This window comes from Bidens hawaiensis, unplaced genomic scaffold, assembly GCF_021521415.1.
Source record: "Bidens hawaiensis isolate Kalapana, Puna unplaced genomic scaffold, B.hawaiensis_p1.1 tig00044280_1, whole genome shotgun sequence".
NCBI lineage: Eukaryota > Viridiplantae > Streptophyta > Magnoliopsida > Asterales > Asteraceae > Bidens > Bidens hawaiensis.
In genome coordinates, this window is record NW_027497873.1 from 15,171 (window position 1) to 87,259 (window position 72,089).

At 37.2% G+C, this 72,089-nt stretch overlaps 1 protein-coding gene and 1 pseudogene across 1 annotated transcript; one reads left to right on the forward strand and one right to left on the reverse strand.

Annotated features, from left to right (window-relative positions):
- Positions 1-15,914: 15,914 nt before the first annotated feature.
- LOC143594882 (protoheme IX farnesyltransferase, mitochondrial-like) lies at positions 15,915-22,576 on the reverse strand. The gene is made up of 7 exons (XM_077074078.1): positions 22,177-22,576; positions 20,459-20,588; positions 19,930-20,067; positions 17,878-18,011; positions 17,610-17,735; positions 17,145-17,248; positions 15,915-16,596 (listed from the first exon to the last, which is right to left on the reverse strand). Exons 1-7 carry the CDS (start codon positions 22,500-22,502, stop codon positions 16,217-16,219), a joined length of 1,338 nt encoding a protein of 445 aa, XP_076930193.1. The 5' UTR covers positions 22,503-22,576; the 3' UTR covers positions 15,915-16,216.
- Positions 22,577-43,313: 20,737 nt separating this feature from the next.
- On the forward strand, positions 43,314-44,050 carry LOC143594880 (uncharacterized; annotated as a pseudogene).
- Positions 44,051-72,089: the final 28,039 nt, after the last annotated feature.

The following is a 72,089-nucleotide window of genomic DNA, read 5'->3' on the forward strand; positions in this document are numbered from 1 at the left end:
TTTTTTAGCGACTTTGTACATATAAAATCTCCTAAATAACTCCCATAATAAAAATTAAAAAAAAGTTTGGTTACTACCATCGTGAATTCTATACAATCAGTTAGATATTAAAATTTGGGGCTATGAATCCCTGTTGGTTTTGAAGAACCAACACAATTAGAAACTTTGCAAATTAAATTTAAGATATTAATATTCATACAAGATGAATATGATAATTGATGCCCTAAATTGTGATGGCAGAGGCTGTCGATATACCTCAGACAAAAATTGGGGCCCTAAGATGTGTTAAACTAGGGCAAACCATTGAATAATTGATAGGAAACAAGCTAACCTGATTCAAGATGAGATGATTCCAGGATGATGAGAGGTTGATGTCACACCCCGACCAAAGGCGGCGGAACATGCCGGGGTGCAACGATTGCTCATAAGCGCATGACACTATTTAAAGCGGCAATATTTAACAAACTCATTTCATTTCACAACATCTAAAATGTCACATAACCAAATATTCATAAGTCAAATACAACAAAATATAACAAAACATAGCAAATCAAATATTGTTCGTTTTTGCTAATAACTTAAAGGTCTTGACATTCGTTTTCTCCACATGCATTAAATCAACCAATATGCAAACCTGTAACATCTCATAAAATAAAGTTTGTCAACACAAAGGTTGGTGAGCAATTCATAAGTTTGAGTAACAATAGTATATAGTAAGAAAGATCCACAAACTAGTATACGAAACAATAAATAAAAGCCATAATTTGGATAAAATCGCTAATAGAATTACGTTAGCGACACCTAACCATAAGGGGGTGCCAAATAGTCTAGGATTTATTAGATTATCGTTAATTGCATTACGTTAACGACACCTTGCTACAAGGGGATGCCAAGTAGTCTAGGATTTATAGATTCTACCAACCGAAAGCGATAAACACATAGGCATATAAGCATAGAACACCAAATCGAGCAAGTATTTAAGTAAAGTATAAAACAACGTTTTTGGTTTAAGACCCCAAGTATAAAACATTTAGTTTAGATAAGATGAAATGTCACCCCCAAAACAAAAGATAGAAAACGGGGTATGAAGTTACTCACGTTCAAGTAATAAACTTGAAAGTTTGATTATTTGGAGATTTGTCGGAACGACGAGTTAACGTATGAAGCCTAAAATAAAAGAAGTCTTGGATTTATAAAGGTTGCCTTGAAGATCTTTAAATAAAATAATTGTTGCAAAAAGTAAACAATTTAAAGTTCGAGGTATAAAATGTAACTATTTAAGAATTTATAATAATAACCCTTTAAAATGTGAGTTTGCTCAAAACCGGGTTAAAGTGTCTAACCTTAATATTTACTTATGTGACAATCGTCAATTTCAGGTTAACCTCGTTAACTCAACTCCGTAAATTCGAACTTTAAGATCGTTGAATCTATAACGCACACTTCATTACATTTAAACTAGGGTTTAAATGACGCTTAACACTTACTACATGTGTAGTCTTTCGGGATTTGCACCGAAACGCAAACGAGTTGACGCAAGCGATTGATAAATAAACGACAAACGTCAAAACACTAATTATGTGATTATTATGTGTTAGGTATATGTGTGTTACTTGATTGTTATGTGGAATGTTAAACAAGAAACAAGAACTAATTAGTTTAGGCTAGAGATGTAACACTTGAAAGATTAGGGACTAGAATGTAACTTGATTATCTATAAATATAACCTTAACACTAAACCCTAACTTATTATTATAAACCTACAACTCTAATCGGCCCTCCCCTTGCTCTTCTTGGCTGCCGTCCACTTTCACACACATATACACCATCAATTCAAGCCTTTGATTGAAGAACTAAGTGCTAGGAAGGTATATTTGATCATCCTTTACCTTCTTGTTGTTTGATTTTGATGTTTAATGGGTTAATTAAAAACCCTAGGCAGCCGATTTTCATGAGTATGTATGAGTTTACATGATGGTTGTTAAATTCATGATGATTGATAACTAGTATTGATGTTGTTGCTTGATTGATTGTTGTCCTTGATTTGAATTAGAACACAAACCCTAATCTTGTATGTATGGTGTGATTGATATGCATGGATAGTAGTTATAGTGTCTAGAGGGTTATATGGATGCATGATAGTTCATAGATTGTTATTATGTTGAGTTTTGATGTGAACAGATTCTGGACAGAATATATATACGATGTTTAACTGACTGTAACGAAGTGTAAACGTGAAAATTGATTGAGATTGTGGGTACTGCAGTAAACTAGGTTGAGTCTAGTTTCTATAAAGTATAAATTCGTAATTTTTGGATAAGTGGAAGTATACTTTTATGATTTTACAAAAATGTGATGCAAAGCTGAGCTGTTAGACCTGCTGTTAGGTTATGTTGTAAATATTATATCTCATGAACTACGAGACCAATTGGGTTGGTTCCACTTCTGGAAGTTGACTCACTGAGTTAGGAACCAAACCCAAGTGGTCTTGCATTTATTGGATTTTTCGTTTAACGGGAATTTCAAATAACATTCTATTGCGCATGAATCTGACTGATATGAGTTTACTGTAGTGTTTTGATCATTATGAGCAATCTATATGGAATAAAAATAAGATAAAATATGTTCTGGAAACCTAAGATATGTATGCTTCTGTGGTAATTTTTGGTGAATTAATTGAGACGTTATAATCGGTGAACTAGTGCAATCTTTCAAGTAGAAATTCTGTCATAACGAAACTAGCTGCTGAGTTGTATAGGAATGCATGAAATATGATAGTTTTTATATAATTGTTGTATTTTGACCAAAATACCCTTGCGGGGAATAGTTGCTAGTTGATTGCCATGAATTGACCAAATTGCCCTTATGGGGAATAATTGCTAATAAGTATGTTATTAATACATGATACGAAAGTAATTGCTCACCCACGTATCGTATCACAATTGTACTTGTTTAAGTCACACACGATTCACAAACGAAACACGAAATCTGTTACGTGCATAGGTATTATGTGCCGAGTCTAGAGACTCGTTAAACATTCCGATACTTAGAAAATCTCTTTGTTATTTTAGAACGCTAGAGAGTTTTCTACGACGCGCATCACTTGGTGATCTAGATCGGATATTCTTCGCAAACAGTGAGTTCACTTACCCCACTCTTAAACTGCTTTCAAACGTTTTTCAATTGGGGGAGATAACATACTCCGATAAACATATTTTCTGAGATAAACGCATATGAAAGATTTTGTTATAAATTATATATCACTTGTAAAGGCTAAGCGGCATACGTAACATTTGAAGTCCCACACATCGGACCGGTTAATATTTGGAATAGCGAGTCACTTTTGGGTAGTACTACTGGGTTTGACAAACCCCACCCGACGCTAAGCTCAACTGGAGGTTGAGTGGGTGTAAATTTTGGCTAACACTTACCATGGTCTGGAGGACCTGGTGACGGGCACTTGATAAACAGTCAGCTTCGGTCGCGAACCACTTAGCGATACTTGTTGTATAGATTAGCTACCTATCGATATATAATTTGACATAACACTATCTGGTAATGCAAAACACTTAAACGCTGTAACGTGGTTACACACTCAAACGTCGTAACGGGGTTACGCAACACTTAAACGCTGTAACGTGGTTACACACTCAAACGTCGTAACGGGGTTACGCAACACTTAAACGCTGTAACGTGGTTACACACTCAAACGTCGTAACGGGGTTACGCAACACTTAAACGTTGTAACGTGGTTACACACTCAAACGTCGTAACGGGGTTACGCAACATTTAAACGTCGTAACGAGGTTACGCAAAACGCTAAACGATTTATCTTATTTTACTTGTGAACTCACCAACCTTGTGTTGACACTTTTAGTATGTTATTCTCAGGTAGCCGAGGCGGGCGCGCGGTTTAGGAGCATGCATTAATTGAAAACATCTTTACTCTGCAAACTTAATTTTAACATTTACATTTGGTTTTAAGTCGTCCTGCGTGACGCAACTTTTGAATTAAGGTTTTACGCTTCCGCACTTACTTTCATTTAAACGTTTTTCTTTGGTTTGGTTATAACTAATGATTCCGATCCTGCCAGTTCACACCCTCTGACGGTAAAACTCCGTTAGTGGATTTTGAGGGTGTGACAGATTGGTATCAGAGCCATTGGTTATAGCGAACTAGAAACTGCATGCATACTAGACTATAACCGCGACGACCCATTAGTTATAATGATACGCACTGCATAGGTTTGTGTAGTCTTGAAATCTTATTTCCTTATCTCCTTCACTCATACGCGCGCATATACACGGCTTACCTGTAGAAATGTCGACGCCACCCTCATCATCATCCGATTCGATGACGCATGCTCACGGGAAGGAACCGCAGTTACCTACTGCCTCGCCACCCCGTGTAGTCCCGGAACTCGAAGCTCCTACACCGAAGAGGTACCGCCTATCCGGAGGCTAGTATGACAACGACGTTAGCTGGGAGTGGTACCCCAACATGATCAGACGTATGGTCTACCGTGAACAAGTTCCCCCATTGCCTCACCCGAACCACCCTGCTTACCCTAACACCCTACCACTTATAACCGAACCTGTAGAGCGAGTTCTCGCAGCTATCGTTTCTTGTTTGGAGCGTGATGTGGGTTACATGCGCTACACGAGAGAAAATGTTTCCAGACTGTTTAAAGACGGAACCGAGACTTAGGAGGAGATTGCCCGCATGGCAGCGGCAATGAAAGATATGCAAGGGGCTAGTGATCAACAAATGAAGGTTATGATGAAGAAGATCCCGAAGAGGAGCCTGAGGAGAAACCTGAGGAAGATCCCGAGGAGGAACCCGAAGAGGAACCGGAGGAAGAACCGGCTGAGCCAGAGGCACACTCGGATGTGTCCTCAGGCGACGACATCTCGGGATGATAATACCTAGATGGCTGGAAGAAACGCTGGACACGGACGTGGTAACATCAGCATGACTGCAGCTGAACTCCAAACTCTGCTGAATGACCATGTGGCGGCCGCTTTAGCCGCACACGTTCAGAATCAAACTGGGGGTCCAAATGGAACATGTACCTTCAAGAACTACTTAGACTGCAAGCCCAGTACGTTTAAGGGCACTGAGGGAGCTATAGGCTTCCTGCGTTGGGCTGAGAAGGCCGAGTCGGCTTTTGAGATGTGTAACTGTCCCCCTGCCAGTAGGGTCAAATTCGCTGCTGGGACACTTGAGGATTCCGCCCTCACTTGGTGGAATTCGAACGTCCAGATCCTTGGATTGGAACTGGCTAACGCGATGAACTGGGAGGAGTTCAAAAACATGATGCGAGAGGAGTACTGTCCGAGGGAAGAAATTTCGAAGTTAGAGTCGGAGTTTTGGTCGTTGAAAATGGTGGGTTCAGAGATTGAAGCCTACACTACTCGTTCGCACGAGTTGGCAGTGATGTGTCCGCGGATGGTGGATCCGCCGAGCAAGAGAATAGAGATGTACATTGATGGGTTAGCACCACAGATTCAGGGTATGGTGACGTCTTCCAGACCAGCCACGATCCAACAAGCGATCCGTTTGGCTCACAAACTGACGGATCAGGCTGTGACCCAGGGTGCGTTACCACCGAGGGGTTCGACTGTTAAAGCCCGTGACAACCCGAGTAATGACCACGTCAGCAACAGTAACAACAACAGCAACCCGAACAGCGGGAAGAGAAAGTTTGACAACACCAGATCTTCATCCTCAAACCTCCCACCGCAACACCACTACCGTAAGCCCGAATTTACTCGGAGTTTCAACACTCAGAATCACAACAACAACAACAACAACAACAACGGTAGCGGGCAGGTTTCGAGCGGATATGCTGGGAAATATCCAAAGTGCAACAGGTGCAACTTTCATCATGTTGGTCAGTGTGACCGTGTCAAGTGTCAAAGATGCGGAAAGATAGGTCACCAAGCGAAGGAATGTAGAGAAGACCTTGCGGCGAAGGGTGCTCCTAAGCCACCGATGACGACTAAGGGATGTTTTGAATGTGGACAGGAAGGCCATTTCCGGAAGGATTGCCCCAAGCTGAAACATAATGACAACAATGGGGGCAATGGAAGTGGCAGTAACGGTGGAGGAAATGGCAAAGGAAGAGCGTTTGTGATTGGATCGGGTCAAGCCCGCAGAGATCCGCATGTGGTGTCTGGTAAGTTCCCCGTAAACGATTGTTTTGCTTCTGTTTTGTTTGACACTGGAGCTGATAGGAGTTTTGTGTCAAAGGCCTTTAGCCAACTTTTAAACCTTACTCCAACCCCGTTAGACGCTAAGTTTCCTGTTGAATTAGCTAACGGTAAAACTATAATAACAACTCATATATTTGCGGGATGTAAGTTGAAACTGTCAGGTCATGTCTTTGACATCGACCTTATTCCTTTTACGCTTAGTAGTTTCGATGTCGTTGTCGGCATGGACTGGTTATCCGAGAACCGAGCGGAGATTATATGCCATGATAAGATAGTCCATATTACCACCCCTTCCGGCGAGATCATTTCGGTCCGAGGCGAGAGAAGCGGCATGACCACCAGCGTCATTACCCTTATGAAGGCACAGAAGTATTTACGAAAGGGTCATCCGGCAATTTTGGCGCAGATTGTTGAGAAACCCGCGGAGGAGAAACGAATTGAAGACATACCGGTTGTGCGAGACTTCCCGGAAGTTTTCCCGGAGGATTTGCCTGGACTCCCTCCTATTCGTCAAGTCGAATTCCAAATCGAGTTGACACCCGGTGCAGCACCCATAGCACGAGCCCCGTATCGGCTCGCACCGGCGGAACTTCAGGAGTTGTCCACCCAGTTGCAAGATTTGTTGGATAAAGGTTTTATCCGACCTAGCTCATCGCCATGGGGAGCCCCTGTCTTGTTTGTCCGAAAGAAAGACGGGACCTTCCGAATGTGCATCGACTACCGGGAGTTGAACAAAGTGACGGTCAAGAACCGTTATCCTTTACCCCGAATTGATGATTTGTTTGACCAGCTTCAGGGATCGAGTTACTACTCGAAGATCGATCTACGATCCGGTTATCACCAGCTGAGAGTGCGCGAAGAAGATATTTCAAAGACGGCTTTCAGAACACGGTATGGTCACTACGAGTTTTCGGTTATGCCTTTTGGCCTAACCAACGCACCAGCCGTATTTATGGATCTCATGAATCGAGTATGCAAGGCGTACCTCGACAAGTTCGTGATTGTTTTCATTGATGATATTCTCGTCTACTCCAAGAACGAGACTGACCACGAAGAGCACTTAAGGATAATTCTGGAACTGCTGAAGAAGGAACAACTGTATGCTAAACTCTCGAAATGTGAATTTTGGCTTCGCGAGGTTCACTTTTTAGGACATGTGATCAACGAGAATGGTATCCATGTCGATCCCGGTAAGGTAGAGGCCATCAAAAACTGGGAAGCACCTAAGACTCCGACTGAGGTGCGACAATTCCTAGGACTGGCCGGCTACTATCGGCGTTTCATCGAGGGATTTTCAAAGATTGCTCAACCCCTCACCGCTTTGACTCACAAGGGCACTAAGTACAACTGGGGTGACGCGCAGGAATCCGCTTTTCAACTGTTGAAAACCAAGCTTTGTAGCGCCCCTATTTTAGCCCTCCCCGAGGGAACAGAAAATTTTGAGGTACACTGTGACGCATCTATACAAGGTCTCGGTTGTGTGCTGATGCAACTCGAGAAGGTTATAGCCTACGCCTCTAGACAACTACGGGTTCACGAGAAGAACTACACGACCCACGATTTGGAACTCGGAGCTGTAGTGTTTGCTCTTAAGATATGGAGGCATTACTTGTACGGTACCAAGTTTACCATTTACACCGACCACAAGAGTCTCCAACATATCTACGATCAGAAGGAGCTGAACATGCGACAGCGTCGTTGGGTCGAGCTGCTTAAAGATTATGATTGTGCCATCAAGTACCACCCTGGCAAGGCCAATGTGGTGGCCGACGCCCTCAGCAGAAAAGAAACGGATAAACCCAGACGGGTGAGAGCATTGCAACTCACGATTCATGCCAGCTTACCCGATCAGATTCGCGATGCGCAACTGGAAGCTTTGAAAGATGATAATCTTCCATCGGAACTCATGCGGGGCATGAGCGAGCAACTTGAAACCAGATCGGACGGGGTCCGATATTTTGAGAACCGGATTTGGGTTCCACGATACGGAGAGTTGAGAACTCTAGTGATGGACGAAGCTCACAAGTCCCGATATTCTATCCACCCTGGCTCAGATAAAATGTATCATGATTTAAAGGAACTTTACTGGTGGCCGAACATGAAAGCCGACATTGCCACCTACGTGAGCAAATGCTTGACTTGTGCCAGAGTCAAGATAGAATACCAGAAACCATCTGGTCTACTGCAACAACCGGAACTCCCAATGTGGAAATGGGAACACATCTCAATGGACTTTATTACGGGTTTGCCTAAGACACCGACGGGATGCGATACCATCTGGGTGATCGTTGACCGGTTGACTAAATCGGCGCACTTCCTAGCGATTAAGGAAACAGACAAAATGGAAAGACTGTCTCGTGTCTACATGAAGGAAGTAGTGTCGAGACACGGAGTGCCTGCCTCGATCATTTCCGATCGAGATTCTCGTTTTACCTCACACTTTTGGAAGTCGCTGCAAAGCGCACTGGGCACACGTCTCGATATGAGTACCGCATACCATCCTCAGACGGATGGGCAAAGTGAACGGACTATTCAGACCCTGGAGGATATGTTGCGTGCATGCGTCTTAGATTTCGGAAAAAGTTGGGAACCCCACTTACCCTTGGTAGAGTTTTCGTATAATAACAGCTACCACGCAAGTATTAAGGCAGCGCCGTTTGAAGCGCTGTACGGACGGAAGTGTCGATCACCACTCTGCTGGGCAGAGGTGGGTGACAGCCAAATCACTGGTCCGGAACTGGTACTCGAAACCTCGGAAAAGATTGTTCAAATCCGAAATCGCATGGCAGCAGCACGAGATCGCCAAAAGAGTTACGCCGACAAGCGCCGAAAACCTCTCGAATTTCAAGTAAACGATCGAGTGTTACTCAAAGTCTCACCTTGGAAAGGTGTGGTTCGCTTTGGTAAGCGAAACAAACTCAACCCACGGTATGTTGGTCCGTACCGGATAACTGAGCGCATTGGTCTGGTGGCGTACCGACTGGACCTACCAACAGAACTCAGTGGCGTACACGATGTATTCCACGTATCAAATTTGAAGAAATGCCTATCTGATGAAACCCAAGTAGTCCCTTTGGAGGAACTACAAGTTGATGAACAGTTACGGTTCATTGAGGAACCAGTCGAGGTTTTGGATTGGGAAACCAAAACGCTCAAACACAGCAAAATTCCAATCGTTAAGGTTCGTTGGAACTCGAGACGTGGACCGGAGTTCACGTGGGAACGCGAGGATCAAATGATGAAAAAGTATCCTCACCTTTTTGAAGGGCTAACCAAACACCGGAAACCGCGAAACCCGGCAAACCGTCAAACATCACCGGAGGTATGAACTAAATTTCGGGACGAAATTTCTTTCTACTAGGGGATGATATGACAAACTGAAAATTTTTCTTACTTTTTCAGACACTCATCACGACTTGACTCAAATTTTCGGGACGAAAATTCTTTAACATGGGAATGATGTGACAATCGTCAATTTCAGGTTAACCTCGTTAACTCAACTCCGTAAATTCGAACTTTAAGATCGTTGAATCTATAACGCACACTTCATTACATTTAAACTAGGGTTTAAATGACGCTTAACACTTACTACATGTGTAGTCTTTCGGGATTTGCACCGAAACGCAAACGAGTTGACGCAAGCGATTGATAAATAAACGACAAACGTCAAAACACTAATTATGTGATTATTATGTGTTAGGTATATGTGTGTTACTTGATTGTTATGTGGAATGTTAAACAAGAAACAAGAACTAATTAGTTTAGGCTAGAGATGTAACACTTGAAAGATTAGGGACTAGAATGTAACTTGATTATCTATAAATATAACCTTAACACTAAACCCTAACTTATTATTATAAACCTACAACTCTAATCGGCCCTCCCCTTGCTCTTCTTGGCTGCCGTCCACTTTCACACACATATACACCATCAATTCAAGCCTTTGATTGAAGAACTAAGTGCTAGGAAGGTATATTTGATCATCCTTTACCTTCTTGTTGTTTGATTTTGATGTTTAATGGGTTAATTAAAAACCCTAGGCAGCCGATTTTCATGAGTATGTATGAGTTTACATGATGGTTGTTAAATTCATGATGATTGATAACTAGTATTGATGTTGTTGCTTGATTGATTGTTGTCCTTGATTTGAATTAGAACACAAACCCTAATCTTGTATGTATGGTGTGATTGATATGCATGGATAGTAGTTATAGTGTCTAGAGGGTTATATGGATGCATGATAGTTCATAGATTGTTATTATGTTGAGTTTTGATGTGAACAGATTCTGGACAGAATATATATACGATGTTTAACTGACTGTAACGAAGTGTAAACGTGAAAATTGATTGAGATTGTGGGTACTGCAGTAAACTAGGTTGAGTCTAGTTTCTATAAAGTATAAATTCGTAATTTTTGGATAAGTGGAAGTATACTTTTATGATTTTACAAAAATGTGATGCAAAGCTGAGCTGTTAGACCTGCTGTTAGGTTATGTTGTAAATATTATATCTCATGAACTACGAGACCAATTGGGTTGGTTCCACTTCTGGAAGTTGACTCACTGAGTTAGGAACCAAACCCAAGTGGTCTTGCATTTATTGGATTTTTCGTTTAACGGGAATTTCAAATAACATTCTATTGCGCATGAATCTGACTGATATGAGTTTACTGTAGTGTTTTGATCATTATGAGCAATCTATATGGAATAAAAATAAGATAAAATATGTTCTGGAAACCTAAGATATGTATGCTTCTGTGGTAATTTTTGGTGAATTAATTGAGACGTTATAATCGGTGAACTAGTGCAATCTTTCAAGTAGAAATTCTGTCATAACGAAACTAGCTGCTGAGTTGTATAGGAATGCATGAAATATGATAGTTTTTATATAATTGTTGTATTTTGACCAAAATACCCTTGCGGGGAATAGTTGCTAGTTGATTGCCATGAATTGACCAAATTGCCCTTATGGGGAATAATTGCTAATAAGTATGTTATTAATACATGATACGAAAGTAATTGCTCACCCACGTATCGTATCACAATTGTACTTGTTTAAGTCACACACGATTCACAAACGAAACACGAAATCTGTTACGTGCATAGGTATTATGTGCCGAGTCTAGAGACTCGTTAAACATTCCGATACTTAGAAAATCTCTTTGTTATTTTAGAACGCTAGAGAGTTTTCTACGACGCGCATCACTTGGTGATCTAGATCGGATATTCTTCGCAAACAGTGAGTTCACTTACCCCACTCTTAAACTGCTTTCAAACGTTTTTCAATTGGGGGAGATAACATACTCCGATAAACATATTTTCTGAGATAAACGCATATGAAAGATTTTGTTATAAATTATATATCACTTGTAAAGGCTAAGCGGCATACGTAACATTTGAAGTCCCACACATCGGACCGGTTAATATTTGGAATAGCGAGTCACTTTTGGGTAGTACTACTGGGTTTGACAAACCCCACCCGACGCTAAGCTCAACTGGAGGTTGAGTGGGTGTAAATTTTGGCTAACACTTACCATGGTCTGGAGGACCTGGTGACGGGCACTTGATAAACAGTCAGCTTCGGTCGCGAACCACTTAGCGATACTTGTTGTATAGATTAGCTACCTATCGATATATAATTTGACATAACACTATCTGGTAATGCAAAACACTTAAACGCTGTAACGTGGTTACACACTCAAACGTCGTAACGGGGTTACGCAACACTTAAACGCTGTAACGTGGTTACACACTCAAACGTCGTAACGGGGTTACGCAACACTTAAACGCTGTAACGTGGTTACACACTCAAACGTCGTAACGGGGTTACGCAACACTTAAACGTTGTAACGTGGTTACACACTCAAACGTCGTAACGGGGTTACGCAACATTTAAACGTCGTAACGAGGTTACGCAAAACGCTAAACGATTTATCTTATTTTACTTGTGAACTCACCAACCTTGTGTTGACACTTTTAGTATGTTATTCTCAGGTAGCCGAGGCGGGCGCGCGGTTTAGGAGCATGCATTAATTGAAAACATCTTTACTCTGCAAACTTAATTTTAACATTTACATTTGGTTTTAAGTCGTCCTGCGTGACGCAACTTTTGAATTAAGGTTTTACGCTTCCGCACTTACTTTCATTTAAACGTTTTTCTTTGGTTTGGTTATAACTAATGATTCCGATCCTGCCAGTTCACACCCTCTGACGGTAAAACTCCGTTAGTGGATTTTGAGGGTGTGACAACTTAACCAATGTTAAGTAATAAGGTGGGAAAAATGCTAAACTGCAAGTTCCATTGGGACAAAGATACCAAAACGGGTTTTTAAAGAGTGTTCGGGTTGTCGGTTCGGGTCTTGACAAATGGTCAAACCCAAAGTCAACTTTCCAAAATATTAATTATTATGAGATAACTCATTAAAACATAATAACACTTAACCAAGTATGTAGATCTACTGTTTTAGAACTAACAACGTACGTTAAACGAGTGTTCGGTTTTGTCGGTCCAACTACGTTATGAGACCAAGTTGGATCCAAAATTTCCAAGTACTTAAAAAAATGATTAAAATCAGTTTGTAAACTATTTTTAAAGAAATATACAAGTCTTGATAGCTAAAAACACACTTGTGTGTCTTAAGCGAGTAAAAGTCGGATTGGTTCGGTTTCCATCTCACAACAAGTTCATAGATGGATTCTACATACCCATATATCATAGATCTTGTATATTAATGTACAAATGAAAATATTTAAGTTCTATAACTAAAAAGGTCAACAACAAGTCTTTTTAACAAAAGTTCGGTTTGGTTCGGTTTCCATCTCACAATGAGTTCATAGATGGATTCCCATACCCAAGACTTGTAAATGTGACTAACAAACTAAAATGAGCAGAAGTTAAGCATAAAAATATGTATAAACAAGTTATATAAGTTTTTATATATCAAGAACACGAAGTCCTTCATGAAGCCTTGCCTTACAAGGCCCGAAACCTCACCGGCCAGAACCGGAGAAGTAACCACCAAAGGGAACAAGGGGTGTGATATTATATATATGTTGTGCCACCATAAACAAGTATTAATAAGGTTACATAAGCTAATTAGAAAGAAAGAAAGAACTCAGTTTGACTTTTAGAAGTCAAACCTTCAAGAACACACTAAAAATAACCTTAAGATCTTTGAATTTGAGAGAGAAATTGAAGATGTAGCAGGTGTAAATGAGTGGAAATGGTGGTGTATATATAGGGGAAGGAGTTGAGTCAAATATGGATGATAATATCAAGATGTTGCATGCAAATGGGTCAAAAACAAACACAAAACAACAAAAAAGCGCAGCTGTGCAGGTACTGCCTTCACGCTACGCGACCGGATAGGGTGTCCCCCTTCGCGCCCCGTGACGGGGTATAATTCCTGATTTTCCAACTTTTCAAAACTGGCAGTTTTGGCCCCCGAAGTTCGTTTTAAGTGATTTTTTAAGCGTTTTAAAGACCGAATTGAATGTTTTCAAGACCCAACAAGTATAAAATAATATTGCAACATAAAATCCATCATTTTGATTATATCCAAGGTTTCGGTTTACAAAACGGGTCGGTTTACATCAATAAAGTTTACAAAACGAATACGAATCGAGACCCAATATTGACGAATGTCACAGTTGAGAGGTCCAATTGCGCCAAAAGGAACTGCAGTGGCGCCAAAAAACTGCAGTTTGGGATATGGAGAACGTGATAGATGTTTTTTGATATGAGGGTAATTTAGGAAATTAAAAGAAGATAAAATTATACCAATATCTTTTCTCTCATAATCTCTTCATATTAGGAAGACATACATACATTCCAATTTTTTACTCTTTTCCCTCCCCTCCTCTCCCATTCTTTCCTTAAAAAATCTTGGGAACATGACTTTTTACATTTTCTTCCACTTTCCTTCCCCTCCCCTCATTAAATCTGACTCGGGAACACAGTGTAAAAGTGTAAAATTACCATGATGTCCATTTAAAATGTTTTATATGTAATATAGATATAGATTATATACTATTATTTAAAACATGTTTAGTTTTTAAAAAAACCGCTCACATCCCATTCTTTACGTCTGTCTTTTTCATACTCACATGAGCTTATATTATTATAGTTTTCTCTTTTTCATACACCCGCAATAATGTATAGAGCCTTCCCATGCCTCTATAAAAGAAGTGCAACTTCTCTAAACCATCTCTCTATCTTAGAGATCGGCATGTGGGGATAAATTAGATTCTTCTTATCACTATTTTTTATATAATTTAGAGAGAGAATAGTTTTAAAGAGTGGGATGTGAACGCTCTTACTATTTACGCATCTGTTTGGTGCATTTGGGCTCATTTATTTTGGGCCGATGATTTGGGGATATATGGAAGAGCTACGTACTTGGTGGGATTATCTTTATTAACATATTAATTTGGTCACTGTGTTTGGTATCCGAAGTCTATGTTATATGTTTTAGTTGATATTAGAAATCTATGTTGTATATGTTAGTTTGTTTACTAGTTTGACAAAAACTTGTAACAAGGGTAGATATGTTTTTGGGGCGGTTTGAATTGACAATATGTTTAGGGTCCTTAGACATAGTTGGTGTGACTCATGTGAGCGGCGTATTACCAATTTTGGGGGCATGTCCCAAATGGTTTCAAGTTTCTTTTCTTGTTCCAATCTTCTTTTCCAAATTTATATAAGGAGGTGTTTGGGTGAGTTTTCAAATATTGTATATTTGGTTTTTAAAAAACAAAAGGTATTTGGCAAAGCGTCTCCAAAAGTTTTAAAATTGAGCTTTTCAAAAGTGTTTTTGCTTTTCAAAAATCAAATAAACAAGTTTGAAAAGCTCACCCATGTTTGAAAATCTTTACCAGAAGTTGGTTCCGTTTAACAAAAAGAATTTTTTTCTATAAAACATGTATTAATAAAGTAATTTTGTGATGTAAGTAATAACATTAAAAAGTATGCTTACACACTTAGACCATCCGTAGTCGTCCCTAATGGCGTTTTGGCCACAAAACGCCGGAGGTATACCCCCCCCCCCCCAACCCCAGACTTTTTCCTTAGGCGTTTTGGCACAAGCGTTTCCTACAAAACACGCTAAGAAGGCACTAATTTTGAGGGTTTGTGAGAGAGAGGCCTTTTGGAGTCTTTTTCCCACTACACTCACCTTTTGCAAAATGCCCAAAACCTGACTAGACGTCACATGACGTAAAATGTCTGGGTATGCCTAGTTTTAACTACATATGGTCTTATTAATATGTTAAGTTCTTAGCGTTAAAGCATATGCCTAGTAGGCTAGAATTCATCACTGGCAGGAATGCTCGAATGAAATTATTTAACTCACACAAACGAAAGATACACAATAAATTTGGATTAAATTACTCTCAATCTTATTAACAAAAAAATATATATGACTCTAAAACTGACTACAAATCCAAAGAATAGAAAGATTGCTTCTAGTTAGACCCTCGACTTAAATACCCAATACTTTTACCATGCATGTCAGGGTTATAGGTTTTCCCAACAGGTCCAGTTTACCGTCCCCTAGATATGATTCTAAGACGGTGTCACTAGTGAAAAGCAAGCAACATCCCCAAATTTTATAAAACAACAGGTAGTATTGATATGAATATGATATATCTAGAGCTGAGTATATGACCAAATATGTATCATGATAATGCAACAGACGCATCCATCAACATGTGAATCACATACACATTTATTATCATTGTCGTCATTGTCATCAGCAAATCATGGATGCCAAAGCTTCGGTATAGTCATACCCGTAACCAATTATAACAAATCTGACCCGTTAAAAAACATTAAAAAAGATAGCTCCAGATGACTTCAAACACATCTCCCAAGAACAAACCGATTTTACAATGAACAAAACCCCAGTTATATTAAAACCGTAGCAAATCGCTTTTACAGGTTACCTTTCTACAATGATCTCATAAATGAGATGGTGTATATGAATGCAACACATTGCAGTAATTCAAGATGATGCATATATAGGAACTGGCAGAAACGGAAACGGGGCTACAGACGCATACGCCACAGGTGGGCGTGAAACGACCATATTACCCTTGTCGTGTTTTGTCTTGTCGGGATTTCTGCTTTCCTGCTTGTGGGTGGTAGGGTATGAAATGAGCATATTATCCTTGGTGTTTTCTATTGCAAGTGAATGTTGATCGTCATTATAAACTCGGTGGAACATAAGGCCTGACATGAAGACAGGAAGATAAAGAAGGCTTGCGTGAAACATTCTTCTGGCGGTTGTTTTTGTACGGTTTAGAAGAAACGAAACCGCGGTTCCACTAATTGCTAGAGCCAGTAGTGTTGATTCTAGACAGAACCATCCAGAAGTTATGCCCCCTGCAAAATAGTCCACGTCATAAAACAAAGCCTCGTAAATTATTTTATTAAAAAAAGAGTTATTTTGTTCAGTGACTAGGCCTGTAAACAAATCAAATGTCCAGTATACCATTCGGCAGGAAGTTCATTTATTTAAGAAACAAACGAACATTAACACATCTTATTCGTTCGTTTATATTTGTGAACGATAAATCAGTTCGTTCGTTCAATTTTGTTTGTATGTGTTCATTTATGTTCGTTACTTAACGTTTTATTAAGTTCATTCATTTACGTGCGTTAATACATTCATTTAAAATATAACTTTACATTCGTGAACCGTTCATTGAAATTGTTAACGAACTAACATAAATGAAAAACTAACACATTCAACTCTTAATGAGCGAACACGAACGTGTTCAATCATTTGTTTGCTTTAAGTTAAACGAACCAGCACAAACATGTTCCGTTCGCGTTCGTTTACAAGCTTATCCATGCTAACTGTTTATAAAAATTAGAAGTTTTAAATCTATCTAATCAATTACAGATTTCATAGTTGATAGCAAACTTACAATCATAGGCCAAGTATCCCAATGGAATCAAATATATGCAATTTCTCAAAGCCACCAAGGCTGTTCTCCTACCCGAAGGATCAGCAAACGAGAGCATCTTAAACCTGAAATTTACATAAAAGTTGAAACCAACTACACACACACAAACACACTGTGTGTACGTATGCATGTTATAAAGTGCACACACAATCATGTACGATACGCATAACCACAAAATTGAAAGCTCAAAAACAAAATCCATCCTAACTAAACGAATTAAAAACACTAAAAATACAATAAAGATTAGGCTAAAGACGCTCTCGTTAAGTAATTTAAACATCTAACTGTTTTAGAAATCGACAAATTTAATTTCTCTAACCATACCATTTGACTTCTCATTGCATTAAAAACAAAAGAGAAAAACAAAAGCTAGCAACGATGCAGAAAAATAAAACACGTTGAAAAGTGAGTTAGTTGGTAGCATACCCTCCAGTTACATAATCATCACGGCACAAATATGCAAGAGCCATGAAATGTGGTAACTGCCAAAAATACAGTGCAGCAGGAAGGATCCATCCGTTGAGTGAGATCTGACCCGAAGCTGCAGCCCACCTTTCATGTGAAAGAAAGAGAAATAAGAATACAGATCTTGAAACATAATAAAAGGTATACATACTGTCGATATTGAAAGAAAAATATTTTTCAAGAGAGTTTATTAGTCTATTGAGTATTAATTTAATCAAAAACAGATTACCCCATAAGAGGAGGAATTGCACCAACAACGGCTCCAACCCAAGTATTCACCGGATGTATCTGCTTCAATGGTGTGTAAACAAAAGCATAGAGAAAAAGATTTGAAGCACCAAGTCCAGCTGTCAATAAATTAGCCTGCACAAATCTTGCAGATACAGGTGGCAAAATCAGGAAATAAGATAAAAAAATAAAAATGGAATAAAAAAAGCGAGGGAGGGTAAGTAGTAGATTTCTAATACGTAGGCTTGTAAACGAACCACACAAACGGGGCTTGTAACTTGTTTGTGTCTGTTCATTTAACTTTAACTAAACAAATGATCGAACATAAACAAGTAAACGTGCACGGTTTTTTTGTTTGTGTTAACATGAGCATGTTCGTATTCTTTTGTTAAAGTATAAACGAATGGTTCACGAACATAAACGTAGATGAAAAACATAACCGAGCAAACAACAATTAAAAGTAAACGTGGGCATCAATCTATTGGGCCTAGAAAACAATATAACTAGACTAAACTGTAAAAGGCGATACTTTAATTTCATAGAATTAGACTAAACTGTAATGAACATAATGATTTTGAATGAATATATAAACGAACATAATGATTTTGAATGAATATATAAACGAACATAACCATTTGAAATGATGAATATAAACATAAATAAACAAATGTTGGTGAACATAATGAACGACCTAGACATGTGTTCATATTCGTTTGTTTGCCTAAATAAACAAGAAATTTTGTTCTTTATTAAACAAATGAACACCCCGCTGAACGTTAAGGCCTACTAATACCGGTCTTAACAAGCCAGGTTGGACCAACCCCTTAACACTTTCTTGTTCCATTTGTCTTTCAATTTCATAAACATAAACAAGTAACGTATTAAATAAAATGTTCTCATCTTTTTATGTTATATTGTTTTCACCTTTAATTAATTACGTCCTTAAAAAAAATTAAGTAGACATAAAATCAAAGGTGCATAAGCATATTGGTTTATGTTTTTAGTAATTGGTTTAAATATATAGTCAGAATTAACTTATTTTATAAATAAAAAATACTTACTTAAAAAAGTATGTATTTACTTTTATTACTAAAATAACCAAAATAAATTACAATGCTAATATAATTAGTTAGGTTTTCAAATATCTGGCGCGCGTGTCTAGTGTATACATTGGAGTGAATCCAAATTTTGTCTAAACTTTGATGTATGCATCGAAGATGCTACCTGGTTGATTTGGTTGCAATTTATCTCCAAGAACTCGACTGACATTGGGTTACAGGGTCAAATGAGACGAAAATCACTCACAAATGGTTTGGAATGCTTAAAACGTTTAAATTGCTTTACTACAGAAAGGAATATTATTATAGCCATATAGTTTAATTATTTGTTTGAAACATTACTTATTTATGAAATTGAAACTGGTGTCAAATATGGTCCTAACAGGTTACGTTGGGCCGACCCCTTATCACTTTCTTGTTCCATGATCTTTCAATTTCATAATGAGTAATGTATTAAACAAAATAATAAAACTCTATTGCTATAATAATCTTACTGTAACAAAGCGAGTCCAAGGTTTTAAGCATTTAATAAACTTTTGAGGTAAACCAATTTAACTTCTTGAAGATAAACTACAACCAAACCAACCCAGGTTAGACCATCTCCAATGCATACACCATAATTTACACCAACATTGATTTCACTTTAGTTTATACACATACACCGAATACTTTTACTAAATATTTAGAAACTAACCAACTTACAATAACACTTAAAATTATTTCACTTAAATTATTTTATTCAAACGAAATACATACTATTTTACAAAAATTATTTTTTATTTATAAAATAAACATTTTATAATTATATAATTAAACTAATTACTAAACAAAACCATGTTTATGCATCTTTAGTTTTATGTCTACTTAATTATTTAAGAAATTAATAAACTGTAAAATTTACAAAAATACTGAAAACACATAATTGAGTGCTTACAAATTATATAAACTAATTGATAAATGAAAAGTTTAAAAGCTATATGAAATCAATTTCCCACCTTGCTTGCCAATAGAGCTGTGCCAGCTAGACCAACAGAAGAAGCCCATGTAACTACATGAGGAATAGAGATTCGTCCCGAAGGTAATGGTCTTCTCCTTGTTCTATTCATCATTGCATCATTCTTAACCTCAAATACCTAATACACAGATGAAATTAATATAATGCAAAAAGGGCAAAATAACACTAATGATAAAAAAAATGCCACTAATGTGAGGGGAAGAAAACAGTGAAGCAAGTCAGCAACACTGGTTAATAAAAATTATAGCAATAATGATCATTAGTAGTTGTTAATGATATCCCTAAGATCTATTGTTAGGTTTTCCCTTAGAAGAATACTAACAAATCATTAGTAGTTGTTAATGATATCCCTAAGATCTATTGTTAGGCTTTCCCTAAAAAAAATATTAATAATATAAGCATTCCATAAGTTACGCACAAAATGAAACTCTATTACAACATTTGAATGTGAGACTTCACAAACTTTATAGTTGAATTTTAAAGACTAATAGATAGCATATTTTACCAACCTGATTTAAAGTGCTAGCAGATGCTGCTACCATCATGGTTCCCATGGAAGTATAACATAGTCCTGCTAAGTCAACAGTACTACCGCTTCCAAGAACATAGCCTGCTCCAGATGTAGCAACCACTAGCATGCTAGAAGTATGTAATAAAAAAACCAGATAAGATATATAAAAAAAACTATCATAAATTTCCATCTATTCTGAATTTCTGATAAGAAATAAAGATACGCAAAAAACAAGCCACAAGAACTCGAAAGACATTGCATACAGAAAGAAATACAAGCTGACCCTACCTAGTGAAAATCGTGCAAGTAAGTAAAAAACTGAGAATATATTCTATAATGATTCATAGCAACATAAACTTTTCTTCATAATGATATACTGTTTCAGCTTTATAAAGTTACTTAAGGGTTCTAATTCTTTTAGGTAGCATCCATACTAGTAAAAAGATGCAAAAAAAGAAAACAAATGGTATTGACAGTTGTATTATACCACACAATGAGAAGCTGCAATGAGACCGCAACTAAACTGAAGCCATATGCAAATAGTCATGACCCTTTTCTTATTTCTATTTTCACCTATCTTTTAACTAAATTACAACTTTCACCCTCAAGCTTATAACTAATCAAAACTGATCCTACACTTTTACATGTTAGTGCATTAAGATGTTGTACATATAGCTTTTTAGGTTACACATATAGAATATTTATATACTAAATCATAAATACAGCTAAATTTATAGCTAGATTTTAAGTAAGTGATTGCTAAAAAGCTATAAAATATATACGTACAAGCACCACGAAAATCGTGCACTTTTGCACTTTGCGCGTTGTTTTAAGACCCTGTGTACGGCTGTGCACTTCTCGCTTTTTGAAACTGAGGTCATGTTCAATACTTCTACTTTAGTCAAGAAAAACAAGCAATCACTCGTGTGTTATACTTATTTTCTATCTTCATCATCATCATCATCATCATCATCATCATCATCATCGTACTCAGTAAATCCCACCAATAGCAAAGCTATGGTAGGGTCTTAGGCGGGTAAGATGTAGACAGCCTTACCTCTACCCCATAGGGATAGAGAGGCTGCTTCCAGTGAGACCCCCGGCTTGATATAAGTTTTGCATCAAGCCTTGGACATAAGGCACATAACACTCAACCATCGGGACACCAGCCGATTGGTGCATGTACCCTTGTCTTTCGGCTATCAACGCCACCACATGATGCTTGATTAACCTTCCGCCACTTTTAACGTTAATTTCACGACATTGGTAAAATAATGTCAAAATTAGTGCAATTTCACTTTTGCCCACCCGAGGGTTCACGCGTATATACTTATTTTCTATCTTCTTTTCATCAAATCAAAGATATTTGTTCAAACTCGACCTTCCCTATTGGTTTATGAAAAAACTAAATTTTTCAACATTAATCTAGTTCACCAATAATAATCTACATATTACCAATCGCATAACCTAATTCAACAATCATAAACTAATAAGATAACAAACTATTAATTAAATCCTAGCCCCTTGTACTTTCTCTTTTAACAATATGAAAGATATTTGTTCAACACTAATATCATCTCCACCAATCCTAAGCAATTCAATCTCTAAATCATTCATCCATAGAAATCTACATAACCTAATTCAATAATTAATCATAGAAAGCACACATATTAACAATTCAAAATCACCAATAATAATAAATGCATTACAACTAACCTAAGCTTAGCTTTAGACAGCTCCCAATAACACCGACCATAATGTCTGGCCACGTCAGCAAACTTGGCCCCGAACGACGTCGCATCAGCAACCGCAGCTGTCGATCCAATTGCTCCGACTCGGTCAACGGCGGTGGAGCTGGATCTGATGATTAGTCCATGGCCATGATCGGAGATTTGAAATTGCAACAGACGAAGAGGATAATGATAATTATTATTATTATTATTATTATTATTAGGTTGAATAATATTGAGAGGATAATGGAATTTGGTAGAGGTGGCGAGTTGAGTGAATTGACTCAGTGAGTTTGTTCTTGTTCTCCACATGGCCGTAGAGGATCGCCTGAGAGAAAAGAGGTGGCGATGGTTTGTTAAGACGTTGAAAAAGTCGTTCTTGTTGGATGAAATGGTTAACAAATGGAGCAGGTTTTTGGAAGGAAACGGGTTCGGTTTGGAACGTGTTTTATTCATATTAGATAGATATCAAGCCGGGACGGCTATTTTTGTTTTTTTACTCGGTTACTTGTTTTATTTTCTTGTATGCTTAGGCTTCTTGCTAGTTGTCCCTATTCATTTTTACTAGTATCGGCCTTTCAAATAAATCAAGTCGGGATGAGTTTCAGATCAGAATGTGGACCCGGATCAAGTTTCGTTTGGAGCGGAATTTGGGTCTGCACGGGACGGGTTTCAAATCAGAACGGGTTTGATTCGGGGTTTGGGTTGACACGAGTTTCGCACTGGGCCGGTTTCGGATCGGAATGGATTCGGTTGACTTGGATTTCTAACATATCAAAATAATGGTGTAAAGATGTGTGTGTGCGATTGTTTTTTAGTTTAATGACACTGAGTGATGGTTAAAACTTGTGATTCTTGAGTTCTCATTTATGAAACTTGACTTAATTGTGATTTTCTATAAAATACTAGGTTTTTTTCTTGATGGGTTGGTAGGTGACTCAGTACTAAAGTATCAAATTTGAGAGTAGTGTTGAAAGAAAAGAAAAAGAAGAAATATGCCTATATGTAGTTTAGAAAATAATATCATATGATGTACCAACAATGTCTTGAAATACATAGTTAAGTAAAAATTTGTTGATAACAAGTTTAGATCATGTGTGGTCGTAGTTGTGGTCGTAGTTGGGTAAAGCTATATTTTTAGGTATTTTTCGACACATGACGTGTTAGTCAGTAATGAGGCTTCTTGTATAAAGTGGTATATTGCTATAAAGTCCCTATAATGTTTACTCAATTATTTTTTTCTATTTTATTTTTTTAAAATTTTTAATAAAATAAAACAAATAGTATTTTATTAAATAACTGACATTTACATTAAAAATTAAAAACCACAATATAATTTAAAAAAAACTGAAAATTAATCTAAAAAATACATAAATACTACTCGTTTTCATCTTCATTTGTGTCTTGTTGGCCTTTATCTTCAAGTTCGTTTTCATCTAATGACTCATTTCCGTCTTCATCATAGTTTTCATTTTCACCTTCATTTCAAATCCTTCGAACCATCCAAGCATGCTGAACTAAATCCGCCATTAATGCGTTGTTTAATTCTTTTGAACGCAGGGCACACACATTTTCCACTCTCTCAGCCATACTTGCTTGAGTTTGTTCTTGAACATCTTCTGATATATTGCTCTCTATCATCTTCTATAATCATATTATGCAATATGATACACGTTTACATAGCATTTATTATTTTTTCCAACGTCCATAAACGACATGAATTTCTCACAAAATACCAATGTTGTTGATGCAGGATTATTTCATAATTTGAATTATTATTATAATATCTTTTATTAGTTTAAGTTTATCTGGTTTCCAATTTTATCATCTTTTATTTTAGTATAAGTTAAGGTTGACAATTATGTAATTTTCAGTTTCGGAAGCGATCAATGGCTCGAGAGACTCATGATTAATCAAAGACGATAAAACGAACCAAAGGTTCAAGAACAATGTTCTTTTAATAATAAACTAAATCAAAAACTGAAAATTACATAATTGTCAACCTTAACTTATACTAAAATAAAAGATGATAAAATTGGAAACCAGATAAACTTAAACTAATAAAAGATATTTTAATAATAATTCAAATTATGAAATAATCCTGCATCAGTTGTTGAAGAACACTAAAACACCTCTCGATGTCTTTTCGCAATAACTCTTGTACTTTCTTAAAGTATTCCATTTTTTCATCGATCGTGTCTTTAAACGTTTTCACGATAATCAAATATTCCGGATACATCCCATCACCCAAATAGTATATGTGTGAGTAGGAATTATCCTTAAGCCAAAACGTAGCTATCGGTCTGCTCTTTGAGATGTAATCCTCCACCATGGGCGACTGCTCCAAAGCGGCGGGTCATCAAAGTAATCTACAGGGCCAACTTTGAAAATTCGTGTGCCCTTACTTAGCCGGAAAAAATATGCCCCTTAAGCCTTAATGTATTAGATAATGTAAATAATAATTTTTAACAACGATTAAAGTTATGAGAAACATAACAATTAGCAAACTAATGGTATCAGAATGAGTTTATGACATACTTAATAGGCTAATAGCTAACAGGTTATTTGTAAAGCCCTCCTAGCATTCTTGATAGCAATTTGTTGAATCAACTCTCCGTAGTTTATGCTCTCTAATATTCCATTCTCGATAGCTATCATCACCAACCCGCTAATTCTTTCTTAAGGCATTGTGGATTGTAAATAAGATTTCAGTAACTACAATTTCGAAAAACTCCTTTCTACAGATGCTACCGTGACTGCTGGTGTTCGAAGTCGACGTGTTGTTATCCCCGCCTATTCATTTCATTTTTTATTTATATTTTTATTGGTTAATTAAAAGTAATGGGTCTTTTTTCATTTTTAATGGGCCTATAAGTCTTTGGGTAAATAAAAATAAAAGTGAGTCTAATAAGTGTTTTAGTATCATAAAAATAGTTGGATTATAAGCGTTCGGTTATTCTATATATATAATATCGGGAATATTTCAAAAATTGTTGCGCCCCGAAAAAAATGCCCCGGTCGGGTGCCCATCTTGCCCGCCTTTAGTGCCTGCCTTGTCAATCTGCCATCAAAGAGCGTTCTCGTAAACACGGTCTCATTCAATATAATCTCTTTTAAGACATGGTGTGGAGGAGAACAAATAGATTTAATATACTCTACCGCAAGCGTACACACACTTGTATGCTATTATAATATACCTAAGATTTCCTTTGCATAAATAATAACAATATATAAATCACCAATAACGCAAGCAGTTCTTATTCTTCTAACATTACCTAAATGAAAATATTAAATCAAATCTTTATTAAAACCATATAATTTTTTACGAGATTTTCTTACTTTTCAAATGCCAGTATTATGCCCCGATGTTGCGGTGGGGGTGTAAAATCGTACCAAATAGAATCTATGTCACACCACCGCTAGTGACTACCTTTATTGAAAAAAAAAACTTGTATAAAGAAATAAAAAAAAGAGTTAAACCCAACGAAGAGTAAACGTAAACAGTTGAACCACACATGCAAATCGTAAAACATAAAAAACAATAACTAAATTGATCTAGGATATGCGTGTTACGACAGGCCCGTTAAAGGGGAAAATTAGGCGTAAAAATGTTAAATTACACACACACACACACGATGCGACTTGTTAATTCGCAAAATTTAGACCGAAACATAAAATTTATAAAAGATTAAAAGTATAGTGGACCAAAGTTGAAAGTGAAAAGTGTTGGGATTAAATTGTAAAAGGTGTTAAAGTATTGGGTTAAAAGTAAATAATTAATCATAAAAAATGAAAAAGAAAAACCAACCCACTAAAGCCCAAGGTACAAATAATGATGCAATACTTGAGTTGCTAATTGTGTGTGTGTAATGGGTCACTTGATAACTGTGTCCATGTAGGTTGTAAGTATTAAAAAGGAACTATCACAAAGGACATGTGGATAAATAGGGGAGCATAAGCCGATTTCAAACGCTAAACCGGTTCGGGTTAAAACCATTTTGATATGATTAATAAAAGTCAAAACCAGTTTATATGATCTGTTTTGATTTGGCTTACGATTGGTTTTTGGATGTTTTTTTTACCGGGTTCGGTTCTGGTTCTGTTAACTGGTTTGAAATCAATTTCGATATAGATAGCTACAAACTAGTTCCGAACCTACGTTTCAATCAGTTCCTAACTAGTCTCTACATAATCAGTTTCAAACCATTTCGGTTTTGATTCACTTTTCTTGTCGGTTAGCATATATCTCGAGGGAATCTGGTCATGCCGTCCAGGGTCCATGCGAATATATCGATGTTTGCTTTGAGGAAGTGACATAGTCGAGACGTTGTTGCTTCACTTAACATTCTCCCAATTGTGATCGTTTGTTCTTGATAACGGTTATTAATTGGCCATGCATGTCCACTTTTTCTGTGTTGGATTGTGTCCACCGTGTTGGGAAACGTTGTGGTGGATTGTAACATGATCATTCCTCATTTGGCTGGTACTTTCATTATTCCGTGATCCAGTGATACTACGGCTTAGAAAATCAGCGCACCTCGTCGGCCCATGATCAAGTTATAGTTGTAGTTGTTGGATTTTATGGACGTTTCGGGTCAAGTCAACGTGACCGACCCGAACGTGACCCGGACAGAGTTACACCGGGGGTAACGAGATAAAGGCCTACTTAAAGGTTAATTAGGCCCGACACATAAAAATCATGTATTCATGTGTGACTTCAATCATGTCCATACCATCATCATGCCATGTATTCCTTTCCTTGCACTACACCAGCTACTGTTGCCGGATTTCTCGCTGAATTATTGATTTTCATATCACAAAACTTTATTCAATCTTGGATATAAAAGTCACACTAAGCTTGGCCTTCAAAAAAAAAAAATAACTTGGCTCTCTCTGTTAAAACCAAAACACACACACACACACAACTACATTACAAGTGTAATCAAGACCCAAGGAACTACAAGATCAAGAAAGGATTAGGAGACTACAAGATGGTACCTGAGCATTAATACTTGCTTCCGCCGCCGCCGCTAGCCGCCGCCGGAACTTCATTGCTCTTTGATTGTGTCGATCTAGCGTGACTCGTATACTCTCGGTGTCTTCCCGGTTCTCGTAACCGAGGTATATCGACAAACCTCCTATGGTTTATTATTTATAATTTATTGTACTCGTACGCGTTTGTAATTAGATCCGGGTTCGGGTTTCGGTTCATGGTTCGTTTTAAATATTTTATTCCGCTGCGTTTCTTTATTGTTTCGTTAATGAGGTTAATAATTAATATGGATTAATTATTATCGAAACCGAAATATTAAATAAAACGGGTCAAATAGTTTATCCGTTTTTTTCTCGGACCACCGTTGAAACCCAACAGTCGTATCAGAGCCGAGGTTACAACGTACGAGTCGATACCGGTTCGTTTAAAACCGGATCTCCATCTTAAAGTTTAAAACGTTTAAAGTTTATAGATCTAGAATTATTTTCGGGTGATTTTGGATTGGTCAAAGTTTTGTTTATTTTATTTGACCAAGTCAAAACGACCCGAAATTCGTTTTTTGTGAATATGTAAATCCAGCCCCGACCTATGTGATTGATTGGTTGTGTTCGGTGTTTGAGCTTGTTTTGGCCATACAGTTGGTTCAAAAGTTGTAAAAAGGTTATTATTTAATTTTCGGTTTTCTTTTTGGCCATATAGATGGTTCAAATTTGTAATAGGACATATTATTGTTAGTTTATAAATTTGTAATTAAGAAGACGCGAAGATAACCGAGGACGAGCTCATGGACACCTTGGAGTTAGTGGGAGTTCGGACAAGATGACGGGATGCACGGAGAAGTCCATCCTTGTGGTTGTTTGTGTTGTGAACCCCTTGACTTGATCGGTCTCCCTAATTGGCTCTAGCGAGACCGATCACCTTTTAGCCATAAGGATTTACATATTATTGTTATTTGCTATTTGTGGTTGCTTGGATTGTTTATAATAGAATTATAATATCTCCAACCTAATACCAAATAAATTGGAAAATAAACATTTTATTAACCGATTTTTGTTTTGCAAATTAAAAGCGTTTTGATTTCCAAAACTAATAAGTTATTATAACTTAAAATTGGTTAGTCGTATCGCTACAAACTTAGTTTTAATAGGTTATTTAAAACTAAGTGTCCTGAGAGATGAAAGGGTTCATCTATGCGTCGCGGTAATAAATACAGTAAAATTTAACTTTTACTCTATTTGGTAATTTTAAAAATTTTATCCCAATTTAAAACCAATAGTTTATGCCAATCCTACTACAAGTCACACTTGAGACATACTGCGAAATTTCGAGTATTTGGAGCTACAGCACCGTACTTGTTTTCTAGCCTATCCCATCAAGGTGAAAGTGCTTCGTTGACACATCCGGCACCTTCACACGTCACGGTACTAGGACAACTATTATTTTACTCTCCTGTTACGTGCTAAAACTGTTTGGAGACTTAAAATGAGCAAAGATGAGGCTAAACGTATCTATACAGACAATCGTTGTCTCTATAGGCCTCATAACCGAGAGTTGTGCTCTATTCACAATTGGCAATCGTTGTCAGCCTGCCTAACCACTTATTAATGTTGTGTGCTACAGCTGCCTTTAATAACTGGAAGCCAGATTCTCATACTCCTAATTAATTAATGTTATTGGGTCATTAATAATAGGACTACAACATCGAAAATACTAATTAAATTTACTTTTGCTAAATTAATCAGATGTCGTCAAACGAAATTTCACCCTACGCCCTTAAGACTATCCTTGAGAAGGATAAACTGAATGGTACCAACTTCATCGAATGGCATCGCAACTTAAGACTTGTTCTAACCATGGCAAAGGGTCTGTATATTCTCGATGGACCTGTTCCAACCGAGCCTGAAAACAACACAGCCGCTGCAGGAAAGGTTCTTGACAAGCATAAGGATGACTCGGCTGAGGTCTCCTGTATTATGCTAGCCACCATGACTTCTGAGCTTGCTAAAGGCTTGGAAGACTTTGGTGCCTATGAGATGCTTGAACAACTCAAGGGCATGTTCCAGAAACAAGCCCATCAAGAACGTTTCGACACCATGAAACAACTCATCAGTTGCAAGATGGCAGAGGGGTCTCCCGTCAGTGCTCATGTTCTAAAGATGAAGGGGCACATCGATCAGCTCAAGAAACTTGATTATCCCATGCCCGATGAGATGGCATCGGATTTCATTCTCAACTCTCTCCCCAACTCATACGACCAGTTCGTAATGAATTTCAACATGAATGGTTGGGTGAAGACGGTGCCGGAGCTTCATAACATGCTCAAGACGGCTGAAATGAACATTCCTTCTAGGACCAATCAAGTTCTGATGATTCGATCTGCTGGTGTCAAGAAGCCAAAACCAAAGAATCGGGGTTTTAAGGGAAAAGGCAAGAAGAAAGTTACTGTTGCTGCCCATGTTGCCACCAACACTAACAAAGTGGTTGCAAAGAAAAAACCGCCGCCCTTTGAGGAGCGCAAGTGCTTCAAATGCAACCAAATGGGGCACTGGATGAGAAACTGCCCCGAGCACCTTGCTGAGATCAGATAGAAGAGAGCCAATGGTGAAGGCTCTTCTGGAGGTATTTCCATATACGTTATTGAACTTTTCACTGTCTCTAGCAACACATGGGTATTTGATACCGGATGTGGTTACCACATCGTTAATGTCTTGCAGGAACCTGAGAAGTGGAGGAAACTGAATAACGGCATCATGGAACTCATCGTTGGAGATGGGAAGAGAGTACCAGTTCTGGCAACTGGAGTATTTCATTTTGCTTGTCCATCTGGCCTAGTTTTTCCTTTAAATAATTGTTTGTATGCTCCTGGCTTGACCAGAAACATCATTTCAGTTTCGTTGTTATTTGAACAAGGATTTAAGTATGTTCTTAATGGCATGGCTATTTCTGCTTACTTAAATGATATCTTTTATTTTGAGGCTAAACCTCGAAATGGTATTTATGAGATTGATGTTCAACCTGACAATAACGTATATCATCTTTCAAAACGTATGAAGACTAGTTTCAACGATACTTTTCTATGGCATTGCCGACTTGGCCACATAAGCAAGGCAAGAGTTAAAAGACTCCAATCCGAAGGTATTCTTGAACACTCTGGACCGGACTCTTTTAACACTTGTGAATCTTGCTCAGCTGGCAAACTCGCCAAAGACTCCTTCACTAATAAAAGTGAACGAGCAAGTGATCTATTAGGACTCATACATACTGATGTATGTGGACCTTTTAGAACCATGACTAGAAACCATGAAAGATACTTCGTTTCTTTTATCGACGATTATAGTCGATACGCTTATGTGTATCTTATGAAACACAAGCACGAAACTTTTGAAAAGTTCAAAGAGTTTCAAAGCGAAGTGGAAAACCAACTTGACAAAACCATTAAGATACTTCGATCAGATCGATGTGGAGAGTATCTCAGCACAGAGTTCATCACTCATCTAAAAGAGCATGGAATTGTTTCACAGCTCACTCATCTTGGCACACCCCAACTTAATGGCGTGAGCGAGAGGAGAAACCGAACCTTGCTAAACATGGTTCGATCGATGATGTGTAGAACCAACTTGCCTCACTCCTTTTGGGGTTACGCCCTTATGACCGCCGCTCGCATTGTCAATCTAGCTCCAACTAAGAAGATAGACAAGACTCCATATGAGATATGGCATAAGGGAAAGAAACCCAAGTTGTCTTATCTTAGAGTTTGAGGATGTGATGCTTATATCACAAGTGAGTCTGATGACAAACTTGATCCCCGCGGCGAAAAAGTTATTTTCGTCGGATACTACTACAAGAGCGGTTATTACTTTTTCCATCCTGATACAAATACGATTTCTGTCAGGAGGAAAGGCTACTTTCTTGAAGAAGAATTTCTTAGTCAAGGAACTAGAAGTAACATTGTTGATCTTGAAGAAATTCAAGAACCACAACCAACTGCTGAGGAAGTTGGAGAGTCTGATCAACAAGTTGTTGTTGCTGATACATCAGACGTGAACACAAGCGTTCGCAGAAGTAGTAGGACTCCCGTACCAAATTCTAGATACTTATGTCATCTAGATGGTGCCGAAGTCTTATTAGTAGCCGAGTCTGGGGACGAGCCTACTAACTACAAGTCTGCTATCTTGGATCCGGAATCCAAGAAATGGCAAGATGCCATGAATGCTGAGATGCAGTCCATGCATGATAACCAAGTTTGGAACTTGGTTGAGCTACCCCCCGATTGTCGGGCAGTAGGGAGCAAATGGATTTTCAAGAAGAAAACCGACATGCATGGAAATGTTCAAACCTACAAAGCACGGCTAGTCGCGAAAGGTTTCACTCAAACTCAAGGTGTTGACTATGAGGAAACTTTTTCGCCCGTTGCTATGACTAAGTCAATTAGGATTTTGCTTGCCATTGCTGTATACTATGATTATGAGATATGGCAAATGGATGTCAAAACCGCTTTCCTTAATGGACATCTTTCTGAAGATGTCTATATGGTTCAGCCTGAAGGTTTTGTCAATCCAAAATATCCTAATAAGGTTTGCAAATTGAACAAGTCCATTTATGGACTTAAGCAGGCATCTCGAAGCTGGAATCTTCACTTTGACGAGAAAATCAAAGAGTTTGGTTTTGTTAAAAACGAAGATGAACCTTGTGTTTACAGAAAGGCTAGTGGGAGCACTATATCATTCCTCATTTTGTATGTGGATGATATACTGATCATTGGAAACGACATTCCTATGCTTAAACAAGTTAAGCTATGGTTGGAATCTTGTTTTGCAATGAAAGATCTTAGAGAAGCCGCTTATATTCTGGGAATAAAGATCTATAGAGATAGATCTAAGCGGATTCTAGGGCTTAGTCAAAGTACTTACATAGACAAAGTAATGGCACGCTTCTCAATGGAAAACTCCAAGAAAGGAGCTGTTCCAATGACTAAGGGAACCGTGTTGAGCAAATCGCAATCTCTGGCAACGAACATTGAATCTAAACGTATGCAAGCAATTCCATATGCTTCAGCGGTTGGCTCAATCATGTATGCTATGTTATGTACTAGACCTGACGTCTCGTATGCCTTGAGCATGACCAGTCGTTTTCAACAGAGTCCTGGCATTGCCCATTGGACTGCTGTGAAGAACATTCTAAGATACTTGAATAGGACCAAAGACATGTTCTTGGTGTTTGGGGGAGTGGAAGAGGAGCTTACTGTAAAGTGTTACACTGATGCTAGCTTCCAGACTGACCGAGATGATTCTCGCTCACAGTCAGGTTTCGTTTTCACTCTCAATGGAGGAGCTGTTTATTGGAAGAGCTCCAAGCAGAGTGTAGTAGCGGATTCTACCACCGAATCTGAATATATAGCCGCATCTGATGCAGCTAAGGAGGCTGCTTGGATGAAGAAGTTCATCAACGATCTTGATGTAGTTCCGAGTATCCACAAACCAATCGAGATATTCTGTGATAACACAGGTGCTATTGCTCAAGCCAAAGAGCCAAGGTCTCATCACAGGACCAAGCACATTCTAAGGAAGTTCCATCTTATTCGGAAAATATTGGAACGAAGTGACATCGTGATAAGCAAAGTAAACACAGATCAAAATCTAGCCGATCCGTTCACTAAGCCAATGACTCAGGACAAACATGATCAGCATAGAGATGCTATCGGGCTTAGACTTGCTAGTAATTTATTTTGATTTAGTATTTGGATGTATGAACATTCAAACAGTTGTACTTTTTAGTTCACTTTTGATTTAATGGTTAAATGCAAACGATGAATGATACAACTGTGTTCTTTTAATACGTTTAATCCATGAATATTATATTCTAAATTATTCGTAGTCGGTCAGACTCGTGGGAACGATTCTTAATTAAGACTATTATGACTTTGGACTCAAGAAGTTGACTTCCAAACTCACAGACCTCATTATTAATGACGTTGGATGTAACTCGCATCAAATCATCTTCATGGATCTTGATCATAAGATGTTTTGATAATTGTATGCTCATTTAGTATCCTTAGACCTGAGATACATATTAGAACTTTCGTTTACCGAGGAATATTCTTTGATCATGTCAACCGCTGTTGCGTAACTGCCAGCCATAAAGACACTGGTTGGGAATGTTCTGGAGTTCAGTGGGAGTTGTATGTAGTCAAGATGGGATTCTGTACTCTTACATTCAAATGTAACAGTTAGACATTTTGGCGCCCTCGTTGATTCAAACTGGTAAAGTGTGAGGCCTCACCCAAACTAACTGTGTGTTTGATTGGACCACTTTGACTCTATATCGAGAACTAAAATAATTGAACACTATATGAGATTGATTTGATCCATGTCTCATTGTTCAAATTAATGTCTTATACAGATGGGATAGATGACGACGATTACTATAAATTCATTGTCTTGCAATAAGGTATTCCAAGATACTTTGGTTATGGATTTAAAATGTCACATTCGGTTGGGGACATCTATGTGTAGCTAGAACGCCTCTGGCTGTCAGCGTTGTGATACATGACCCAAATACGTCCAAGTGGGAGACTGTTGGATTTTATGGACGTTTCGGGTCAAGTCAACGTGACCGACCCGAACGTGACCCGGACAGAGTTACACCGGGGGTAACGAGATAAAGGCCTACTTAAAGGTTAATTAGGCCCGACACATAAAAATCATGTATTCATGTATGACTTCAATCATGTCCATACCATCATCATGCCATGTATTCCTTTCCTTGCACTACACCAGCTACTGTTGCCGGATTTCTCGCTGAATTATTGATTTTCATATCACAAAACTTTATTCAATCTTGGATATAAAAGTCACACTAAGCTTGGCCTTCAAAAAAAAAATAACTTGGCTCTCTCTGTTAAAACCAAAACACACACACACACAACTACATTACAAGTGTAATCAAGACCCAAGGAACTACAAGATCAAGAAAGGATTAGGAGACTACAAGATGGTACCTGAGCATTAATACTTGCTTCCGCCGCCGCTAGCCGCCGCCGGAACTTCATTGCTCTTTGATTGTGTCGATCTAGCGTGACTCGTATACTCTCGGTGTCTTCCCGGTTCTCGTAACCGAGGTATATCGACAAACCTCCTATGGTTGATTATTATTTATAATTTATTGTACTCGTACGCGTTTGTAATTAGATCCGGGTTCGGGTTTCGGTTCATGGTTCGTTTTAAATATTTTATTCCGCTGCGTTTCTTTATCGTTTCGTTAATGAGGTTAATAATTAATATGGATTAATTATTATCGAAACCGAAATATTAAATAAAACGGGTCAAATAGTTTATCCGTTTTTGTCCCGGACCACCGTTGAAACCCAACAGGAGTGACATTTCACGATCAAGAAATCTGCATAATTGGTTATGGATAATTTGTTGGCTTCCAAGGTGATCTGAAGGGTGATTTGGCCTTTTAGAATTATTGTTGATATGGCGAAGCCTTGCAATGCTCTCTATTATGGACGTATGCTTGCTTGTGTGATGCCCGACAATTGCTCGAAACATTGGTTAAAAATAAATTTGGTAGCTAATTTTCTAAATGAATATTAACATTGTTGCTTCGATAGCCTTTACTTGGTTTAGAGGAGGGAAGTACACCACTTTTTTAGCCCAGTCTCTTGTCGGATTTTAAACATTTGTCCATGTGACCTTGAACCATAATTTCTACCTTCTCTTTTTCTCGTGTGCTGTCTTATTTGATAACTAGTTTTAGAAACCCGTGTATTACACGAGATAAATTAATGTATAAATTACAATGAATAATTTAATATAAATAAAAAAAAGATAACTAAGCCTTTTTATATTATGTAAAAAATGTATTACAAATATAGTCGTATTATATCATCAAATATATTTGACTTTTAAATCGAGAATGAGTTGTTCTACAATCGGTATACGATAATGAAGCAATGCCACTGAAGGAAAATTTAAAACAATGAGGTCTTTCGATGTGAAAGATATAGCTAAAGTCTTTCACAAATTTTCAATATTTAATAAACACGGTTTGTTGTAGATTTTTGAATTTCACAAGTATGTTGTGAAATATATTCTAACAATGTACATTAGTATAATATGTAAATATTTATTTGTATAAAAATGTATAGATATAATATAAATAGAGTTTAAATAAAGGTGAATAATTTAATTAGATATAATATAAATAGAGTGTAAAAGAAAAGTGAATAATTTTTTATATTTGCCATATATAAGTTTTGGAGGGAAAAAATTGTAAGAATTAACCATAAACTAATACGTGTCACAATTATTTTACTTTATTAGAAAAGGTAGATGTGGTAAAGCTCACCCCGTTTGATGGACTTCTCAATCTCTTTTTTAGCGCTCTGCATGTTTCCATACCGATGTCGTTTTTCCTTATGGAAGTCACTGTATTCCTTGAGGTCAGGTCCGATCGTCACCTTGTTATGTTTTGGTGGCTGAAATATATATATATATATATATATATACTAAGCCGTTGCTAAGAATTCTGCTTGTGTTTTTGTTAAAGGTGTGAATGGTGTGTACGGTTTATCATTCGGCCACCTGGCCTTCTGATGTTTGTCACACGGGGTGAAATTTACATGTCTATGATGGTTCCTTGGGGTCCTCGACTAGCTATGTTGTTACCAGGGCCTTTGTCATCACTATGTTTCCTTTTCGGAAACAACCTTTTATGCTCGTTAGGAGGTTGGTTACGAGAGCTTCTTTGTTGCATTGCGGTTTCGCCTTGAAGGTATCCTTCTGTTCTTTCGTATGCTTCTTCAATTGTGAAAGGAAAATTTTCTATTTAGATATTTGTATAGCTCGTTCGTCCGAATACCATGGATGTTTCCGGATATCTGTTGTCTTTCGTTTGCATTCAAGATCTAGGGAGACTCTCGTTATTATCTTTCCATGAAGCTTCTCCCGTTTTGGTTTTCTAATTATCTAATGACTGATGCAGTGCAGTTCGATGGGGTCTTTTGTGCATTTTATTTTGTTGACTAAAATGTAAGAAGAACTTCTCTTTTAGTTCAATAAAGCTATTTATGATCCCTTTTGGTAGATCTGCCATCCATACTCTAGCTGGTATAATTAGTGTTTGCAAGAACATTTGACACCATTCTGGCATGACCGACCTTTCTACACATGCAGCAACGATGCATGTATTCATGTGGTCTTCTAGGTATGAGGATTCGCCATACTATCGTTTTTTAGGCGACAACTTTGTTTTTGGTGAACATGGAAACTCAACTATTTATTTTAGAAGATAATGGTGTCTTGTAGATTGTAAGGTTTCTACAGGTCATCCTCGTTGGTGGGGATGGCATGTTCGGTTCGGATCGGTTGCGGAATTGTGAGTACGGGGAGAAGGTTTGGGGTTATGATGCGGGACAGACGAAAGAAGGCTGTTGTGTTGTGCATGTTAGCGGTGGTGGAATTGTGGTTGCTAACAATGATTCTTTGTCAAAGGATAACTGAAGTTGGATGCATTTTAGTCTTTCTTCCCTACCGTATTAATTAGTTGCCTACCGATACGCTAGCAAAATTGGTTCGTATTAGCTCAATTGAGATAACTGGTGCTGAGGACGAAGTTGTCTGTGCTGGGTTGACAACCGCCCAGAAGACGGTGTTTCAGTGTTTGAGGTGGCCGGGAACGTTGAGTTAGTTGGAGGTCTTTGATTTTCCATCGTGACGTGGGAAGACAATTTAGACTTTAAATAATCCTAAAGGCGGATGTATTCAAGTAAAGAATGGTCTCAAGGATCGCGTCAATGTTGAAACGGGCAAGCCATGAGGGTCTATATCAGTGTAGAGTATGGTCAAAGAGTGGAATGTCTTGGAACCTAAAGCTACTAAAAGAGAGAGTAATGTCGTTAGACTCGCCACATGATAGGGGGATAACATATGACCACCTCCGGCGTGAAGAAAAGTATTTAATACATTTGGATACACAATTGATTTCTATTAAGGTGTAAATGAGTCTAGTCGTTCGTAAGTTACTCATGATCAACTTACTAAAGGTATGAATCTACCTGAGCTTAAACTATGTCAAGCTTTTAATGACCCCAAGTCCAACTCAAGTATGAGTTTCATATGCCAAGTTTGATTATCCTAGAAGTCTATTATTAATATAAATGAAATGTTGTTTAATATAATAAACATATAATTACGTAATGTAAATTAGAGACACACCATTATGTTTAATACTTGTTTCTTTTGCTTGTGTACTTTATGCATCTTGTGTAATATATGCAACTAGTAATTTATGTAATTTGTGAATTTTGTGAATGTGTAATTAATATAATTTGGGCAATTTGTGTAATTAGTGTATATGTAAGTTGGATAATTTGTATAATTAGTGTAGACATAATTTGTGTAACTTATGTCATTTTTGAATTGTGTAGTAATTTGGGTAATTTGTTTAGTTATGGTATTTTTGAACAAGTAGATTAACGATTTTTGAAGCTTCTATTAACGTTTTGAATATATTATGAAACCATAAATTTGTTCAATTACAATGAGAGACATAAATACAATACAATAACTAATATCTATGGATACTATTAAATATATGCAAGCTAATTGTGTAGAAACAATTACTCTAATATATTGACCAAACATGATTTGTTCTTTTATAATTAATTGATTTATTACCAATCCTTAATAGCTTCTATGTATTGAAACATGTAGTATGATATTAGAAATGTGTGATCACATATTAAAAAAGTGTTATAGGAGCACTTACATTATTTGAAATGTGAAAATTGTTCGTAAAAAAAGTTTAGTTATTAAAAAATTGTTTTAATATTGAAAGAAAATAAAAAAGATGTGATGTGTTTGACAATTCTTGTAGTTATTTTTCCATAAATACAGTTCTATCATTTAGTATTAGTGTTTCTATCATGCCCGGTCAATTTGTAAAAAAACCTGTTTGAATAAATTTGGTGAGCATGCTCTTCACTGTAAGGAATTGCCGGGGTTCAAGTATCGTCACGACTGGGTTAGAGATGTCTTATGGGATGTGCTTAGGCGTGCCGGGATCTCAGCCAAAAAAGAGGCACCTGTTAACTTTCTTCCTGCGGACGTTCTTGTGTTTGGATAGGCAGGGGGTAAGCATGCATGTGTCGACCTCACTGGGTGTCCCCGTTGGTGGGGCTGAGAGACAGTGGTTTCGTTCCGAGACAGGCGGTTTTGAGGGCGGAATCTAGGAAGGTTGCTAAGCATGAGGCAGCGTGTTTGGAAAATCAGAACGTGTTCATTCCATTTGCCTTCGACACATTTGGATCTCTAGCTCCCGAGGCGGTTCGCTTCTTGGAACGGGTGCAGAAGGTGGTCCACAGTGACTCGCAGGGCCCGATGAACCAATGATTTATATTTAGTATAATAGGCTTTGCGATCCAAAATGGGGTAGCGGCACAGCTTGTTGTTCGCTTACCCATTATCCAGATGTAGTTTGGTTGATGTTAAATGTTAATAAAATCTTTAATCATTATTAATCAAAGTCTAATAGTTAAAAAAATCAACTCTTTTATTTTTATACTATGGTTTAATCAAAACCACATATTCATTACTCATTTAATTGAATGAGGGATCAGAATTGGTTTTCAAAGTTCTTATAACTTTACAAGTTCTTAAAATATCCATCTTTTATACATATAACTAGGCTAGCTACCCGTGTAACACACGGGTTAGAATAAATAAATTTATTTAAACAATAATATAATGTGACATACAAAAAAATATGTTCAATAGATATAAACATATATTATATGGTATAATAGATTACACACTATACAGTATGGAAATAGAAAATTTATAAATCTATAAATATTTCTTGATACACAATATGTATAGTTTTATCTGTAACTTTACTTGTTTTTTGAAAACTTTGTAGTTTCACATTGTTTATGATTTTAACTCTAGATAATGCAACAAAATAACTGGTCATGAGTTAAAACAAATTGTCTAAAAAACAAACCAACAAATATACAATGATTGACCTTCGCTTTTGTTAATCTTCATTCTAAACAAAAATTAAGTGAAAATTTCATTCTTTAAAATTAGTACTTTTATCTAAAGGTGTAGGATTTAAAAATAATAATAATAATAAAATTGTGAGTTCCAATATTATTTCCGGATATGATTTCGGCTTCTATAGCACGATTATCATATTGTATTTTTCACATGTAGCTTAATTTCATTGCATAGACCAATTTTCTAGTTAATATTTCAATCAGCATCAACTCAACACCAGCTTTTAGAACTAACCTATGACTTAACAACCTTATATTTTGAGGTCATTTAAAAAGTCAATAAACTAATACTTTCTTGTAACGTATCATTTTATGTCTGATAGATACCACATGAAGAATATAAGGATATACAAAATCAATTTATCGTCTGATTAACAGTGTGCTAACGTTTAACATTTGTATTCCAAAGGTAAGAAGTTGTCTTTACCGCATGTAAAACCAAAACATGTAGTATAATGTTAATATTTTTGTGTATTTTTAAGATGATAAACTTAACATAAATGATGGGTTGATTAAATAGCAAATTAAAAAAATGTTGTAAATGACTACTTTTTTAAACCAACCCGTGGATCGAAACCCATTCTAATAATAAATTGTTTTGACTTGAATCATGTTTGATACTTTAACCGGTTAAAAAACCCGTCGTTTAAATTAACATAAACACTAAGAATACTTCAATAGTTAATTTGTCTTTTTAAGAGTTTGAATGATTAAAAAGAAAAAAAAATGTATTTAATATGAGATAGATGAAGGAAAATTTAATTTACAAAATTATTAATAATAAAAGATAAAATGTATTTAACCGGTTCTCAAAGTTCTTACAACTTAACAAGTTCTTAAAATATCCATCTTTTATACATATAATCATGATAATTATAATTAACCTACATATCTTATGTCTATATAAAAAATTAATTAATATATATATAAATAGGTATAAAGGTCTATAAATCACAAATAAAATGACTAATATATTACAAATGATTCGAGCCCGATCTGAACTTGAACTTGATAAGTTACTCATGAAGCAACTCGAGCTTTAACATAAAACTCATAACAATCTCTTAAACTAAACAAGCCAAGCTTTTGAACTAGAAAAGTTACTCATGAAGCAACTCGAGCTTCAACATAAAACTCCAAACGATCTCTTAAATTAAACAAGCCAAGCTTGAGACAAGCTCGATCAATGTGGCTCGATACACGTCTAGTTTCTAGAGAATTTCTAAAGTTCTTTATAAAATGCAACATACAATGCGAAAATATTATGTTGTAAGTTAAGAATATAGTGACAAATATGGGTTGAGTGTCAGTAAGTCCGAACTTCATGATGGCTGACTTGTCAATGCTAGAGCTTTCCATGGCATGGGCTTATGTTCGTCTTTTTGTAACGAGTAATCAATTTTACAACAAAAAAAAAGAAAAATAAATAAAAGGATTATCGGGGATACTAGAGAGGTAGCCAAAGCATTAGACATTATCAGGTCTGAGGGGCCTCGTTTGGGTCTTGAATTAAACGTTAAGAAAACAGAGTTATTTTGGCCAACATGCAATGGGGTGAAGGCACAGGAGGGGTTGTTCCCTTGCGGGATTGGAAGGCCGGTGCTTGGCGTGAAACTCCTTGGTGGTGCTGTAAGCCAGGATGCGGGGTTTATCAGCAGTTTGGCTATGAAAAGGGCATCTAGCGCTGTGGAACTGATGAGCTGTCTCCCAAGACTTCGGGATCCTCAATGCGAGCTTCTTTTGCTTCGCTCATGTATGGGAGTCGCCAAGCTTTTGTTCTGTTTGAGAACATGCCAACCTATGTATGTGGGGGAAGCTGTTTCTATATTTGACAATGGTCTTCGAAGGGCGATTGAGGACATCGTGGTTTGTGGAGGTCCGTTCTTTGGGGATCTCCAATGGAGGTTGGCATCACTTCCGATCCGTTATGGGGGGTTGGGTCTCTGTTCGGCCGAGGATGTATCTACATATGCTTTTGTGGCTTCGAGAGCACAGTCGTGGTGTTTGCAAGACCATATTCTTCGGGGTTGTGATATTTATGGGTTGGAATCTGATTATGGGTGTGCGATGGATCGTTTACGTACTTCACTTCCAGATTTTGATCTTAGCGGGTTCTCTAATAAGGACACCGCCCCCCCTAAAGCCCAACATGTTGTGGCGAGTGCCTTATTTAGTGGAATCGTCAAGAGTTTAGAAGTGAAGTTTGATATATCCCCTCGCCAAAAGGCGGTGTTTGAATGCCTTCGGGCTCCTCGGTCTCAGGATTTTCTAACGGCCATCCCCATTGAAGGATTAGGCCAACGTATGTCGGGTTTGGAGTATCGGGCTATCCTTAAGTACCGGTTAATGATCCCTATGTTCCCGACGGATGAACCTTGCCCAATTTGTCGCAAGGTCTGTTTGGATTCTTTTAGTGACCATGCGGTGCATTGCAAAGAATTGCCTGGCTTTAAATACAGACATGATCTGGTTAGGGATGTTCTGTGTGATGTTCTTAAACGGGCAGGGATTTCTGCTAAAAAGGAGGCCCCTGTTAACTTTCTCACGGATCCTCTAGAAGGGAGGTCTACTTTACGACCAGCTGATATTCTTGTGTTCGGGTGGGCAGGGGGGAAACACGCCTGTGTGGATCTTACAGGAGTGTCTCCTCTTGTTGGGCTCAGGGACTGTGGGTTTGTTGTGGGTTAGGCTGCGTTGAAGGCTGAATCGGGCAAAGTTGTTAAACACGAGAAAGCTTGTTTAGATAATCAACATGTCTTTCTACCATTTACCTTTGATACATTTGGTTTTCTGGCTCCAGAGGCTATGAAATTTTTGAGTAGGGTTCAGCGCGTCGTACATGGAACCTCTTCAGCTTCTAGGTCCCAAAGCTTCGTTTTTAGCAGGATTGGCTTTGCTATTCAAAAGAGAGTTGCGGCGCAGCTTGTTGCCCGTTTGCCTGCCACTTTATTGTAATCGTTTTATAGTAAATTTTATAAAACTTCGTTATCACATTAAAAAGTTATTTTCCAAATAAAAGGAAGAAAAAGGCTATATATTGGTGTGGTCATTTTAAAGGGATAATACACTGGTAAGTCTCAAGTATAAGAGATGCTACACAAAGGCTACCCAAATACATTTAAATATTTAAACTATAGTGAGTTTTGATTTAATCCGTATATTTAAATCCTAAAATGAAACAGGATGATCCATATATGACTACCATTCGGCCTATTTTGAGTCCTAAAACAAAAGTTTAGGATTCTTTATGGTTTTTTCTTTCTTTTAATGTTTTGGAACAACGTTTGGAACCACAATCAATGGTCGGGCAGGCCTTCGTGAGAGGGGATCTCAGCTGTATATACTAACTTTGACGCTCCAGACCTTACACACCCAAAAACACCATTAAGAAGGAAACTCACCACTGTAACAGAACTCATCTTGAACCCGGTTTCGAACTTTAATGTTAAATAATTGGATATACTTTATTTAATAAATTTTGTAATCTATCCTCTAAAAAAATCTTACCAAACACTTTTACCGGTCAATCCAATATCTCTTGTAGCATTGTGGATTTTGATTTTCATGCTGTTATTATCAGTTTGTGGAATAAAAAGTATTTCAAAAGAAACACCAAATAATTCACGTAACTATACAATCAATCATTTTAAAAATAATAGTTTCAATAAAACGTAATATAATAATAAGAGTATTTATCTTTTAAGTTTTGGGAATGATTGTTATATTTTTAAACTTTAATTCCAAATAGATTTCAATAACCCGGGAAAGTAATTATATCAAAAGAACTATTTAGCAAGAACGACTAAATCTTGGAAAAACGTTTAACAAATCATTTATTTCGTTAGCTATTCATGTTTTGTATTTTTGTTTGATTTATTTAATATATTGGAAGAAGGACTGATTCTTCCTCCGGCACTCGCGGAGACTACAACTTGGTCCATAAACCAACAAAAACATGTATCAAGTCAAGTCACAAGTGTGTATGTGCCGACACTTTCCTAACCTTCAACTTGCCTTTCACCTATTGGGATAAGCACCCTCCCATACCCCACCCACCCATACCCCCCCTAATGTATGCATGTGTATACTAATATATATATACTAAAAGTTCTCTCTTTTTCTCTATCTACGATCTCCAATGCCTAAATCTTTGCAAACCCATATAAGGAATGTCCTCAAGAAAGTCAACTCGTTGACCAAAGTCAACAACTTCAAGAACAAGCCCACCATGAAATCATGTGCTCTTGATCTCATTTCATCTTTCATAGCCATGGATGCCTCAAACCAACTCAAGCAAGTCTTCGATTTCTTCGATATAGACGGGGATGGCAAGATTTCTCAAGTGGAGCTCACAAATGTGTTGTTGAGTTTAGGTCAAGAAAAGTCAAAGGCCACCATTGAGGCTCAAGGAATACTCAAAGAGGTTGACTCTAATGGTGATGGGTTCATTGACTTAGATGAATTCATGACCATCATGAATGGCTCCAAGCCGGTTTTTGCTAGTTGTAAGGAGGATAATGGTGATGATGATCTTAGAAATGTTTTTATGGTGTTTGATAGTGATAAAAATGGACTCATTTCTGCAAGGGAGTTGCAAAGGGTGCTCATGAGTCTTGGATGTAGCAATTCTAAGATTGGACAATGTAGAAAAATGATTAAGGGTGTTGATAAAGATGGAGATGGTTTTGTTGACTTTGAGGAGTTTAAGTCAATGATGTCTATAGGTATCCACTAGTTTGAATATTGAAAACTAGGTACTCTTATCAATTATTTATCATGCATTATTACCTGATCATTATAATGCATGTATTGTAACAGCATCCACAATGCTAAAACAAAGTGGATAATTTAGTTATCCATTTCTTTCTTATCTCTCTACTTTTTCTCTTTCATCTTTTTTACTTTTCACTAACTCTCCACTCACATAACTCATCCACACTTATTCATTTTTGTAAACACGAACACCCTCTCTTATCTATTTCTCTCTTATCTCTTATTCATGTCATTTGCCACATAGACTAAATAAGAAAGTAGATACATGATTGGAGATGCTCTAATGTACAATCACTATGTTTGTAAAGATTGTATTCTAGAGAAATTATATTACAACCACTGTTATATTTTATTTATTTTCTGAGTTTTGTATTAAAAACAATATTGTAGTGTATAGATAATTTATTATATATGGTGATACAATACAATAATTATGTTACATCCACTGTCACAACTCACAACTATGCCGTTTAGCAAAAACTTTTTACGACTCAAAGTTCAGTGACAAATGACCTTTAGCAATCAATTTGCGCGGCCGTTTCGATCACCACAATAACTGTCTATGTAGTGGTGTTATACGACTATATGAGTATACATGTTACGCAACATACAATGCATTGTATTATATCACCATTGATGTAGTATTTTTATTTCATGGGCTTTAAGAGCATTGATTGTATGCATTGTGCATGATTGCATGAACAGCTACATGTTGCATGTAAAGGGAGATATGCATGTGGTGATCATTATCAAGGCCATCCCATCAAAATATTTGAAGTTGTTACCTTGCATGACCTTTGATTTCACATGCTTATTTTGGAGTTGCAAGATCGAACAATGACATTAAAGCCATAAATCAATCACCAATATTCAACGAAGTGTAAAACGGATGCACCACCATATAATGTTATCGTGAATGGTAAGTATACGACAAAGAATACTATATATCTTGTAGATGGATTCTATCATGAATGGGCCACACTTGTAAAAAACTTCTCGTTCCACAAGACCCCAAGAAGCAAGAATTCAAAAAGCGCCACGAATATGCAAGAAAGAATGTCGAGAGGTTGTTTGGTGTTCTCTCCAAGCTCGATGACACATCATAAAAGGTTCAACAAAGGGGTGGAGTGTCAAATAATAACCGACATCATGTACATATAATATTGCATAACATGATCGAGAGATGAAGGATATGCTATAACCAACGGGGCGGATAATGAGGATGTAAAAGAACTGGCAAGCCACGGGGCAAAAATATATATTTCAAAGCATGCTTGAACCGGTTCATGGTTTTACGTAGCAAAAAAATTCATAATGTGTTTGAGACGATTTAATTGAACATTTTTGACCGGTTAGAGAATAAGTTAAGTTTTTATATGTTTCTTTTAATGCAATCTTTTTATTATTAATTATGAAATTCTTTATTTTCGGTTTATGTTATGTATTAACTTGTAATTTTAAATTATTTTTATAACTTTAATAAATTTAAATTTTGTTTTATAACTTTAATTAATTGTTTAATTTTATATTTAACTTGAAATATATTATAATATTTAAAATACGAAATATAAAAAAATGTTAAAAGTAATTTGATAAATGTAAAATATGTGATGATTTGGATGGTGAGGTGAAGGTTTGTGGAGGTTTGGTGTTGTTGAATAAGTGATGGTTTATTAGAGAGGTTTGAAATTTGATATGACATGGTAAGGTGGACGCTTGTGACTTTATGCATCGTGGATGCTCTAATGCAAATATGTTTATTTCAATAAGGGGGTATCAATCAAACTTGAAAAAAAATCAAAATTCGATTTCGATTTTTGATCTTTTATATCGAACTCATTCGATTCAAATCTATATTATAAATTGAATTTAATTATGTGAATTCTAATTCGATTCGAAATTAGAATTTGGATTATACTTGTTGAAGAATTATTGCTTGAAACAGTTGGCCCCAAATCATGAAACTTGGTTATAAGTCCAATAACAAACACTCAAACAAGTTCGACGATGTTCAATTAGATTTGATGTGATTTACTGCAGTTTGATTTGGCTTTGGAGCAGTTCGGTTCTATGCAATTCGGTTTTGGAGCAAAGTATAATCGAAATTGAACTATAGTTTTGGTTAAAAAACGAGCCATCGATTGTTTCAGTTCCTTTTTGTTGGTTAACAATTATTCTCTCCGTCCCATTATAAGTGTCCACATTTCCTTTTTTATTTGTCCCATTACAAGTGTCCACTTTCAAAATTTATTAGCCAATTTCTAAGTTTACCCTTAAACTCACACAACTAACATTAATAAACAATATTGATGGACCCACTTTTCAAGGGCATTATTGTCATTTGGTAAGAAAAAAAAGTAATCATTCAATTCACCTTATACTTTGTGTTTTTCAAACCTGGACACTTATAATGGGACAGAGGGAGTGTTCACCACAACTACCAAACTAACTTTAAGAACCAATGATCTTTTTTATCCAACGAACTTGAAGTACATAGTAACTGATACATAAAAAGCAAAGATCCAAATGAATAATGAGTTGATGGCGTGAGCCTTGATGCTAGACTGTCGTTATCTAGTAAAAAACAATTAATATTAGTTTCTAATCACCTAAGCAAGATATGATAAGTAGGGTGTCGAACCATGAGAAGTATGTGGTTAATGTAACGTGTTACAGATTTTATACGCTTATGAAGTAACGAATTGTAGTGATAATCACACAAGCAAATAAGTTTGGTTTTAATATTAATTAAGTAAATAATAACTTTTAACAATTAACAAAGACAAACCACTCCAGGGATTCAAGTAAGCAACTGAACAGTATTATCATGCAACTTAACTGATTAACTATATTAGATCAATACAGACTAACTAACGAGCTAAATCTTAGGCATCAACAATCGATAATACACGACACTATTTATCAAACAGTACCTGCCAGTGTGACTCAACTAAGGGCAATTGTATGCTTCATTGTATTCAACTAATCAACAAAGTCCTATAAGCAATTAATATAGCAACCAACAAACAAATCATTCTGATCAACGTAAACCTAAACCGATTGAATTCACAAAAATACTAAACATCAATACTTATAGATTAATCAAAGACAATTACAAATCATTAATTCTAAATACATAAGAAATACAGACAGCTACAAACTTTACATCCCCGGGTAATGATTCGAAGAGGTTAGCCGAGCCATGACATCATAGGAATATAACATATATATGATCTTTAGATGAATAGGTAGGATGGATTTGGTCTCTTTTACCAACAAAAGTGCTCTCGAATGTGATGTATACGAATAGGGTCGTCAAAAACTTATTTTAACCAAACCCTAACATTCGTCATTTTTTCCACCCATCGCGTACCGTTCCTCGTTTTTTCCACCCATCGCGGTACGCGATGGGGTCTTCTGGGGTCCATCACGTATCGCGATGGACCAATGTCAGCTGAAATATTATTTTAACCTCATCGTGATACGCGATGGATCTTCAACCTCTCCCATCGGGTACCGCGATGGGAGTCTTCATCAGCAGCAATTAATTCCATGCCTCGCTTCATGTCCAAGTCATCTCGGGTTTTCATTCCGTGCCCCAAAAGGTCCAAATTAACTACTTTAAACACCTGTGACCTGAAATGCAATATACACGTATGAAGTAACAAAGTTCACACAATAAACCCTTAAAACTAGTAAATAAACGAACTAAAATCTATACAAACTGACCAACCATCAAGTTTGTGTGCATGGCAGGTCCAAGCATAAGGCAAGTCGGACACCCGAACGAGTGAAATAAATTTGGGGGAATATATATATATATATTATAAAATAAGTGTGGATCTTAAATTGGTGAGGTCAGCGCTGAATTTCGTGTCTTCAGCTCGACAATGTCTCAGATGCTCAACTGTCTTCATAAATTGGTGAAGTCACAATGAAGGTCACTGATTCTTTGTCCATGTTGTGAATGTTATCCATTTCCAAGTATGGCTTAAATATATAGCCATTTACCACTTGTCTCACATGGTCGTGAAAGTCTTCAATCTTGAATTGACCATGATTTCCCACTCCAACAATTAAATACGGGCCCATCCGCTTACTTTTCAACTTACCCCGGAAGAGCTTCATTCTTGTGTTATATTATCAAAACTTTTGTCCAACTTCAAAGTTCTTCAACCAGATCTTTGCATCATGTATCTTCTTCATCTTTGATTTGTAAGCAGATGCACACTCATATGCCTCGTCCCTTAACTCCTCAATTTCACACAAAGACAACTTCCTTGCCTTACCTGCATCATCATAATCATGTTATCCTGTTTAGTAGCACAATATGCTCTTTGTGCAATATCTACCGGTAAATGGCAATCCTTTCCATACACAAGTCTATAAGGGCGGTTCCAATCGGCGTTTATAAGCGGTTCGGTAGGCCCATAAAGCATCTGTCAACTTGTGTTGGTGCATAATGTCAGTAGTTCAGTATCTTGTGTTTTGTATGTGTCTGTAATCGTTTTAGATTGTTTGTTTTGGTTTTGAATATTGTTTTGCATAAGTTCGCCTGGGATGTAGGCGAACTTGGAGGATAAGCGAAGTTATGACAACTTCGCCTAGTATGTTAGGCGAAGTTGTCGAGGTCTATTTATACCTCTACTTCGGCTTATTGAAACAAGTTTTTTTTCCGAACGTGTGTTAGTGATTATTGATATCACGTGTTGAAGTGTTGCAATACAATCGAGTTTATTAGTATTGTGCCGTGTGTTTGTTTTATCGGTTCAACGTATTATCTATCTTACGCTCGTATCGTATTACGTGGGGATTCCGCACCCTCGTGTTACGAGATATTCCTGTGTGATCCGGCTGGGAACCTACAATTGGTATCAGAGCAATTTGCTCGTGATTGTGTGGTTCGGGATTATCACACGGGTGTTAAGATCGTTTCGTTCGACTATTCGCGGAACGAGTTTACATTGAAATACCTAGTTTTTGTGTCTTGCCCATCTTCCACCATCAAATATACCCCAAAACACCTCCGCATACCTCGCAATACATCCAATTAAAACCTGCAAAACCTTGTGTTCATCAAGCGAAGTTGCCATCAACTTACGTAGGGTTTAAGCGAACTTATAAGGTTTAGGCGAAGTTAGGAAGCAGCGAGGTTGAGTGTTCAGCGAAGTTAAGCTTCAAGCGAAGTTAAGTTAAGCTTCAAGCGAAGTTATAATAACTTCGCTATCTGATCACTGTTTACAAAAAGTACTTTCTTTTTATTTCGAGTCGTGTTTCTTTCAACTATGACTTCAATAAACATTACAGAACTGGTAAAGATGGAGGTTGAAGCCGGTCCAGCAACTAAAGCTCCAAAAATGCTTAAGGGTACCGATTTCGTTGCATGGAAAGATCGGTTTGAACAGTATGTGAAGTATCAAGATGCTAAGATGTGGGTTTGCATTCAAGACGGATACATTCCACCAACATCCTTGTTTGAAGGTCGTGAACAGATTAAGAAGTACAGTAAGATGGAAGAGGAGGAAAAGAAAATGTATGAGGCAGAGAGTAAAGCTCATGCAGCTATAACAATGGCTCTTCCACAAGAGATTCTTCATACCTTCAAGAAATACAAAACTGCTAGAGAGCTTTGGGAAGCACTAGAAAATAGATATGAAGGTAATATGGGGATACGTGCTTCCAAGACAAAGCTGCTAAAAACTCAATTCTCTGTATTCAAGTATTTGAAAAATGAATCACTTGACGATATCATCACAAGATATTATCACTTGATGACCGAACTAAGTAATTACTCCATTGAATACAAGGAAGAAGAGATAGTAGAGAAACTTCTTGATGCTCTTCCACCGAAATGGGAAATGTACACTGTTTTGATGAGAGAAGATAAAGACTTTGCCAATATTGATTTGGAAACAGTGGTCAATAAGTTACGAAATTTTGAACTTAACATGGTTCGGAAGGAGACAACAACTGATCAGGTTCAGGATCCAGGAATGTATGGTGCGAAAGTCTCTCCAAGTTCAAGTTCAAAATCAGAATCTTCTGCCTACTACTCAAAGGGAGAATCAAACTCAAACTCAACTCGAGATGGTCATGTGATTCTCAATATGGATGGTGACGTATGTTTCGTAGCTGGAGGTAGTAATCCTTCAAAACCTCAAGCCACAACTGGAAATTTCTCGTCAAATGTTCCAAGCTACAACTACTCACAGATGCCCATGAGTGTTAAATCAGCTGAACAGCAGTTTGCTCTCTATGCATCCTTCATTGCATCTTATGAGAACTACATCAAAGGTAAAATAGTCGACCCTGCAACTTTGGATGAAGACTATGATCAGATCGATGCTGATGATTTGGAAGAGATGGACCTGCAGTGGCAGATGGCTATGATAGTAAGAAGGGTAAAGAGATTCATGAAGAAAACGGGTAGAAAGTTCGTTGGAGAAAGACCAGGGTTTGATAAATCAAAGGTTCGATGTTACAACTGTCAACAAAATGGTCACTTTGCTAAAGAATGTACAAATGAGAGAGTCGAACGAAGTCAGAACAGGCCTGCACAACAGAATGGGGGTGGTAGTGAAAATAGGGCTATGGTATCTAGACAGAATGGTGGATACAACTGGAATATACAAGTTGAGGAAGTGTTCGAACAGGCTAATTTGGTAAACATCGAAACTGGAGGAAGTGAGAGGGAGACGGGAGAAAATCAAGCATATATGGCAGAAGTGAACAATCAGCTCTCTGAGGTAAGTTCTGAACTTCATTGTGAACAATGTGAAAATATGTCTGAACAATTGAAAACATTAACTGATCAGTTTGTTAGTTTGGACACACAATTTAAAACCTTAAAAGAAGATCATCACTATACTAAAACTAGAGAAAACAGTTACTCGGTAAAAATAAAAGCCAGTGAAAAGGATATCAGAAGTCTTAAAGCCAGTCTAGCTGAAAAAATACAAGTAATTGATCTTAGTTATGAAGTGTTAGAAGAAAAGACCAAACTAATTGCTGAAAAAGATAAACAGATAGCTGATTACCAGGTAAAAGTGGTGGAACTAAACAGAAAAATTGAACAATTTAGAAATTCTTCAGCAATGCTAGATCACATCATAAGTGTTCAACGTTCCCCGGTTAACAAAGGGGGAATTGGATTTTCTGAAGTTCCACCACCGTATAACAATAACTATACTTATGATCCTAGTAATCAGCAATCCGCTAATGTTGAGATTAGTCAGACAGTTCCAATCAAAATTTCGACTAAAGAACCTGAAATTAATAAGAGCGAAACGAGTAAGTCAAGTTCTAATGTTGAGATTTCTGTCCCTAGCTCTGTCTCATCAAATTCGGACAAGCCATCCGAATCGGGTGAGATAAAAGAAGAGGTAGTGTTACTAAAACATGGGGAGGAATATAAGTGCAATGAAAAAAATTCTTCCCTAAATCCGTTTGTCCCACCATATGTTAGACAAACGGGTAGTAATGCAACATCGACATCTGCAACAACTGTTGAGACGAAAGTTCAAAACAGAAGTTGTTTCAGATGCAATAAAGTAGGACACCTTGTAAACTACCAATCCAACAATTATAATTCAGCTAATTTACTAAGATTTGGATGGCCTCATAGACAGTCCTCTAGAAGGTTTCCTCTAAGAATTTACAGACACCATCTTCAAACTGAATTTAAGCAACCAAAGTACTGGATGCCAGACAACAGATTTAATCGACCCAAGACCAGTAGGTCTTGGGTCCCCAAATTTTAATCTATTTCTTTAATTGTGCAAGAACAGTCAAACAGGGCTGTAAACAATATGTGGGTTATTGACAGTGGCTGTTCCCGGCACATGAATGGTAACAAGAAATTGTTACGTGACTGGAAATCTGTTCAAGGAGGAAGGGTTAGTTTCGCTGGAGAGAGTGGAGGTAGAATAAGTGGTATTGGAACTATGACGAATGGAAGAATGAAGTTAGAGAAGGTGAATTTTGTGGAAGAGTTGAAGCATAACTTGTTGAGTGTATCTCAGATTTGTGACAAAGAATACACGGTGCATTTTACTAAAAATGAGGCAATCGTTCTTTATCCTGGTTTCAAGATACCAGAGGCCTGGGTGCTGATTCTGACAGTGATGAAGACGTTGATCCCACCCAATATCGAGCAATCATAGGTTCTTTAATGTATCTAACTGCATCTAGACCTGACATTATGTTTGCAGTTTGTCTTTGTGCTCGTTTTCAGGCAAGCCCGAAAGAATCTCACATGAAGGGAGTGAAGAGAATCTTGCAGTATCTCAAAGGCAAGCCTAAGTTGGGACTGTGGTACACGAAAGGGGGAGAACTGGATTTGGTAGCTTACACAGATTCTGACTATGGAGGTTGCAATCAGAACAGGAAGTCAACAACCGGTGGGTGTCAGTTTCTCGGAGGAAGATTGGTTTCGTGGCAGTGCAAGAAGCAGACCTCAGTAGACATTTCAACCTGTGAAGCAGAGTACATGGCATCATCAAACTGCTACTCCCATGTTCTATGGATACAACTGCAATTGCGCGATTATGGTCTGAATTTCACTCAAACTCCTATTTGCATTGATAACACTGCTGCAATCTCAGTAACTAACAATCCCGTTTAACACAGCAAAACTAAACATATTGATATTCGTCATCATTTTATACGGGATTGTGCTGAGAAGAAATTAATTGTGCTTGAAAAGGTTGATTCTTTGGATAATTTTGCCAATTTTTTTACTAAAGCGTTTGACCGATCCCGTTTTCAAAATCTTGTTGAGCTTAATGGGATGATCAATCCCGAGTAACCTTGTTTTCCGTTTTATTAAAAAAAAAACATCACTATCGCTTAAAATTATGTCGGTTGCTTAAGTTTGAAGGACACATCTTCGGATATGTTTGGTCCTTACTTCTACTAGTAGATTATGAGGATAACCATTAACCAGATGACTGAAAGTGACCGGGGTGGTTTATGATGGGTTTCTATTCTTTCGCTGAAAAATAGTCGTTCATACTTAGTTAGAAGGACACATACTCGTATGTGGTCGGTCCAGCTGATCCATTGGATCTTCAGGATAGCCGTTTACCTGAAGACTTTGACTTGATCGGGGCGATAGAATTTAAAGATTTTTTTAGGGAGATGATATAATTTTTCAAGTCTATAACTTCGAAAGAAGTTTCAATACAATGTTTAAAAGAAAATTGATCCAACCTTGGAAAGTGATAGAAAACTGTTCTTGTGTGCTTAACTGGTGAAGTTATTAGGCTTAAAAGACTCAAGAATAGTCATTGTGTGTTATGGTAGCTTTCTATGGTGCGTAAAAGTAGAAGTGATACAAATTAAATCTCCTCGATTTAATGTGGAGAATCATTCTGAGTTGTGCATGTTTCCATTTACATCTTTCCGAATGATAGGCAGAAAAGTGATTACCCAGTCATACACGAGCCCGTGAGTGTTCTGATTCCCGAGAAGATAGCGTCAAGTACCTGCAGTGATCCAGATTCGGGACTTGCAGTTGTCTACAATTTGAAGCTGTATTAATGTCTTTATTACAAAAAAAATAAAAATAATATATATATATATATATATATATATATATATATATATATATATTGTTAAGCCTTCTGAAGCTTATTTTGTTTCAAATATCAAGAAAGAGGCAAGAAAGAATAATTCAAGCATAAAAAAGAACGGGAAGAAGACTCTAAAGATCGATGTGTACTTACTGTTTAATCAGACACTACGGGTCGAAGTCAACTCGGGGTGACGTGGGGAAAGCCAAATACGCTTTGAGAATAGATGGGAGGCATCACAATCTCTCATGTGATGTCCATCTAAAGTTTGAGCTTAATTGAACCTTATCCGTATCACTGAAGCGATGAAAACCATACTAAGTTTATACCTGCCTACAACCTGTCTCTTTATGTCATAATACCGCTGAACATGGATCTTTGTGACAGCCTCTTAATTAGTATGATTGCTGTTCGGATCTTTTCTATAACATGCAGGTCTTCGTCAAGACTGAAATTTGATCCCGTTCATTTTATTACTAAAATTTGTATTGCCTATTTTGACTTATGGTTTAAAACTTGGTTACTTGGTTCTTTGATCGTAAAGTGTAATTTTTTAACGGAGGATTTTAAAAGCGTGTTGCATTTTGATTAATTTTATAAGGGTATGTTTGTAAATTAATATAGGCGAAGTTAATTGGTATTCTAATAGGCGAAGTTGACCACCAGGTTGACTATAGGCGAAGTTAATTGGTAATCTAATAGGCGAAGTTGACCACCAGGTTGACTATAGGCGAAGTTAATATTGGGAGAACTTAACAGATGGGCGAACTTCACCCAACTTCGCCTATGTGGTTGCTTCTAACTATAAGAGGGGCTCGGTGGTCAAACGAGTCAAAGTATCTTCAAACTCTAACCCTCGACAACTTCGGCGAACTTATACCCACACACCTCTAACCCTCGGCGAACTTATTCCTTGAATCGAACCTCATTATTATCTGTTTTTTATCCGTGATAAAGGTGTGTAGGATAGGTTTAACCTGTAATTCATATTAATGGTGATAATTAGAAGCCTTGGTGATCCGATTTGTGACATAGTTTTTGCAACCCTTTAAACACTCGATAAACTATGTGTTTTTACTGTGTTTGTAACCCATTTGGTCTTCTAGATCTCAATTGAACTATCTTTTCATGTTTTCATTCTCAAATACTACCAAACAAAGCCATGATCGGATCTCTGTAATACGACGATTCAGATGGAGGCGAAGTTAGGGTTTAGGCGAAGTTGTACTCAACTTCCCCATATGTTTAACTTCGCCTCCTCAAGAATATTTTGTTTAATTAGTCTGGTTTGTTCTCAAGCGAAGTTAGGGATTAGGGTGAAGTTGTACTCAACTTCGCCATATGGCTAACTTCGCCTGCACATGAGAAGTTTACCTAAGTGTTCTGATCTGTTTACTCAGGCGAAGTTGGGTTATGCGAAGTTAAACATAAAATATATCATAACTTCGCTCATGGTAATAGGCGAAGTTATGATCTGCTACGTCAATGTTCTACCTTAGACCATTTGTTGTGCAGATATGGCTGCTGTAGCAGGGGCTGGTGGTGCTGGTGGTGACGAAGGTGGTGACAACAACCGACAGTTCTTTCCGGGTCACAACATGTATATCACTTTGGATCCGGATGTTAGTGGTATAGACGACTATCGTGAGATCATTTCATTCCTCGTTCGCTCACGTATTTTTCACGCCATCACGACTACTCTCCCTATATCACTACCAAATACCGAAGACTTTTGGCGAACGGTAGAATATGACTGTAGAGTTGATCCTCCGGTTATGCGCGCTACAGTGAACAATCAGGTGGTACAGTTCTCGGTAGATCAAATAAGGGTCGCTTTACAGTTCGGGGTTGAAACTACAAATGATCCAACAGATTTTCCGGCTCCATTCAGAGATGGTGCGTTTCTGCGTATGGGTTATTCGGGTCCGTTGGGTGACACTCAAAGGAGAAAGGGATTTTTATTAGATCAGTGGCGTTTTCTGATGCACGTGATGATAGTGTGCATGTCTGGTCGTAAAGCTGGTACAGACGGCATGGGGGCAACGATGTAATCTGCAATGACTGCCCTGACTTACAACAAGCCCTACAGCTTTAGTCAGATGGTGTTTTATGAAATTGATCGTCAGAGACGCACGGTTGCTAGGGAAAGATTTTTGATGTACCCGAGATTCCTACAGATGATTCTGAATCACGTAGCCCCTACGCTGCCTCAACGACGTCCTATCCGTTATGTTGAAAGTGTGAGTAAGAGAATTTTTGCGCAATGTAGGTCATCAAGTGCTCGTAGCAAACCAGAACTTCGTCCGCGGCACACTGCATTGTTTGGTTATTTGGTGAATCCTGCTTATATTACTCCTCCAGGAGACGAATTTCGTGACCCGGCACCGCAACAGGCTAATGTTCCTCAACCAACCCCTGTGGTTCAACCACCACCTGTGGTACAGCAAGCACCGCCTGCTGATCCTGTTGCAGCTCCGGAAGAACAGGTCGATCTTGAAGTCGCCTTTGGAGGGCAAGGGTTCTTTGACTTGGAACAAATTGATCCAGCTGCTGAGGTTCGAGTCCCAGTAGCTGAGGCATCTGGTGTGAATGTTTCTATGGTCGCTACGTCTGTGGCGGATTCTGAGAGAACCGACTCTGACTCCTCCACTGACGATATTGCTGAAGCACAACAGATTCTGGTCAGACAAGAAAGAATACATGGCAAGAGAAAGAAAGACTCGGATGACAGTGAATCTGACTATGAGGAGGAGTTAGACAAGTTGGTACGAAGATCGAAGAAGGTCAGATCTGGTGAAAGTTCAGGAGTTGGTGAAAGCTCAAGGGTGGTTCGTTTCTCTCCACCCTCGTTATCTGGTATAACTATGGTTCCTGCTTCTATGACTGTGACAGTACCGATTACCTCAAGTGTTCCCGTGGTGACAACGTCATCATCATTTGGTGTTCCTCCAACTACGTTTCAGTTTACTACTCCGGAGATAGTTTCCTTGCCACCTCCTACTGTTACTCCATCGGAGGTTGTTGCAAGATTTGTTGAGTCAACGTTGGTTGCTACTGCGGGGTTACCTGTCACAATACCACCCGCGGTTACTGTTCAGCCTGCTTCTGATACTCCAGCTAGTTTGGGAATTCCTCCACCTTATGCTCAAGACATTTCTCACATGCGTTTTGATTTTGATGCTACTTTGTCTGATTCTGAAAGGATAGCGGCTCTTGAACGGGTAGTTGCTGAACAGTCAAGAATCAATCTAATCCAGACTTAAGCTATCCAGCGACTTGTAGCAGAAAATCAGATCCAATCGTCCCTCCTTGTTGAACACAGTAAACTAGTTGATGCTCTAAAACAGTTCTTAGCATCTCAGGGGGAGACGAGCTGCAAGGGCGACGAGTTGAGAACCAAGAAGAGACAAGATAGAGACGATGATCCCAATGCATCGAAAGGTGCAGGTGGTGAGTTGCCAAGAACTGAACAAACTCTTGGGACTTCCACATCTCAGTGGGAGTCAACTGGTACATCAGGTGGATCAGGTGGTGAAAATGTCGTTGTTGTTGATGGTGAGGAAATGTTGGGTGATGATGATGATTTAACAGATGATGTGTTAACTATTGATGAGATTGAAAGGATAGGAGAACAGATTTTGATTGATAGTGAGATAGAAGAAGGTGAGATTGTGGATGACAGTGTAGAACATGATATTCCAGATGTTGACAAGGTGAATGTGAGTCAAGATATGGATGTGTCAGATGAGTCTGAGTGGGAAGAACAACCGAGATGGAAAGAAGGCTATGCTCAGTGGTTTGTTAAGACAAAGAAGCCAGCGGTTCCAACAATGTTCAAAAAGAGTTACAATATCAAGGGGTATGCTGAGTCAAAGAAAAGTATTATTTGCTGGCTGTATGATGAGTAGTTAAAGTTATTTGTGATTAAACGCTTTGATGGGATTCAGTATTTTAAGAGGACGTTGAGATCACTCAATACCTTGCCTGAGTGTGAGGTGAAGGATTTGGCTAAATTGAGATTGATTAATAGGAGTGATGACAATATGGCTAGAATAATTGGGAAGATCGTGTGGAAAGAAAGTGTGAAAGAGAAGAAGTTTAAGTTGTTAAAGCCTCAGAAAGGGAAGTTAGTTGAAGATAAGGAAAGGGGAATGAGAGCTGATGGCAAACCTTGGATGTTGATGAAATATAAGCCGATTCGGTGTTTGAAAGAAGTGCCGATGAAGATAATGCCCAAGGATGTTTTAAAGAGTCTCAAGTGGTGGTACGTTGATAGTCAAACATCTGAAGCTGTTATGGAAGATGAGGACGAACAGGAGATTCTGAGAGTGTATGATCCCATGCACCTGGTCTCTGTCTGTGTAAGACAGGGCGTTCATGCTTGAAGACGGGTGACACGAGATTTTTGGAATTACTAGACACGAGAATGAAGATAGAAATATGAAGCTACTGCCAAGGGGGAGTCTGTTGGTGCATAATGTCAGTAGTTCAGTATCTTGTGTTTTGTATGTGTCTGTAATCGTTTTAGATTGTTTGTTTTGGTTTTGAATATTGTTTTGCATAAGTTCGCCTGGGATGTAGGCGAACTTGGAGGATAAGCGAAGTTATGACAACTTCGCCTAGTATGTTAGGCGAAGTTGTCGAGGTCTATTTATACCTCTACTTCGGCTTATTGAAACAAGTTTTTTTCCCGAACGTGTGTTAGTGATTATTGATATCACGTGTTGAAGTGTTGCAATACAATCGAGTTTATTAGTATTGTGCCGTGTGTTTGTTTTATCGGTTCAACGTATTATCTATCTTACGCTCGTATCGTATTACATGGGGATTCCGCACCCTCGTGTTACGAGATATTCCTGTGTGATCCGGCTGGGAACCTACAACTTGCTTGACCAATCCTTGCGGTCCGTCCGAACTGTTTTTTTGTAAAATCTGTTTAATTTGCTGATTAGATGCCTCAACTTTTCCACTCGTTTGTGGATGGTAAGGCGTTTCAATTCTATGATCCACACCATATCGTTTAAGCAATTTTCCAAACTTAAATTTTTTGAAATGATATCCCCCATCACTTAATGGTTCGGGGGACTCCAAATCTCAAAAAGATGTTACTTTGCATAAAAATTGCAAATGACAGTGTGATCATTTGTCCTAGTGGCTATCGCTTTGACCCATTTAGACTCATAGTCGACAGCCACTAGGATGTATAAATTACCGTGTGAATTAGGGAATGGGCCCATGAAATCGATCCCCTAAACATCAAAAATATCAACTACAAGGATCATATTCAAGGGAATCTCATCCCTATTAGAAATGCTCTCGAGTTGTTAACACTTTAAACAGTGTGTTGCGAACTCGTAAGCATCCTTAAACAGGATGGCAAAAAGAAGCCACTTGTCGTGAACTTGTAAGGACTTTAAACAGTGTGCTCGCGGATGAATGCGCGTGTTCTAACACGGATCTGACATCTTCCTCGGGTATGCATCGTTTGATCATTTGATCTGCATCAATCTTGAACAAATCTGGCTCATCTCAGATGTACTGTTTAGCTTGTAACATCAAGTGTTTCCTCTTCCTCCATGGCCAATGCTCCGGTATGTCACCTGCAACTTTAAAGTTAACAATATGAGCAAACCAAGGATTTTATGAGATTGCCAAAATATGTTCATCTGGGAAAGACTCGTTAATGGGCCCGTCCTTGTCTCCATCTTTCACCATAATTCGAGACAAGTGATCTGCAACAACATTCTCATTTCCTTTCTTATCCCGAATCTCTAGATCAAATTCCCGAAGCAACAAAACCCATCTGACGAGCCTCGATTTTGCATCCTTATTGTCCATAAGGTATATGACTACAGAATAGTCAGAATAAATAATAACTTTACTACCCCAAATGTAAGACTAGAATTTATCTAAAGCATATACTACTTCTAGTAACTCCTTCTTGGTTGTTGTGTAATTCAATTCGGCATCTGAGAGGGTTTTACTTGCATAGTGTATGGAAACGGGTTTCTTTTCAACCCATTGACCCAAAACTGCCCCAACTGCATAATCACATGCATCACACATTCTTTCAAACAGTAATTTCTAATAAGGTGATTGCAAGATTGGGGCTTCAACTAATTTATGTTTCAAAATGTCAAAGGCCTTAGCACATTCGTCATTAAAATCAAATGGGGCATCCTTTAACAATAATTTACATAAGGGTTTGGTGATATCACTAATACCCTTAATGAATCGTCTATAATACCCGGAATGCCCCAAAAATGATCTATTGCCTTTGACATTCATAGGATGAGGTAGAGTGGAAATAACTTGAACCTTAGCTCAGTTCACTTAGATCCCATGAATCGACACAACATGGCCCAAAACAATCCTCTCTTGGACCAAAAAAATGGCTCTATTCCCAACTAAGAACCAAGTTCATATTAACACATCTTTTCAATACTCTTTCAAGTTGATTTAAACATGATTCAAAAGATGTGCTAAAAATCGAGAAATCATCCATGAAGATTTCTAAAGACTCCCCCACTATATCTGAAAAGATACTCATATTACACCTTTGAAAGGTGGCGGGGGCGTTACATAACCCGAATGGCATTCGCCTAGATGCAAATATGCCATACGGGAAAGTAAACGTGGTATTTTCCTGATCTTCAGGATGAATAGTTATACGGTTATAACCTAAATAACCATCTAAAAAAATAAAATTTCTGACCTGATAGCTTCTCGACAATATGATCGATAAAGGTAAGCGGGAAGTCATCTTTCGATGTAGACGCGTTCATTTTTCGATAATCAATGCAAATACGCCACCCTGTTACCGGACGAGTGGCTACCTCGTTACCTGAGTCGTCCTTGACGACTTGGATGCCCGTTTTCTTCGAGACTGTCTGAGTCGGGCTCACCCACGTGCTATCAGAAATGGCGAAAATAATCCCAGCATCAAGCCACTTCAGCACTTCCTTCTTTACTACCTCCCGCATGTTTGGGTTTAATCTCCTTTGAGCATCATGTTCCGGTTTGATTTCTGGGTCTGTAAGGATTTTATGCATGACAATCAAGGGACTAATCCTTTTTAAGTCTGCCATGGTCCACCCGATAGCTTCCTTGTTTGCCATTTGCACCTCCAATAGAGTACTTTCCTTTTCAACAGACAAATTAGAAGCAATAATAACAGGTAAAGTCTCATTCTTACAAACAAAAACATATTTTAAATGTTTCGGGAGCTCCTTCAGCTTGACTTTCAGTGCTTCCAGCAATGACAGTTTTAACCCTGAAGCAACTTCCAGCTTCCTTTCTTCCTCTTCCAACTGCTTATCAGTTTCCACATGTAACCTATCAAACATAAAACATGTCTCTATTGTGCCATTCGTGTTCACGACATAGTCGTATAACGGAATACACTCGTCAATAAAATCAGCTATAAAGAACTTGTCATTGACCGAAGAATTATTTACATGTGTGAAAACATTAATTCTCAACTTACGGTTAACAAATGCCATGTCAACTGTACCACTTCTACAATTAATGTTGGCATTTGCGGTGGCCAAAAATGGTCTACTGAGAATAACCATGGGCTATTTAGTCCTTCACCCGAAATGTAATCGAGGACCAAAATTTCAACTGGAAAGTAAAAGTCTTCCACCTTGACAATAACATCAGTCAGTATCCCTTGGGGAAGTTTCAGTGTCTGATCATCTAGGACAACTGTGGTAGCGACTACCCGAAGCGGATCAAAATCATACTGATCATATAGACTTCCTGGGAGGATACTAATACTAGCTCCAAGATCTAAGAGTGCCATTGTCATTTTAAAATCACTCACTTGAATGTGTATAATAGGCGTTCCCAGATCTTGTAGCTTAGGTGGAAGAGCACCCGAAAGGATTGCACTCATAGTATCGGTAAAATCAATATGTTTGGGAATCTTATCATTCCTCTTTTGTGTGCGCAATTCCTTCAGATACTTTGCATAGGTGGGAATTTGTTTTATGGCATCTATAAGGGGAATATTAATTTTAACTTTTTTAAATGTTCCCACATTTCTTCTTGTTGTGGGCCCCGTTTGGATGCCATCTTCGCCTTAGATGGCGCCAACAATGTATCAGGATAGGGGACGGTTTTCACCTTTCCCTTAGGATTGTTGGTGTCATCTCTCGGAGCTGGTTAATTAATGTTATTTTCACTTTTGTTAGATTCAGTTAAATTAACCAGGCCTGGCTCGTCATCACTGACAACATTTTCATCAATTTCTTCCACCACCCCTTCAACCAATGGTGGTGGACACCCAACTTTATTATCATATTTTTTTTTCCATTTCTTAAAATACTTAACTGGTTAATGTGCTTCTTTAGACTCGAGCTGCAGTGGTTCTGGTGACTGTAGTATCACTCGGGAGTTGATCTACATTCTTTTGCAACTTTCTCATATATGTTGCAAGCTGACAAATCTGCATTGACATTGCCTCTGACAATTTATCCCGTAACTCAAACTGTTTCTGAGTTTTTTTCGTCTGGTTATCTGTCACAAGTTTCAGCAACGAATCTAACTTTGAATGCACCGACTCATCTGAATTACCCGAGGACCCTTTTTGTTGGTCCTGAATTTGACCACCCCAGGACCTCCTCCTCATCTCATAAAACTCGGGGCAATTTTCTGCCTTATGCCTGAGTTTACCACAATCCTAACGCACCGGGAATTTAACCCCGACTTTACCAACCTCTTTCTTCTTCTCTTTCTTCAGTAGAACCAATTCTCGTTCCAATTATGCTATTCTATCTAATTCACTCGAAGCTGATTTGACTGATCAGGTATTCACTTGATTCCTTCTTCTTTCTACAGCTGCTTCAGACTTAGAATCTTCACACATGAACTACAAAAACTCCTTGTCATCTTCTTTTTGCTGATTTAGCAGTTAACCACTACATGAGGCCTTTAAATGTTTTCTGTCTTCATAACTTAACCCATCCACAAAACACTTTACCAACCCCACAACTCGATCTAATGGTGCGGTCACTTTCTAATAATCTATTTAAATCGGGTGAAAGTCTCGTGAAACAACTCGCCCAGTAATTGTGAAAAGTGGCGGATTTCCATTCGGGCCTCTTCGACCGTGAGTAGTACTCATTTAGGAAAACCTACTGCATCTCATCCCAATTTTTGTTACTGTGCATTGGTAATGAGTTAGAAAGTGTTTTGCTTTGTCTTTTAGTGAAATATGGAATAACTATAACCGAACCTCATCCTGATCATGTGTACCATCTCCAGTAGACCCACAAATAGCTGAAAAGTCAGAAAAGTGTGAATATGGGTCCTCTGAAGCCATCACATGAAAGTGAGGCACGACGTTAATATACGATGGCCAGGATTTAAATGTCGGTTGCTCCTGTATACGAGTCTACGGGACAATCCGTGATGCACCATCTGAAATGACCGTCCTAAAATGGCTGTTCACACCCTGAACCGGGGCCACATAATTTCTCCTTCGCCCCAAATGATTTACCAAACCCCCTCGATGTTTTGGTTTCTGGAGTATAGGGCTGAGTCATTCGGGTTTTGTTGGTTGGTGTTGATTGGTGGAAGTTGGGCATTTTCTGGTTGATACTTGTTGTTTGGGTAGAAAGCATTGTTGTATGGTAAGGGTTGTTGGTTTTGGTTCTGGTTCTGGTTTTGGTGTTGTTTCTCTATTTCTGAATTTCTAAATTGAGCTCGGTTCTGCACGGCTATCTTTCAATCTCAGGCTCGAAAACAAGTGGTGACTGTCTGCCCGAGTGGCGGGTGTGCATAAACCTGTTACCTGCACAAACAACACACCCTGCATAAAATGGAAAAATAAAATTTAAACTAAAACTAAAAATAAAAACTACACTTAAAACTAAAATAAATAAGAAAATCAAATAACAAGAAAACACTAAGCGCACTAACTCCCCGCAAAGACGCCATTTTGATGCTAGACTGTCGCTATCTAGTCAAAATTAATTAATATCACTTTCAAATCACCTAAGCAAGTTAGGGTAAGTGGTCAATGTAACGTGTAACAGATTTTATACGATTATGAAGTAACGAATTGTAGTGCTGATCACACAAGCAAATAAGTTTGGTTTTAATATTAATTAAACAAATAATAACTTTCAACAATTAACAAAGACAAACCACACCCGGGCTTCAAGTAAGCAACTGAACGGTATTCTCATGCAACTTAACAAATTAACTATATAAGATCAATACAGACTAACTAGCTAGCTAAAACTTAGGCATCAACAATCGCTAACACACGACACTGGTTATCAAACACTCCCTACCACTGTGACTCGACATCATAAAATCTTCAATTGTGATGGAATAGAACATTTATATGATCTCTGGACGAATCGGTAGGATGGATTTGTTCTCTTTTTCCTTCAAAACTGCTCTCGAAAATGATGGATACAAATAGGGTTGCCATAAATGTATCTTAACCAAATCATAACATCCCCCGTTTTTTCCACCCATCACGGTACGCGATGGACCAATGTGAGCTGAAATATTATTTTAATCCCATCGCGATACGTGATGAGTCTTCAACCTCTCCCATCGCTTACCATGATGGGAGTCTTCATCAACAACAATTAATTCCATGCCTCGTTTCACGTGCAAGTCATCCCAGGTTTTCATCCCGTGCCTTGACAGGTCCCAATTAACTGCTTTAAACACCTGTGACTTGAAATGAAAAATACACGTATGAAGTATCGATGTTCACACAATAAACGATTAAAACTAGTAAATAAACGAACTAAAATCTATACAAACTGACCAACCATCAAGCCTTTGAGCATGACCGGTCCAAGCATAAAGCAAGTCGGACACCCGACTGAGTGACATAACTTTGGGGGAAGTTATATATATATATATAGGGGGATATTTTGAGAACTTGATAAGTTGTAAGAACTTTAAAAACCCAATATGGACCACATGTTTCATTAAATGAGTATAAAATATGTGGATGAGGTTAAAATTAATTAATTAACCAGGAGAGTGAATAAAGATTTTTGATGATTACACAAGTTTAAATGTTAGTTACACATGTGTAAAAAGTCAATTCGGTGTGTAAAAAAACACTGTAATTTTTTTACGTTACTTACACTTACATATTACATATGTGTACAAAAAATTCAAAGAAATTTTTTTTGTTATGTTGAGTTCTTTTGTTTTCAAAAGAAATCAATCAATCATATATATATATATATATATATATATATATATATATATATATGTATATATATATACATATTATAAAATAAGTATGAATCTTAAATATTAATCTAGACATACCCGGTTCAACATGTCAAATTAACGATTACACATGAAAACAATGAAATGATCATATATTCAAGTATTTGCACATATGAAAATAATGTTAATAACTTGACATGAATAATTTATGATTGAATAATAATAATAATATGTCATTGAAATCGAGGTTGTAACTTAGCAAATACAAATTAATGATAATGTCATAAGAAAAAATAATCTTTCATGAAAATCAAAAATTTAAAATGGGTCGAATATACAACAAATACAAGAAATGAAAAAAAAAAAACCAAAATCTTACACTCGTTTAGGTGATCCTAATGTTTTAAAGCATTACAAAATGCATTTGTTGGGTTGTCAACCTAAAAAGTGTAAGCCTTGGGAATCGAGTATTACATTAAACCTTACTAACATTAATGATGATAATTGATATACCTATGGTATAAGTGGAATGTTATAGGACAAGAAAATGATAAGTGTGGGATGTGATGGTTGGTAGGATTTCTTGTTTTTTAATTACTTAGTTTGTATGTTTTTGTTTATATATAGCATGTATTTGGACAATAAAAGGTGTGTTTTGGAGCTTTAGAACAAGTATTGTCAAGTCCCCGAGAGGCTTGACATGGTAAAGAATCGAATCAAAGGCAAAATGGTGGCAAATCTGGTCGCGGTGTCCCTGACCCATTTCCAGCAACTCCGCCGCCGCCGCCGTCTTGCTTCCCCGTGTTATAGTGTATTCTATACATCTGTGGCATCATGATTTCTAGAGCAGCGTCTAGGACGCCAATAGTGGAATCTCCGAAGCTGAGGTCCGTTTTAAGTGCGACTTTGATTAAACTGATGATTGACCATAGTTAACTGGGGGTTTCATATCCCGTTCGAAAGACTAGGGTTTTGGGATAATATAAGAGTTTCCTACAACATTGGAGATCATAACTTGGCACCGAATTGAAGACTAGAACCCGAAATCTAAGACTTGGAAGATGGAATTCATCACCATGAGTGGCTAATTCTCTTTCAATCATTCCCAGGTGGAGATTTATAAGTTTAGGGTTTTAAATCATAAATCAATGACTTGAGAAACAATTATATGTAACCGTTTGACTATTGAGTGTCCTGTATTGTCACGAACTCATCTTGTTGAAGATTTTCTTGCATCTATGACATTTAATATGGTGATTGCTATGATCTAAAGTTGTTTTAGGGCTTGTTAGTAGTTTTGATTCCATATTGCATACAAATGTTCATGTCATCTAGTGAAGGTTTTCTTGCACAAAATACATTTGGTAAATGATTGTTGATGCTCTTGAGTTGAAGTTAGCTTAATGAAACCTTCTTATTCAAACCCATTTATAGGAACTTGAATCTATAACTATATTTTAACTCTACTTGTTAATAACTTGAAACCTGGATGTGAATTGTTCCTAGCCATTATTTACAACACAACTCATACATATTGCGATTTGTTACTTGTTTTCATTAAACTTGAGAACCATTGTTCGTATTTCAAAACTAAAATTATATTTGGTCTATACGACTACTTGCAAGCTTCATAATTAATAATGATTGAATTTACCTACCGATCATAAAGTCTTTGTGTGTCAACACCCTTCTTACCCTAACTAGTTTAAGGTGATTAGAAACACATTTCTCTTTATCTTTGACAGGCCTGACGACGGCCGATAAAATTGACGACAACTAATCAAAGTTTGGCATCATTGCCGTCGATACGCTGCAACACGGGGAAGCAAGACGCCGGCGGTGTTAGAGACGCTGGAAATGGCGCGTGGGACGCCAGAACCAGATTTGCCACCATTTTTCCTTTGGTTTGATGCTTTGCCATGTCTTACCTCTCAGGATCTTGATAATACTTGTTCTAAAGCTCCAAAACACACCTTTTAGTGCTCGATTACCTGAAATCAACGACGCCAAAAACTTGATGTGCTAAAAGTAATTATAAAATTATTAACTAAAATTATGCTAATCTAGACAATAAGTAATAATTCTAGACTTTTAACTTAACTAAAACTACTAACTGACAATTGAACCGGTTGACTCTATACAGCTAAGTAAGTCCGGATATCGAACCAACGGGACTTTTTAAATTACGTTAACTAGCTAATTAGACTCAACTAACTGACACGACTATTTATTTATAGTATTTTTGGGGGTTTTACTAAAATACTAATTTTAAACTAATTAAAACTAATTAATAAACTAGACACGACTTAACTTAGGACTCAGATTTAATTCAATAAATGACAAGCAACCACCTAGGCTAGAATCCCTAATGCATCAATTATAAAATGATAGGAAAATGCTACGTTATGGAACCAGGATATTAAACTATTCATTTAAAGGAAAACTGAACAAGACAATTGACCATTCTCAAGAAGACACCTATGGAATTCTAATAAGCTATTAAAATTACAGATTTAATTAGACTCACTTACGGTCGCTAGTTTATTTTATGACAAGTACCTCTATAAAAAATCCTACCTTACAATACGGAAATCAAAGGTAGTCTAAAGAATTCACTCGACTAGATAGACAAGGCAAATGAACCAAACCTAGACAGACTCCTTACAGAGAACTAAATCTAGCAATTCATCAACCAAGACCTATCACATAATCTATCACCTAACAGCTATTTATATTAGCAACACACCTAGGTCTACTTGATTAATTATTATTGTTTCTATGGTTTTATTGCAAATCAACCATAAGCTAGTCAAAAACACATAGTAGATGACCTAACAGAATCCTTTACATGACAGGCAATCACCAAAGACTTCGTGAAACAATAAAACTCGTCAAACAATCCTAAGCACGCATATGCATCGAACGAATATCAAGAAACCTCTTACTTGATCATAAATCCATAAACTAAAACAAAATCCAAACCAAAATCCAACGTTAACAAAAGTTCATCATAAGCCTAGGCAGCCTAAGGAGTTTAGCCCACAACCATATTCAAGAACGAAACTAATAAATAAGGTTCAAAAACTGAATTCATAAAGAAAACAATAAAATCAAACCGAATAATAATATTGTATGGATGAGTAGGTTATGAACCCAAAATTCTTGTGATAGGATGCTCCCTCAAAACCCTCTGTTGGCCAATTAGTTGGCCTCCACTGGAATCAGATGATTTTTATCTAATAATGTCGTCTCCTTTTTTTATTTTTTATTATATAGCGAACCCTTTAAAGCCTCCTTTACTTTACAATATATTTTTGTTTTATGTGGGCCATAATCCAATTGCAAACATGTGGGGATTGTGGGCTGTAGATTTGATTTTCTAAATCAAAATATAAAACCAAGTTAATTGTTTACATAAGGTTGAGTTATTTTACAAAGGCCAACAAAAATGAGAGGTGTGAGAATCTATAATTAATTAACATGTGTCAAGTATGAACTAAAGGAAAAGAGTATAAAAGTAATAGTAAACATTTTCTCTATCTACATGCAAGTCACATGTTAATTCCCCAATCATTTTTAAATGTCTATAACTTTTTGTTAGTGCATGGTTTTGTCGTCTTGAGTCTTTGTATTTGTCGTTTTATATTTATTATTATTATAATGAAAAGATATTTATGGAATATCAGTTCTTTCGTTAATGTAATGGTTAATTTGTTAAGGATATTTAACGAATTAACTAGTTCGTTATATGTAAAGCCCATTCGTTAAGGATGTTTAACGAATGGACTGTTAGTTCGTTATGTATGTTCCCATTCGTCATAGAATGTTGAAGAATGGTTGAGTCTGTAAGTTAACGAACTGGATCCAATTCATTACGGGATGTGTAACGAATTGGTATCCATCGTCTATATATAGGGTGTTTATACCCTGTTAATTTAAGTTTTGAGAATTAACGTATCGAACCTCTGTAGAAACTCTCTCTCAATTCTTCGTTTAATCTATTACGATTACACATACTATATACATTAATATACATACATATATATATATAAACTTAGTTAAGTAGCATATCATGAACTAGATCCGTTAAGGTATTAGATCTAATTCTGGTAAATCAATATCATTTAGATATGAGGTGTTCTCAAGTGGTAAAAGAGCTTTCGGGTGTTTGATTGCTCTTGATTAAGTATTATAGAATCCGTAATTGAAGTTTAATCAATTAGTTTTTGGTGTTTTTAAGTTTTATTTGAATTTGACAGAATTAACAGTTGAATCTGTTGATTATGGATTGATTTTGGTTTGGTTTGTGTTTGGTAAGGATTTAGGATTGTTTGGGTGGATTGGATTGTGAATTTTAGACGATTTGATATGGTTTTGATTTGGATCGGTATGTGTACGGAACATGGGATGAGATTTGTGGTAATTGATGTTTGTTTGATCGATTAAGGTTACAGGATTGTGATAGTTGGATTCGCGATTGATTTACGAGTAATTTAAGCTACGATTTGAACGATTTGGTTGGGTATTGTGTTAGTATTACAGATTTGAGTTTGGTTTAGAGGGTTATTGAATCTGGAAATTTTCCAGATTTCTGGAAAAACAACTTGAAGATTTGAAGATTCATCAATGGCATTAATTTGTTATTGTTGATTCGTTACACACGTTAATTCGTTATTGTTGATTCGTTACACAAGTGTCTTCATTCGCTACCTTTTCTGAAAAGATTCGTGCCACGTGGCTGAGTTTGTTATAACCGTCTAACAACCTTGTTCGTTAACAATTGTAGCCGATTCGTTCCCAGTTCGTGACTTTGATTCGTCCTCTTGATTCATTCTTAATTCGTCATTGATTCGTTATAATGATTCGTCATTTATTCGTTCTTCAATTCGTTCTAACCTAATTCTTCAATGATTCGTTATAATTCATCAGTGATTCGTTATACTAGTTAGTTTGAGAACCTCCTTTGCTTCGCTAAGTTACTGTTTCTGATTCGTTAGACATATTTCACTCAGTTCATCACTGTAACTGTTCCTAGTTCGTTAACATATTTTTCAATTTTAACCCTCAAGTTTAGATTATTGTTAAATTTAAACTTGGTAATTACCATGGCTGGTTTTTACGCATTGGCGTCTCAAATTGTACTCATGCATCAGATGTTACACCTCGATGCAGAAATTGGATCTCTTTTGAAATGTCCAAGACTGATGAAATTCAATGATTTTGCCAAATGGGAACCACATTTTCATGCACATCTTGGTTCTGTTCATCCTGATTGTTCTTATTGTCTTGATGAATTTTATACTGTACCAATGATTGGTGATTAAACTACTGGTTTTACTCCTAAAGCCTTTTCACAGTATTCACAAGAAGAGAAGAAGGCTTTAGAGATTGAGACTAAAGCATACTCAACTCTTACTATGGCTTTACCTGATAATATATTCCATCAAGTTGGGAGTATTAAGATCTGTGCTTTATTATTTTAGAATGAGAAGCATGGGAAACACTGAAGAAAGCAAGAAAGTGATGTTGAAGTTTCAATTTCGAAACTTTAACTTGTTGAAGGAAGAGACAGTAGAAGAAATGACTACAAGGTTCAATCATCTTATCGCTGAGACGAATAAGTTAAAAATGGAGCCTAGTGAATCTGATAAGATTGACACTGTGAAGAATGCTTTACCTGCTTCATATTCTACATTTCTTATGATGTTAAAAGAAAATAATTATTTCAAAAACGAAGATTTGACTGCTTTAGAGTTTATGCAAAAGATTGAAGCTAGAGAATATGATTTAAAGTGTCAAAAGTCATCAAAAGAAGTTCAAGATCCATCTTTCTATGGAGGAAGTATGCCTTTAAGCAGCAATACAGCTCCGATCACTGCTTTTCTCACTCAAAATGCAAATTTGGGATCTTCAACTTATAGTGATCCAAATGTATGTTTTATGGAATCTGGGTACACTGGACACACTGAAAAATCTGGTAGATCTTCTTCTACAAACAACTTCACTCCACCACCAAACATGAACATGAAAGAAGTTGAGCAGAACTTTTTTTGTTTCTGTGTTCTCTCATAACATCGTATGAGAATCTGGTGGGTAGAAAAATTGCCACGAGTGAATTAACTGATGAAGATTATGACTAAATCGACCCTGATGATTTGGAATTGATGGATCTTAAGTGGAACATGGCAATGATAGTAAGGAAGGTAAAGAAGTTCATGCAGATAATTGGGAAAGATCTACCATAGTTGAACAAGAAGGTTGGATTTGATAAACTAAAAGTCAAATGCTTCAACTGTTAAGAATTTGGTCATTTCGCAAAATAGTGTGATAAGCCGAAGAAAGAATATACTGGACCGCGAAATTATGAAAGAAGTTCAGTGAGAAAGGCCAATGACGCTGACAAACCTTCTGGTGGTAAACCTTCTACTTCGGGATCACAAGCTTTGCTTTCTGTTGCTGATGGAACTAATTGGTCTCAACGATTATTATGCAACGATAATCAAGCAAAGTTGGCTATGTTTGAGATGCATGAAAGCTTTCAATATGCAAGTGGGAATGAGTTGTCATCTGACAATGACACTGAATCAGATTCTGATGATTCGTGTCAAATGTGGCCAACCACATTTGCTTGTATCGCAAAAATTGATAGGTTAGTTCTCCTTCTTCTTACTCTATTACTTTGCCTACAAATGTGCCTTGTGTTGATTGTGAGACTAATAAGCCTAAGTTAAAATCTTTGAAAGCACATAATGACAGTTTGATAAAATAAATCGCTTCACTTAAGGATACTTATAGACAATCATTAGAATCTCAAATGAGATCTAGAGAGAAAATTGAAACATTTTCTGTTAGTAATCATGACCTCAAAGCTGAATTGTAAGTCAAAATGACAATTAATGATCAGAAATTTCAAGAAATCTTGAAACATCGATCTAAGATAATAGATCTTGAAAATGAAGTTCTTGAGTTGAAAAACAAATTGGGCAAATATAGAAATTTATCATTTTTGCTAAATGAAATTATTGAAGTATCTAGTAAGCAAAAAGATTCAAAGAAAGGTGTAGGTTTTACTGAAGTACCACCACCATTTCATAATGATTACACTGCAAATCCTTTTGCTGGAAAATAGGAAATTGTTGCAAATGAACCTGTTGTTGAGACAAAACCTAAAGTGGTTAAAATGACAAGTTGAATGCCCAATCTTCATCTCAAAAACCTCATATTCAAAGCAACAAAGTTTTTGTTGAAAATAATGTTGAGAAAGTAATCATTGAGGATGTATTTGAACTTAA

Excerpts from the sequence above, each read along its gene's own strand:
- LOC143594882 (XM_077074078.1), bottom strand. The coding sequence starts at position 22,502 with ATGTGGAGAACAAGAACAAACTCACTGAGTCAATTCACTCAACTCGCC. Across the intron at positions 17,249-17,609 it reads GATGATTATGTAACTGGAGG|GTTTAAGATGCTCTCGTTTG; the intron begins GTATGCTACCAA and ends TGTAAATTTCAG. Across the intron at positions 16,597-17,144 it reads GGGATACTTGGCCTATGATT|GGGGCATAACTTCTGGATGG; the intron begins GTAAGTTTGCTA and ends ACTATTTTGCAG.